Source organism: Amborella trichopoda, chromosome 1 (genome assembly GCF_054954075.1).
Source record: "Amborella trichopoda isolate Santa Cruz 75 chromosome 1, AtrichopodaSantaCruz75HAP2 v2.0, whole genome shotgun sequence".
Taxonomy (NCBI): domain Eukaryota; kingdom Viridiplantae; phylum Streptophyta; class Magnoliopsida; order Amborellales; family Amborellaceae; genus Amborella; species Amborella trichopoda.
The window spans coordinates 32,851,501-32,923,589 of NC_142336.1; the positions used below are offsets into that span (position 1 = coordinate 32,851,501).

Below are 72,089 nucleotides of genomic sequence, written 5' to 3' on the forward strand. Positions count from 1 at the left end.
TTTACAATAAAATTACATGTTATGATAAAATTTGGAGGTGCGCTTTAATTGGATTGTTTAAGATTGCAATCCTATAGAAACTACACATTTTTTTTAAAGTATCATGAATTTGAAAAAACAGATGCAAATGTAATAACCGAAGCTAAAAAATATTTTTATAATAACTGTAAATATGATGGATGTTTACATAATTTTTCCAAAAAATTATGGGGTAGAGTATGGATAAACATCATATATACCATACACGCCATACGCACGAGGAATCCATCCACTGCTCATTATGAAGAAAGAGGGTGACGATGAACACAAGACGTTGCATCAGAGTCCATACAACGATCCATCTCCACCATCCATCTGCGACACTTGGAAAAGTGCACATCACTTCACCATACATACGAGGAATCCATCCACTGCCCATTATGAAGAAAGAGGACGATGGACATGAGACGTTGCAACAAAGTACATACAACGATCCATCTCCACCATCCATCTGAAACACATGGGAAAGTGCACAACCGCACATCATTTCTTGCTCCAAGTAATGCACGAAGTCCATTTACAGGTTCATTTAATTAGCATGCACGTGACGTGTATCGTATTTTTTCAGTTTCGACTTCTAAATGTTCCTGCTTGGATTTTACAGCTCCAAAACAATAGTACAGGGTGTCTCTCTCTCTATTGATAGTCTCTCTCTCTGCATTGGCACTCTCTCTCTACATCGCATCGTCATTTTGCTTTCGGCAAGCTTGTTTCTTAATTTGACGGGTTCGTCATTTTTTATATTTTCTTTCATCATTATTTCCTTTGTATTTATCTCTTATATCAGTTAATTTGCTGTTTCTCCATAGTTTGCTGCTATAATTTCAAAATCTATTTCTAATTACAGTAGTATTGTTGTATATGAATCGTGCAGGATCTCCATTAAGTGTACATTTTGTTTTCAATTTGAAGTATGGATGCTAAAGCAAGAAATGCAGTGCTTCGTGCAAAATTAAAAGAAGCTGCACAAAAACGAGAAAAGCCTCTTGACGACCCACTTGTGAGGTATTCGCCATTCAATTGGTAGACAGTTTGAATCCCAACTTGTTTGGGTTTTTATCCGATTTCGTCGTTTGACTAATGTACCGTCATTTTCTTCATCCAATTTCATGTCAATCGTGAAGGTATGCTCCTAAGAGTTCTATATTTAGTTTCCTAGAGCTTCTGAATTTGCCATTGGGTTATTGCAAATTCTGTAGCTGATATTTTATGCTTCCCTAGCGTATCCTATGGATCATGTTCTGTTTAGTCTTGCTTTATTTAATTGACTGAATTAGGGCATCATCACTATGTAATGATTTCAGTCTTTGTTATTTAGAGGCTTTTTCGGGGATAGTCAAAATTTTGTTTTACTTTGTGACTACTTTTCTCAAGATTGATCTGCTTAAGTGCTTACATATTGCAAAATGACCTCTTAAGTTCCTATGAAATTTCATGTTTGTGAAGCCTTTTAAGGCGGTATACTTTTTTTTCAGCTATAGCTAATCATATCTCTTAGCAAAACTTTATTAGTTCTTTTAAGAGATTAAATGGATGATTGAAAGAGGTTACTGCTTGCAGGTATAATGATTTGGACCAACCTGTTTGTAAAATTTGTAATGTTGCTGTGAAGTCGGAGTCCCTATGGCTTGCGCACAAAACTTCTCGTAAACATCTCGAGGTAAAACTTCAAGTCTCTCTATCTCAGTATTTTGGCATTGCCAGTAATGATGCTTTCTTATTATATACAATCCTTAGAAGAAAACGAGATGTATTTGGTGTTGAAATCATAATAAGCGTCAGCCCCGCTGAGCTCTTGCCGCCACCTTTGAGAAATGCAATGAAATAATTAGCATCTTTATTTTGCACCATCTTCCAAGCCACCCCATATGATTCAAAATTCATTTCTCTCATGATCTAATATCATACTATGTTTCCGTATAGTCATAGCAAATCATAATAGCATACTCTGCTTATGCAAGTGCATATTCTTTAAAGATTTAGGACCCATGTACTGCCCTTTTTTTTCCTGAAATGTTGACGGTATAATTGTACTACTATTATTCCAACAAATTACAAAATGTAATGTACAGCCATTAACTGGGCATGTTCTAGAGTTCATATACAAAAAATGGTGCCCAAGAAGGCATGCAGTATAATGGTAAAAAACTTAAATGAAACCCAAAAACAAAAACTGTGGAACTGAGCTTAAAAAACGGCTGTTAGATTCTACCAATGACCCTATCTGCTGCACCTTCCTTTGTGAGTAAGTCTGCTCTAGAGTTTGCCTCCTGCTAGGTACGCCAAAAGGAGGTGTGAATGTGCTCATAGAGGAAGGAAATATGCTAAAAAATATACTTAAGATGGCACGGACAGGTGGAGGCACCTGAGGCCCCTGCTCTAATGTTTTTTGAATCTCCTTCTACGAGCAATGAATCATCCCAGTCCCAGTTGTATCTCTTGAGTCGTTATACCCTCTAGGAACACTACTGCTTCTGTGGTAGTTGAGTCAGCGTGACTGAGATGACCAGAATACAGGTATTGCTGTTATGGTCTCTGAATGGACCCCCAAAGACTGCTGGGTTAGGCTTGTAGAGAGTGCAACCATCAAAGTTGAACTTGTCTAGTGTGCCTTTGGGGTCACCTGAGGGAAGAGCGTGAGACCCATGTACTGCCATTCTTTTTCCGTAACGCTTATTGAGTAATTTTACTTGATTCTAGGCTTTCTAAATCGATCAAATCTCTATAGAACTATACAGACTGGGACTCCAAATGTATTGAGCTTTTATGTAGAAGTCCTCAATTTCATATCTGAGTTTGCACAAGAATGCATGGAAGCGAACCACATATTTGACACTATCAGCTTAAGTTTCTCTCAGATGACTCATGTACCTGTTACCTGTCAACCATGGCTGGTTTAAAAGGTGTTCATATATGTGTTGATGTCCATTCTGTTTCATATTCTCATAGAAGATTGCTTGTTTTTCACTGTTATGTTTCATATCCTATTTATGGCATTGGAGTTTCCTTTCTTTCTTTTTTGATAATTTTAACCTAAGTTTCCTTTCTTTCATGCTGACAAAACATCTTCCGATGATATAGGTCATTGCCAAACTCAAAGCTAATGCTGCTGAGATTTCTCGTGTTAGTAGTGCCAAATTGAACGTGAACAATGATGTCGGAATGGACACTTCCAAATCCAATTTAGTTGCAAATTTGCAGCCAATATCTCAATCATCATCCTCTCTTCCTGCTGATTTTTTTGATAAGCAGGACACTGAAAGGCAAAAAAGTGGTGAGTTATCTCGGATCTTTGATGTTGCTCCTCTTATTTTGGATGAATTCTGTTTTCACTGTGAAGACTGCTCAAACTTTTGAGGGTACTTTAATTATTGAACTAAAAAAAGAAGAAATTGAGTGCCTCTTCCTGAGTGTGTCTGATTATGTTGTAAGTCCTCACCAACTTCGTTGTTTCCAACTTCTAAGTTTGGGTGAACCATGGTTTCTGTGGGACTGTTACTGACTATATGCTGATGCTTGCTGAGCACTAAAGAGTTCAGTGTGCAAGCACACACACACACACACACATATATGTATGTATGTATTCGTTCTGGTGTATTTTAATACATGAATATACCATCTGTTTAGTAATTTGTATTAATTTGGTAACTGCTTTGTCATTGATATTTTGAAAAGATGAGCTTTTCTTACACATATGCAACCAATGCTCCAATAGAGAGCCATGGTATACCTTTAGTGCATGGACCCACCTTATATATTTGCTGGCTAGGCCTATTTCCCGATTCTCTACAAAACAATTGGGGATATGATATAAATTCCTATTGTATAGTCATGTCTAAAATTTTGACGACCATCATCAAGTCCCTGACATCCTTAAAGGTGTGAAAAAGAAAAAGAAAAAGAAAAAGAAAAAGAAAAAGAAAAAGAGAGCAACTCTAGTCCTCTAAATTGGGCCCCTCTTTTTGTAATATTGAAGTCTTATGTGTTTCTGTGACTGCTGTTAAATGTCAAAAAGAAATGAGGGGGTCCTTTATCCCTTGTTTGTTTTAGATAAAATATTTGATCATGCTTTGACTCAACAAAATCGAACCCTCTTGAACAGCTTAGAATGATGCTATCGACCAAATCCATGCGTCATGCGTAACAAATATGTTGTTTCCTATGAGACTAGTGGTTTTGAATTCCTTTTTTCTAAACCCTGAATTGTGTTACTTACATTTTGCTTGGGTGAAGGAATTGAGGTGATGACAATCTGTGGCCATTAAGAGCTTTGGGTTTTATGTGTTAAGTAAGCAAAACATTGTCAGTTTGTTTGGCAAGCTCCTCTGATAGTAGTTAACGGGAAATTACAGCACATACCTTTTTTTTTTTTAATACGTACTTAGGGGTAATCTTTTTTGATGAACACCATTCTTCTAAAAAAAGAACACGATTACTAAGATCAAATGTGAACCTTGCATTCATAGTTTTCTTAGAACACTCCTCTTGTATTCTTTCTTTTTGTGCAATCCATAAATTATAAATGGAAAGTATAAAATAGTGTTAATGCTGCAAGCATGACAATATTTAGAATCATTTGAGAACGATGCCAGTGGTCTTATGGAATATTCTATCATACACAAGTATAAAATGTTTGCAGGGTGACAAGGTAGGAAACATGGCATGTCAACTAAAAAACATTTTTGTTAGAAGGGATTTACCCTTACTACATCATTTTTTTAATTGTAATAGGGGCATTATGTACTGTTTTAGATGATTTTTATTCATATAAGTAATTGAATGTAATCTAGATGGCCTAGCAAGCTATATGGGGGACTTGGATGGTGAGAAAAAAACAATTGATCAAGAAGTTGGACTTTTTCTACCTATAGAATAGATCATGATAGGGCGATCAGAAGGGTACCCGGGTTTCCAGACACATCGCACTTCCGCTTGGGTCGAGGCTCTAAGGAAAAGTTTATAGACATCGACCTTTTTGCTCGAGAAGTTGTGAAACTATACCACAAGGGTGGTTTTCTGTTTCTCGCTCTCTATCTTAAGCTGTGTGCTTGTATTCTTCAGATTGTTTATGGTGGAGAGTGGGACCAAAGAATGGCTTTTCTTGTGTCAGTTTCCCTCACACGAAGGGGTCTACCGCGAATCATCTGACTCTACCCTTAGTCAAATTCAAATTCACTCTTTTTTTTTTTTTATTTGGGTAAGTCAGTGGGGGAGAAGGCCCCCTACCCATTTTTCATTAATAAAAAGCAGAGAAAAACAATTAAGATACAACCCTATGGTAGGGCTCTTGCGCCAGATCATGTAATAAAAGAGAGCAAAGAAAATTTGGTGGTCTATGGCGCCACACAATAGCACTGGGGCCAGCAGCTGCCCTCTTAGCTAGGGCATTAGCAACCATGTTAGCCTTACGAAAGACATGTGTGATGGACCATCGATGAGAAGACAGTCTGGTGCAACAATTGTCTACAATCGTCTTTAGTCTCCATGGAGCATTGCATCGATTATGACTGACATTCACAAGCAAGACCGAGTCACTTTCAATCTGGATTGGAAAACAATTACTTTGAATAACCAATTGAACTCCTTCCTCAAATGCTAAGAATTCTACACGGTTATTAGAAGCAAAACCAAAATGCTTTGCAAAAGCAGCAATAAAACTATAAGCACTTTTCCTGATAACTCCACCACCACCAGCTAAACCTGGATTTCTCAAGGAAGCAACATCAATATTGAGTTTGTAATTATGAGCCTCAGGAAAAGACCACGCTACCGAAGTAAAGGGCTCAGTCCTCTGCTGCTGCCAAGTTATCCGAAGGTTACCAATGATGGCCTTTTCTGATAAATGAAAAGACCGCTTCTTAACTTCTGCTAGTGCCTGAACGTGCAGGGTATTTTTTTTCTCAATAAGCTCTCTCCTGGTGGGTCTTGACTCAAAAACTCTTCTGTTGCGCTCTTCCCATAGAAACCAAATAGCAGTAAAAAAGATGGAAGACCAAATGTTACGAAGTCCATGTGATTTAAACCTGAAAAGTGACCACCGCCTAAGTAAATCAGGGATAGAGGTACCAAGGACAAACCTTTTTTCACATGTCCAAGCAAGTGATCTTCATACACCATGCGCAAAGGCACATTGGAATAATAGATGAAAAAGATTGTCATCATGATTACTACAAAAGGGTCATAAAGAGTCTAGTTGCATGCCTCGCTGCTGTAGTAAGAATGAAGTGGGTAACCGATTATGCAAGGCCAACCATGAAAACCATTTTGCCCTTGGGTGGCATTTGGAGGACCAAAGTGCACAGAAGATAGGCTGTGATGAACCTTGATGCCTAATAAAATTCCATGCCCTATTAATAGAGAATGATCCATCAACAGAATGAAATAAGACCAGTGAATCCTTCTTGGGATGTAGAGGGAGAGTATAATTCTCAACCTCTCTCCATATATTCCTCAAAGAATCAGATGCAGGATGCGGCAAAACCCAAGCTTTAAGAACTTCTCTGATAAAGTCTGAAACCATCCTCCCTGCAACAGCCCCCAAAATATTCCTGAATGTTATCATCGTGGAGATCTGAAAGTGGCTGACTTGCTAACCATGGGTCCATTCAGAAATCCACCATCTGACCATTACCAATATTCCACTGTGCATTGCCTCTCAAATGAAATGAGCCAAGTAAAATCCCCTTCCATGCATGAGAATAACCTTTTCTGCCTTCAGCCTCCCAAATAGAGGAATTTCTAAAATATCGATGTTTGAAGAATCGTGCCAACAACGAGGATGGATTTTCCAAAATCCTTCATGCTAACTTCATCATTCTTGCGATATTGAAATCCACCATATCTCTTACCCCAAGACCTCCTTCAGCCATAGGGAGGCACATCGTTTTCCATTTTTATAAGATGGACACCTTTTTTTTTTTGCTTCCCTGGCCCATAAGAAGTTTCTCTGTAGTCTCTCTATCATATTACATGCTTTCTTTGGAAGAATGAAGGATAATCACTAGAAAACCGATGACGCCTCCAGTACAGGCTTAAGCAACTGAAGTCGACCGGCATATGAGAGGCATAAAGGCTGTCAAGACCCGATCTTATCGAACACTTTACCCACCAGACTATGACAATAACTGTGCCTCAGATGTCCACGAAATAATGGTAGACCCAAATAGCGGACAGGAAGAGACCATTCAACAAACTTTAACTCCCTTAGAACTCTCCCCCGTCCTCCCTGTGGTGCATCAAAGGAAAAGACCTTGCTTTTAGATGAGTTCAAAATCTGACCAGTACTCCTCTCAAACTTATGAATAAGTTCACGCATAGCTGTGGCAGTAGAGATGGATGCCTCACAGAAAATAAACACATTATCAACATAAAAGAGATGAGAGACCCCATAGTCACACTCTGAAGGAAATGCCCTAGGAACCATGCCTTGCAACATGGCACAATCAAGCTGTCTGCTAAAAAGATTCATGACCAACAAAAAAAGATAAGGAGATAGAGGATCCCCTTGCCTCAAACTTCTCTTACCTTTAAAAAAAACTTTGGGTGAGCCATTCCTCAGGATAGAGGAAGAAGTAGTGGAAATACACAAGTGAACCCAAGAAACAAATAACTCAGGAAAACCCAAAGCATGCATCCTACCCACTATAAATCCCAGGATACTCTATTATATGCACTGCTCAAATCGATTTGCAGACATTTTAGGCCGATCTGAGTTCCTATGGCAGAGAGACATAAGTTCGTTTGTCATGAGAATATTATCAGTGATAAGCCTACCTTTCAGAAATGCAGCCCGCCTAGGGTCAATAAAATCAGCAAGAACTACTCGTAGGCGATTAGAAATTATTTTGCTGATGATTTTGTATAAGACATTACACAACCCTATAGGTCGAAAGTCTTTCATCACCCTAGTTGCATCCACTTTAGGAATCAGACAGATAAAGGTGGAATTGATTTGCTTGAGCAGCTTACCCTTAGTGAAGAAATCTTTAAGGGCCAGAAAAAGATCCTTTTTAATGACTTTCCATCCAAACCTGTAGAATTCCACTGAAAGCCATCTGGTCCTGGAGCGCTTTCATTTTTCATATCCCAAATGCATGCTTTAATCTCCTCCATAGATACTGCATCCACTAGTTTGTCCTTCTAAGAAGAATTGAGATGGAATGGCGGTAAGACCTGATCAACCATGTGAAGGTCAATATTGCTTTCCTGAGCCAATAAGTCTTTGAAATAGCCAATCATATGATTTTCAATATCATCCTCAGTAGACAAGAGATTCCCATTCTGATCTTTCAAAGAGATAATTCTATCAGTCCTTCTGACCACAGTCGATAAGTGAAACTATTTGGTGTTGGAGTCCCCCTCTTTTAACCAGTTTTGTCTTGATTTTTGCCTCCAGAATCTTTCTTCATTGGTCAGAAGAGTTTGCAATTTCTGAGTATACTCTTTTTCCTGAGTTTGCAATGTCTCATTGGAAGGATCCATGTATAGACTATCATGCAAAGATGATAGTTGGTGTCGAACTATAGCAATGGATTCTCCAACAAAACCAAACACCTCCTTGTTCCACAACCGTAGGTCAGCCTTGAGCCTCTTAAGTTTAGCCACAAAGCAATTCAAATTCATTCTTTGTGCTAGGAAATGAGCATCTATTCAAAAGGAGAGCAGCCCAAATTTTCTATTTAGAAAGCTATACTTGAAACTAGGAATTAGTTTAGTCGCATTGTAAAGATCAATGATTGAGGTTTGGGGCCGATACAATAAGACTTACTTACTTATGTCAAGATCCCTGCCACATTCTGCACCCTGATTCATTATCTCTTCCATAGACGATGTTTGTGGCAGTATACCTTGATGACATCATGGTTTATGGTTTGGTTCATTCTTTGACTGCTCTACTCCTGAAAAACTATAGAGACTTGTTCTTGCCAGCGAGAGCGAGCCAAAGAGCGGAAATCAAGTGGTATCATACCCTGGGGATTACAAAATAACAAAAAAGTAGAAGCTTCCGAGATGCGAGGGAAAAACTTTTGTCGAACATTTCCGAAAGGACCACCTATTTGTTCGTAGCTTGTGTAGCAACACGACTGAACTCGTTGCGTTGGGATTGATCTCTTTCTACCAACAATTGTGGCCCATGGTTGTGTAAATCACGACCTCTACTTGCTCCTATTGTTAACTCTTGAGCACGGGCCAGCTTCTTCAAACCCAAGATCTTGTCTCTTAAGCTTTACATGGTATCAATGTCATTTTGCTCAGAATACGTTAACTCATCCATTCGGGGAGAAAAAAGAAGGAAAATTATAGAATGAGACCATTTATCTTTGGTACAAGGTGGTCACAATTAATCTTGACATTGGATGTGACATTGGGTGACTGCATTTATTCCATTGACCAAGCTCAAACTTCAAAAGAAACTGAAAAATGGTCTCTCCAGTCTGAGACTCAGACCAAGATCCCTGATATGAATCATATGAATGGTTTAAATATAAATACTTTGACAAAAGAAGAAAATCTTATCATAGACCTGATTGATAAAATTAGTGACTCTGAGGCTAAAAAAGAAGCCTTGATGCAATATATCAACATGGCTAAAGAGCCTACCCACTACTCCTAAACCTTCTCTCATAACTTCAAGAGAAGATTATAGTTTTCACGACATCCTGAAAAGAGTTCAAAACAAAACTCAAACTAATAGGGAACTTTCGATTCCTGAGCTAAAAAGTGAAATAAATGAAGTTCGCAATGAACTAATAAATTTAAAAAATAGAGTACAAATCCAAGAAATGGTGGATACTACTTTCAAAAATGAAGGTAACAATGATGAAAATACTGAAGAAGAATTCAGTAACTTGATAAAAGATTATAGCCATAATCTTCTACCTCCTGAAATTGAAGACACTATGCCAAGGGTTCTGGAAAATGATGACCCTGAAACCTCGACCAAATGTAATATGTTAGAGAAAATTCAAAATTGTGACTATATTAATCTAGTGGACAAAGTCATAACTCAGAGGTGGTTTTCTATTGTCAAAATCGTTGTCCAAAAAGAATATACTTTCCAAACCACGGTCCTTATTGATTCAGGAGCTGATTTGAACTGTATAAATGATGGCTTAGTCCCAACAAAATATTTTAGTAAAACTGCATAGGTTCTAAATACCGCCGATGGAAATAAGATGATAATAAACTACAAGCGTTCTAATGCGGTTGTTTGCAATAACGACGCTTGCTTCAAATTTCTTTTTATCATAGTTAAAGGATTAAGTCAACCGGTTATTCTTGGAACTCCTTTCTTAAATATACTTTACCCTATAAAAATTGATAATACTGGTATTGAGGCTAACATAGAGGGACATGAGGTAAAGTTTACCTTCATAGATAAACCCAGAGTTCATGAAATAAATAATATTAAAGATAAAAACTCTACCAAGGAAAAATTCCTTTTTCATTTTAAAGAAAAAATCAAATATAAAACCATTGGGGAAAAAATTCTATCTCCTCAAATACAAAATAAAATTAGTAGTTTTAAAACTATTCTCGAAAAAGAAATATGCCCTAACGTATTTTGGAATAGAAAACAACATATTGTTGAACTTCCTTATGAACCAGGTTTGATGAGCAAAAATTCCTAAATGTTAAGCCTATTCAAATGAATAGTAGGCTCCTTGAAATTTGCAAAACTGAAATACAAGATTTGCTTGATAAAATGCTTATCAGAAAAAGTTCCTCACCTTGGAGCTGTTCAGCTTTTTATGTTGAAAAAGCTTCTGAAATTGAAAGAGGAGGCCCTAGAGTGGTCATAAACTACAAACCTTTAAATAAGGTTTTAAGATGGATTCGATATCCCATTCCAAACAACGAAGACCTCTTAGATAGATTGGTTAATGCCTACATATTCTCGAAATTTGATTTAAAATCTGGATATTGGCAAATACAAATAATAGAAAAGGACAGATATAAAACCAACTTCAACGTTCCCTTCGGACATTATAAATGGAATGTTATGCCTTTTGGTTTAAGAAATGCTCCTTCTAAATTTCAATTTATTATGAATGACACATTTAATCCTTATACCAAATTTATGATTGTATACATTGATGATATTCTTATTTATTTCGAAACTATAGATCAACACTGGAAACATCTAAACACATTTTTTAAAGCTGTTAAAACTGCTGGGTTAGTTCTATCAACAAAAAAGATAAATATTTTTAATACAAAAATAAGGTTTCTTGGACGTAATGTTTATCAAGGAAGAATAATTCCTATTGATAGGGCAATTGAATTTGCATCAAAATTCCCAGATATTATTAAAGACAGAACCGAACTTCAACGATTTCTCGGTTGCTTGAATTATATCGCAGATTTTTATGAAAACCTTGCTTTAGACGCTAAACCTTTGTTTCAAAGGCTAAAAAAGAACCCTCCTGACTGAACTAACGAGCATACCATGGCAGTCAAAAAATTAAAATTGAAAGCTAAAGATTTGCCTTGCTTAGCATTATCTAATCCTACAGCGTTTAAAATTGTTGAAACTGACGCTTCAGAACAAGGACTAGGTGGCATACTCAAACAAAAATTTCAGGAGCAAGAACAATTGGTGCGTTTTACTTTCAAAACCTGGAATCCTGCCCAACAGAACTATTCCACGGTTAAAAAAGAAATATTGGCTATCGTTCATTGTGCGACTAAATTCCAGAGTAACTAATTAATCCAAAAATTTCTTATTCGAACTGATTGTAAGGCAGCCAAAGATATTCTTGAGAAAGACGTAAAAAATCTCGTCTCAAAACAAATATTTACCCAACGGCAGGGTATCCTTTCATCGTTTGAATTGACAATTGAATACATTAATGGTAAAAATAACCATCTCCTTGACTTTTTGACCCGAGAATTTTTATAAGGAGGATAAGAAAAGGCAAAATCATCCGATGGATATAGTTCTCAGTCCGGGTAAAAGCCTGGCTCCACATAGTCATCCTACGAATATAGTTTTCAGCTCAGGAAAAGGCCTGACTTCGCCATCAACTCCAAAAGCTTTAATAAGAAAGCAAGTTCAAGAGATTGATATCTCCCCAACAATCCCTTTAAGCACTAATAACCCGAGTGCTAATAGAACTCCGTTTTTTGGAAAGAACATATATACTACTCATAATTGTTGAGAATGATCACAGGGGAAAAGACCCTACCGAAATAGCAGCAATATATTTACGAAATCACTTTCATCCCAATATGGGAGAAAATATAGCGAATAGCATGAAGCCATACTCATGGAAACAGGATCTGTGACTATAGTACACAAGTATAGAAATAATGACACAGAGATTGCATACTCAAAATTCAAAATTCATAAAATCATCTCTTATAGAGATTTGGGGATTAGATCCTTTAAAGCCAAGGATGTTAAATACTAGAGGATTTAAAATTAGATCCTACCATTATTTCGAATATACTAAGGCTTGGGACGAAGTCTTTGCTTACCAAAATACCAAAACTTTGCATAGTTGGTATGTACAATTTAAAATAACTGAACTCATGGAATTCCCTAACTGGTTAAAAAGTTGGTTCCTGTTATGGGGATCATGCAGTCAGATACTTCCTCAAAAAATACAGATATCACAGAGAAAATTCTCTAACTACAATAAACATTGTCTAAAAAGAGACTATCATTTATACTTCATGGCCTTATATCAGGTCCCTTGGATACTAAAATGGACATATCAACTCTCTGAATATGATATGGATCGGTGGGATTATATCCCATAATTACGTCGACAAATATCAGTAACAGTTACAAAAATAACTCCCTAGATCCAAAAAAAATTTATATGAAGATAATACCATCCTCCTCGCCAAGTTCAAACATGGATATAACAGATTACGTCACAATAGTGCAACGAAAGAATCCCAAATTATCAAAAGCAGAGCTTAAAAGAAAGGTCCTTTTAGCACTAGAAGAAGATGTTGATATACAGGCCACACCAACAAAAGAAGAAGAAGAAACCGAAGACCACAGTCCACTCAATGCTGATGACTGTGCAGGGATTAATTTTTCCCTGATGAAGTAAAAGAAAAATTAATAGGGACGGTACGACTCCAATTCACCCAGTACACGTGTCCCTAAAGCTAGTAGCAAAGATAAGAGCATTATTACTACTGACGAATTTCCAGCAAAAAGAAGAGCATTATTGCTATCGACAAAACTGTTTACTGTAGGGAATCTTGCTTTTCCCAAAAGGTGTCAGGTTCACTGTAGGGAATCTTGCTTTTTTCCAAAAGATGTCGGTGCCCAAAATATGTCGGTGCGGATTTAGAACATTTTGAAGTCCGACTCCTTCCTCTATATAAGAGAAGCAGAGAAGAAGAGGAAGGCATCCGAAAAAACAGGCAGATAGTTTTGTTGAGTGCTTGGTTTGAAGTAAAAGAGTTTGTTTGAGTGTTTGTTTGCAGGTTTTGTTTGAGTGTTTGTAAGTTTGTAAGAGTCTGTCTGAGTGCTTGGTTTGAACAGAAGTAAACCACCCCGTTGGTGGATCAAGCTTACCCCATCTGTATCAAGCCTATCATGTAAGCTTCCAATTCCTATATTCATTAGTTTAAAATATTTGTTGCTATTATTGTTTAATTAAAGTTACAGGTGTTCTGTTATCATTGATATTCATCTTAATGAGTGGTATATATGTTTGGTTCCATTGCCGGGTCGTTGTCATTGATATTCATCTTAATTCTGCTATCATTATGCCATTATGGTATCAGAGCCAAGTTATATTCAGTGGTGAACTGAAAAACTTTGCATATTTAGATTTTTGTCAAAAACCTAAAGTTGCTGTGACCCAAAGATCACCGTCAAGCCAGTAGGGCAGAAAAGGTGTGGGGACTGTTTCCAGTTGACTCAGATTCATACAAAAATCAAAATGGCAAATTTATTCAGAACATTATCGAATAGAACTGCTTCTACCAGTACACTACGTGTTAATAATAGAGAAGAAGTTATATATATATATATATATATATATATATATATATATGTATATATTATGTGGAGCAGCCAAGAGGTTTTGAAAGCAGGGATCGACCAAATTATGTTGGAAGCTAAAGAAGGCCTTGTATGGACTAAAAGCAGGTGTCAAGGGCTTGGTATGGAAAGATTGTTGAGTTTCTGTTGCAAAATGGATACTCAGTATCACCTGCTGACTCAAGCCTGTTTATAAATGTCAAAGATTGCCGACTATCCGTTATACTTGTTTAGGTTGATGATCTGATTGTTATTGGGGATGACACTGAGGAAATCTACCACACAGAAAATATGTCGGTCAAATTTCAATGGAGCTCGGAAGCTCAAGCATTTTTTGGGTCTCGAAATTTGTCAAGGAAGGACTCTCCTTGTGTCAGCAGAATTACACTAGAGATCTATTACAAAATTATGGTATGGTCAACTGCAAACCAATCTCGACTTCAATGGAGACAAATGTGAGGCTGAGTGTAGATGAAGGAGAAGTTCTCAAGGACTCAGCCATGTACAGACAGATTGTCAGCAGCTTGGTTTATCTGACATTGACTAGGCTTGATATTGCACATGCAGTTGGTGTAGTCAGTCAATTCATTCAGAATCCTAGGAAACCTCATTTAGAGGCCATTCGCAGAATGCTGCGATACATCAAAGGTTCTGCTGATTATGGATTGTTATATAAGAAGGGAAAATGCGAGTTGGCAGGATATTGTGATGCTGACTTTGCTGTGACTAAACAACTCTCCGATCTACTACTGGGTACTCTTTCCGCCTAGGATCAGCTGCTGTCTCCTGGTGTAGTAAGAGACAACCCACAGTTTCCTTGTCGACCATTGAAGCAAAATATAGATCTGCAACAATGGCTGCACAGGAATACACCTGGCTATCACTTATGTTGGAGAATTTGCATTAGCCAGTTGAAAAACTAGTCACTCTTTTGTGACAACCTATCAGCCATTCGATTGGCTGAAAACCCCGTTTTCCATGCAAAGGCCAAACATATTGAAGTACATCATTATTACATAGGAGAAAAGGTCCTAAATGAAGTGCTCACACTAGCATTGATAAGGATAAAAGAACAACTTGCCGATATATTTACAAAAGGGCTTAATGTTACCAAATTTGTTAAACATAGAGAAAGACTCGGCATGATCAGAAGATCAGTTGTAAAGAAGAGCCAGTGTTGAGAGGGAGAATTGAAGGAGAGAGCAACATGTGGCTCTCCCCTTTTCCCTTCCCTCCTCTTTGCCTTCTCTCTCCAGAGATTTCTTCCCTAGATATTTTCTTATCTAATAATATCTCTTTAGAGATTTCTTCTCTAAATATTTCGTTATCTAGAAATATCCCTCTAGAATATTTCTTCTCTAAATATTTCTATATCTAGAACCATCTACACCGCCAAAATTAAGTCGGTGATTTTGAAAGGCTGTTTAGTCGCCCTATAAATAGGGATGGGGTAAGACATTTGGTCTGTGTAAGAGGGAGTAGAAAGAAGAGAAGAAAGAGAGAGAGGGAGTGGGTGGCGTGAGTGTGTAAGAAGAGAAAGAGAGAGTTGTGGTGAGAGTACGGAATGTGTAAATAAAGAAAGAGAGTTGCGGTGAGGTGAAAAGTAAGAGAGAGAAAAGGTACTTGAGTGAGTTAGTAGAGAAAAGAGAGAGTGGTGGTGAGGTGGAAAGTAAGAGAGAGAAGAGCTACTTGTGTAAGTATGGAGAGAACGAGAGAAGTTGAGTGTGAAATCAAGTTTGTAGAGAGAGAGTTAGAGTAAACTTGTGCAGTTGTGTAGAAAGAGTGAGAGTGATAGAAAAAGTGATGAGTGTGTAATAAATGCTCAATCATTGAATGGTTATTTTTTTTCTCTCTCCACATGGAATGATTATTATGATTTTCTCTCTCTACATGGAAGAATAAATATTTTTCAGGAATTTTGGAACATACTTGAGTCCATAAAATTTCCTACACTTTAATGGCCACAGAGACCCAACAGAACCTAGGGTGAGTTTTCAGTTTTTCTTTGAAGACTTAAAAGAAACATTATGTCCATGATTGGTGGCCTTTGGAAGCTTGTAACCAGGGGACAAAACAAAGCTACCACATCAACAATTTTATAAAACATCACAAAAAGAACACTATATATAACAAAAAACTTAGGCACATCCAAGTTTTTCATTATAGAAATTAGCGAGTGGTTTGAGTTTTTCATTTATTTTTTAATTCCATGGGAAGTGGTGCATGGCCATTCATAGTTGGTGGGGTGGGGTGATTTGTTGCCTAATTCCATTAATGAATGAGACTTTCAGCCTGCTAACTAGCTTCGTGAGATATCCTCCACAACCAACTGCTTAGACAGAGCGACGAAGTATGGCTGTTTAGGTCAAGAATGTTTGAGGTGAAAACAGGTTTGTGATGCCCTTAGATATTCTTGGCCACACACATGCTTCACCAATGTATTCAACTGGAACAAAGCCTTGGCGGACCTGCCCTATAGTCTATTGATATTTAATCGTGATACCATAGAATAAATCATTGCAATTGTTGGTACTCAGTGCGGAATTCCCAATATGTGTGAGTCATCAGCTCATAGTGGCTAAGTCCCTACCCTTTGTACACACCAACCGTTGCTCTTATTGGTTGAATGGTTCGGTGAAGTTTTTGAATTGTGGCGATGGAGGTGTTCTGCCACTGGTGATGTTGCGGGAAGTCCATTGAACCTTTTTATTGAGAGGAAGGAACCCGAACCCTGTCTTCTCCAAAGTGTGGTCCTCCATAGCCCCTCCAAAAGTGCAAGCCTTTCATTGGATTGCTTGTTCTAAACGTGCACTTACCGTAGACGTACGCCAGAGAAGAGGTTTCCATATTCCCAATAGGTGTGTCATGTGCCTATGTGAGGAAGAAACAAACCCTCACCTGTTCATTCATTGTCAACTTGCCCTTCAACTTCGGAGTTGAATTATCCAACTTTTTGGAGTGTCTTGGGTTACACGTCCTTCAATTTCGGCGCTGACAGCTTTCTCTTTTGACTCTCATTGGCTGAGGTCGGGCAGAATTCTTTGGAAAGCCTCATTAGCCGCAACCTTGTGGACCATTTGGCTAGAAAGAAATTCAAGAATTTTATGTGGTACCAAAAGCGAGCTTCCAGCTCTGTTCCACAAGATCACTACGCTGGTAATCTTTTGGGCATCCAATCACAGGCTTTTCACCCGGACTTCGGTGGCAAGTTTCCTTTGCAATTGGGTGAATCTAATTCAACTCACCTTCCACTGCAACCCAAGAGCATCGAACTGGACACCCCCCCTGGTGAGAGCTATTAAGCTTAATTTTGATGGATGCTCCTTTGGAAATCCAGACCCAGCGGGCGCTAAAGGGGGTTTTATGTGATCATAATGGGGATGTCATCTCATCCTTCTCAGAACACCTTGGCCACGCTGATTCTTAGTTTGCAGAGGCCACAACCTTGTTGATGCGAATCAAGAAATATAACCCCTCCTGGGGCTCACGGTTGTACATCGAGAGAGATGCCAAAAATATTTTATCCTGGGCTGCTAGAAAGGCCTCTCCTCCTTGGTACCTAGCACACATATTTGAGTACTTGCAGGGTTATAGATGCCTCATGGATGCATGACTTTGTAGATCGCCTCGCCAAGGAAGCCGCTAGGAACCAGCCTTCAGCCCCCGCTTAGCTGTGCCTCAAAGGCAGTCCAAACTTTGTTCGTACGGCTTTCTCCTCCTTTTGCTCTGGGCCTCGGCGGGAGACTTTCTTCTTCCTCTTTGGCAGTCCTCTCTCTTGTAGCGGGTGTATTCTATAAGCTCCTATCTCTAGACAGCCCTTAATTTTTTTTTCTGGGAGTTGTTATAGCCTGACTCTTTTGTACAGGTCACTTCTTAGTGACCATTTTTTGGTTGAGAGACCCGGTCTATGGGTCACCTCAACCCATACTCTTGTACTACTTTCATTATAATATTAACCGTTAACATTCAAAAAAAAGAAAATAAAAGAAAAAAAGAAGGATAATAGGAAGGAGAAGTCGTAACAAGGTTTCCGTAGGGGAAATTGTGGAAGTATCATTGAAGGATGCCCCCCGCAGACAAAACCGGTGAAATCATGGGGAGATTCTAGTGGTGGGCCCCATGCGGTCCCTGCACTTGAGTCTACGCCTGTCGAAACTAAAAAAAAGAAAATGGACAAAGGAGTTGACTTGGTGAGCTTTTCTGAGTTGCAAACAAGTTTTCGTTCATTGCTTCAGATTCCCTTGGGAGGAACTCAAGGAATTTTGGAAGTATCATTGAAGGATGCCCCAGCAGACAAAACCGGTTAAATCATGGAGAGATTCGATTGGTGGGGCCCCATGCGGTCCCTGCACTTGAGTCCATGCCCGCTGAACCTAAAAAAAAGAAAATGGACAAAGGAGTTGACTTGGTGAGCTTTTCTGAGTTGCAAACAAGTTTTCATTTATTGCTTCAGATTCCCTTGGGAGGAACTCAATGAATTTTTGAGATTTTGGAGATATGTAAGAGGTGTTCGAGCCATACTTTATTGGTTGAAAACTAGACCCTCATTTCATATTTTAAAGTAGTGTTCCACGTGAATGATAAACTTTGAGGGAAATAAGGAAGCAAATTTATTAGCCCAACAAGGAATTCAAGGGGACCACACACAAAAGTTTTTTCGTGTAGTGAGGCTTTATGCTTATTTATTGGTTTTGATACTTGATATTCTCTCCTTCACCCAAATTCTTGTACATGTCTCAATCTTTCTATACTCCTGAATGCCTACATCTTCTCAAATGAATAAGAGTTAAATATAAAATAAAAACCATTGGAAACTATATTAAAGAAAGATATGCTAACTTTGAGGAAGATCATGATTTGATTGGCTTCATCAGTATATTGCTACCCCCTTGTTATTGCAGCCTAGAATCACTTTCGACCCCAAAAAAAAAAAAAAAAAAGGTAAAAGAAAGAGAGCAAGAGAGAGACAATAAAAGTAGCCTGGAATCACTTAAGATGTAAGTTGTTGGCTGTAGAAAGTCTTACCCTTTTAGCTGGGTAGGAGTCAAAATAATCTGCAATTTACATCAACAATGCTCCAAGATATAACTTCCTTCATAGAAATAAGATATCAATGAGGTTTTTATGAGTGCATAACACAATTAGGGTTTCTTGGATCCCTTTATGAACCTTTGGGACATGTCACTGCATGGAACCTCCTTTTAATCTAGCTGGGCATGCCCTCTATTTATCATTCTTATAGGGTGGTACATGCCACCTAGAGAGAAAAGGGAGAACAAGAGAGTGGTGCATGGAGGAGAGAGAAGGAAGAGAGAGAGGGTCCAAAATAATGTGTAGAAAATGTGGGACCCCTCCTTATATAGGCCTCAATGGCCCTTGGTATACTTATCCAAAATTGTGACTCATCATGATTAATAGGATTTTAAGAAATCTGAAGTGAGAGGTGATTAAATTTGAGCAATCCATCCCATGAATCAGCTGTCATGATTTAGGGGGGGATTCTAAAAACCTTATCCCCTGAAGTTTTGACCTATATCCACTTCTAATAATCTAGGGTAAGGCTAATCCATAGATTCGAAAAGCGGCCCGCCTAGGCCAAGGTGGCCCTTCTAGGTGATGGGTCCCTAAGCACCCACCTAAGGACCTTCGGTGGGCAACCCGCTCCCTGCTCAGGGGCAAAAATGCCCCTCACGGAGGGGGTGGGGTTTAGGTTTTTTTGTGACCTATACCTCGTTTTTACATTTTAGAGTGATAAAACAAGAAAAAACATGCATTGATGTTAGATCGATTGGTTAATTCTTTCCTCCCCCCCTCTTATGTGTGTGGACTATGGAGTGTGGACTATGGACTAGGTTGGTAATCATCACAATGGTATGTACTATGGAGTGTATGGATGGAGTTTTGGACTATGGACTCTGTGTTATGTCTAGTACTGAATTTGATTGTTGGATTATATTTTCTGATTTTTCTTAATGGGTTATTAACTATTTGTCCAAATCTCAAATTACCATGGTTTGTCTTTGGACTTGGATTGATCGGACATAAAAAATGTTTTAAAAATGCCTCAATATGCATTTTTATAAATAATTTGGACCTAGAACTGTTTTTTGGGACATCTCCCACCCATGTTATTCCACCTGGGCCACCTGGGCGCCTGCCTCAAAGATGAGCGGCGCGGACCCCTCCAGCCGCGTAGGCACTGCCAGACATTTTTTGGAACTTTGGACAAATCTAAAACAATCTTTCTAGAGCTTTCTTTATCTCACACGAAATTGTAGGAAATGAAAGATAAAAGATTTGGTCAAAGATACAAACAATATTTCAAATACCCATCTCCCACAAAATAAGGACATAATATATTACAATCATTTTCAAAAGATTTTGTAACTAACCAAAATAACACTTTTTAAAATTTAAAAATAAAGAATAGAGGAGGTGAGCGTGCCACCTCATGTGTGAAGTGTGGGCTGGGCCCCATGGCTCCACGCCCCACCTATGTGGGTGTGGGTCACACATGCGAGCTTTGTCCACTCTTTCCCTTTGTTTCCATTCTAATCCATACCACAGCCAGGCTGCAGTAAAAGTAAGGAATTCGTTTTGTTTGTGATGGTTTCGCAAAGTTTCTGTAGCTCCCCCGCTCCAAGGATAAATTGTCCTTTTGGTGCCTCAAACATCCATGGGCCCTCATGTGTTCCACTCCACTCCTCCATAGTTCCAAAATTTTCCCTTTTAAGGGTTTTTATGGCTAAAATTAATTTTAAAATTTCTGAAAAATTTCTAAAATTCACAAAAATATTTATAACATTGAAAACAAAATGTCTAAAAGTGAATTGGTACCAGCGTGTTTGGAAAAGTAACTATCAGGGCACTCCATCTTACCCAATAATTGTGATCCTCGACTATCTTCTCAAACAAACCCAAGAGACCCATGAACCACAATCTCATATAGGAGCTCATGACTGGCTCGTCAAAGTTGGCCAATAAATAGTGGAACCACATTCTTGGAATATGGATTGTAGGTTCTCCCCTTAAGAGTGAAAAATACGCACATATCACTATAGTGCAAGGGGACTCTCCTTATGCGCATCTAAACATATCCTTTTACAGGGTTGCTTCTCGATAATGTGGTTGTCATGTGTACATGCTGCATAAAAGTTTGTTGAGGATTTAGCCTTTTGCTCTCATAGGCCTACATTAAAGTGTATAATCCACTATAATTCTTATGTATATGCTCTCGAGACCTCCCAATTAAATTGGGAACTGTTGCTCTGAAGACCTTTAAAGGCCAAAAAATTCCAACATGATGCATATTTAACAATCTTAAAAATCTCTTTTCTTTATAGAACATGGATTTAATAAATATAGCTTTCTTTTTTTCATATGCTATTATTACTTTCTTTTGCTTAACTGATATATCTATTGTTTCTTTCCTTTAAAAATATAAAGCATATGAATATGTTAAGCTGTTGACCAACTCCTATTGGCATGGGTTGGCTCCCCCACCATGTGATCATGGCTAGACCATGATCGTGCTCCATGAGTTCAAATTGCATCTGTAGACTAGGTTCGCCACCCATGTTAGGAGATCCCGATAACTTAGTTGGTTCCTAAAACCCTTGAAAGCCAGAATGGATGCATGAGTTAGCAGAGTCACCAATGTGTGTTTGTTTTGTGTATGTGTGGAAAAAGATTTGGTCCTCTCTACATCTTTTTTTAGGGTATTCGAGACATCTATTTAGGCCCAATTTTCGCACTTTTATTCTCTTGGATCTGGTGAAGAAGATCATGTAAAAAAAATAAAATCATAGAAGCCCTAGAAAATCATTTTTTGAGGAGAGAGTAAATGCAGTGAATAGGGGGTGCCAATTTCATGTGGTCTGAACGGGTTAGATCAAGGCCTTGGGGGGATTTGTTCGATTCCAAATTTTGTAGATTGCCTCGTCATAGAAGAAATTGTTTTTTGTGAAAAACCGAATTAGTCTTAAAAGGATATCGATTTGTCCCTCAAAAAATGGATGCTCTGTATTCATTGCTGGGATGGGTTTTCTTGAGGCACCACTAGGGTGGCGCTAGGATGAGTACGGTTATTCCCAAATTTGGGGTCCCCCTAGTCATGGTTTCGAGCTAGGGTGGACACTGCAGTGGTCCGTCCTTGCGAGGGCCAAACTTTTATGTACATGCACTTTCAAAAACTTTATTAAATAAGATACAAAAATATCTGTTTGCATTTTTTTAATATCATATACACATGCATAACTGATTAGAACTTATGTGTTTGTTCTTCTTGGATTTTAAAACTAATGAAAACTCTTCACACAGTTTCTCTCTCTTCCCTCTAAAAATAGACTTCCCTCATAAAGAAATGAGTTTATTTCTACCTGTCTCACATATCTGTCCCTCTCCCCCCTTGACATCTTACATAAATCTGCATGACCTTCTTAGTTACTATTTAATTTCGTTAAATTGTATTTCTCTTTATTCATAATATCTTTTCAAATATTATTTGTCACTCTTCTATTAACCTCTTGAAAAAAATATTATTTGTCACTTTTACGTCTACCATTGATCTCTCTCCTTGAGTGTATGTTCCTGCATATTCAATGAATATGCTATTCTTTCAAGGGTGGGCTGGTGCCTATGTATGTGCAGCACCAGGTGCAATTGCATATATTATCTAAACATCTGGATATTTTGACTTCCACAAAAACATTTTAGCTTTTTCTACTGGATTGAATTTCTTGTCCCTTTTTCTTTTATTGAATGTAAACTAATTCAGTGTTTGGTTCCCCTGATCACTGCCATTACAAGTATTGCCAAATAGACTCTCAACCCGACGTTACTTCTCTCTACAGTATTCATCACTTTCAGAAACAGTTCCTAAGTTAAAATTTTGAGATTTAAAACCCAAGCTTGCGCATGTAATAATTGGCTTGCAGCCTTCATCATTTCCTGCTATAAGTAGGTATGGGATGTTAGACCCCCTGAACCTTGAATCCTATTATTCATGTGATCAAGTCATGAGAGAAGGGATCAGACTCCCATGGCCAATGGGGACAAAATCCCTCATGGTAAATGAGTGTGGTCCTAAGTGATTGAGGATCTTATTCTCCCCATGGTCCTACTTTCAATCTGTCTGATTGAGGGTCTGGACCTGGACCGCCTACTGTCCTGCAACTACGATCTAGCCTTCTTCACTCCTCTCCTGCACCGTTCCCTCAGTTTTTTAAACTCTTAACCTCTTTGAAACTAATGTTTCTTTGAAAGTATAAAATCTAGTGGTTCTGAGGGAGAATGCTTATTTTTTCATTGCTAAAGCTGGAGTTGTTCTGATTCAGCAGTAGATACTATATACTCCAACCAGCAGGTCCTTTTTGGCAACTTTTTGAGCTTAGGTCCTACTTTTTGTTTTTCCGATGGCTATCTCCTTTCTGTATACTGGATTGTACAGGTTATCACCCATTTTTGTACAGGTTCTGTTGGAAAAGCATTTTTTTGGATGCTGTAATGGGCACCCATCCTGCGGGCTGCCTGATCCTTCTTGCAACTCTTTCATACTCAATACAAGTTAACATTTTCGAAAGAAAGAAACTACTGTTTCTTTGATTCTGTCTCATCTCATATTCATGCACTTGGGCCCTTCGCCTAAGCTCCATTGATAAGGTATGAAGAAGAAAGAACCTCCTGGGGTAATGTCTTCTTCTTGGCTATTGTTGGAGGATACTTTTCCTACCCAATGGGTTATCTCCAACTCACAGGATTTGGCTTCCCAGCTGGCCACTACCTTTTTTTACAAGGGAAGACAGTTGAGCATATTTCTATCCATGGTTCTTTTGCATCGCGAGTGTTATGAGAACTTCTGAGTGTTAATTGTCCTAGTTTGGCAGCTTTTGATTGTGTTCCATCAGATAATGTATTGCACATTTTGAGCTCAATTCCGTTGTTCCCTTTGCACATGCTTCTTAAGGAGTGGTATGGCAGTCTATTTGATTTCTTGGAGCTGATGGACTGGATATCCATTGGGTTTGGGTCTTCATCAACTCCACTGATGGAGAGGGTTCATCGCAGGTTTTGGACAACTGGATGGTAGTTGCTGGAAGTTTATCCTTTGGGTAAGGCTGCAGTGCACTTGGAATACTTCTATTTGGGTTGCTTCAAGCATTACTTGAATGGGTACTCTAATTGATATGGCAGGCTGCCTATTTCATTAGGGTTAGTGTTGGATGGATCCTATACTGCTGTACATGCCTGGGGTTGACAGAGGAATGTTCTATTGAGGTGAACACTATTTCCAATGTATTAGGAGTATATGCCGATCATCTCTGTGTGTGTGCGCATGTGCATGCGCATACTTCCATGCTTCCAAATATTCCAAAGATCAGCCATAAGTCAGCCAAAAGAAGATTCTAGCATGGTCATGGGGCCTCATGATGCATTATCACTTATACCAGATACTAGTCTGGAAATATTTTATAGCCCTCTGGGGAACCATAGTTGTGATGTTATGTTATCCTTGTTAAGTGTTGCTCCTATTTGCTATTGAAATCTTTGATTTCTCCATCAGAATTAAAGAGTGAAAATATGTATTTAGGGCATGTACTTAGGCTCCTTTTGGGCATCAGAATTGTATTTGTAATTTGTTTACTAACATGACATGTTTTCTCCTCCTTTAACGAAACCTTGTATTTTAAAACCAAAGGAAGAAACACACCACTATCAAGTTATCTGTTCAACTGAATTTAATATGTTAGTTTTCATAAGCTAATACTTTCGTAACAGTCAAATCTCTGATCCCTTCCATTAATATGTGATATTCAGTCAACATACATTGGGATTGGACGAAATATGAACTTCGCATCAATTGATATATTTTCCACATATGTAGCTTCTGAAAGCATTAAGAAAAACTCGGGAATTGCTAGAAAAACTACTAAACTAGAAGATGTTGGTTCTTTCCCGGTGGCACCTTAATTTTCTTAAGCTAATAGTTTCAAAATAGTCAAATCTCTGATCGCTGCCATATATATGTGATTTCAGTCAACATGCATTGGAATTGAAATCCAATCCCCAATTATGAACTTCCAATTGATATATTTTTCAACAGATGTAGCAGCTGAAAGTGTTAAACAGGACTCCGGAATTGCTAGAAAAACTGCTAAACTCGAAGATGTTGGTTCTTTACCAGTGGCACCTCTGAAGAACGAAAATATTCCTGTTTCTAGTCATTTGTCAGGGCAGACCAATTCTTATGACATGGCAAAAGAGGGGTTCCATTTTCATACAACAGAAAACATAGAAGAGAGAGTACGTGTGCCATCCAGTGAGCTCGCTACTGCAAGAAATCTTGATAAAATGGAAACCAAGCAAGTAAAGGGAGCTCTCCCCGAAGGCTTCTTTGATAACAAGGATGCAGATCTACGAGCACGAGGCATTGAACCTGTTAAGCTTGATATCAAGTGAGGTTTTTCCTGTATTTCTAGATTTATGCATTTATTTTGTTCAATTTCTATAGTTGCATCATGCATCGTAACCTTCTTAACCTGGAAACTTCAGTTTGTTTTTATGCTATGCATCGTTATTATGATTGAGCACCTTTTTTGATTTTTTCTTTGTGTAGCTAGGATGTATATCTCTGTGTGTGTGCGTGCATGTGTGTGCGTATTGAAAGGTGTGGCTATGTAGAAGTCAAGATATTAAATTCAAAAATTTTCTTTTACTTTTATTTTAAATACCTGAAATCCACTTACGTGGGTCACAATTTGTTGTTGTAAAATTAAAATAATGCCCTAGATACGATTTAGTATTTTTATTTTTATTGCCAAGGGAAATAAAAACTATCCAAGAGCTTTAAATTAACTTCCACCTTAATTTTTAGCACAAAATAAGTTCTTGAAAATTTACAGAAAATAGGAAATAATACTATAAATTAATTTAGAACTACCGGGAAGGCTTGCTGGAAAATCTATGGAGTTATCCTACCAAGACTTGGTACACCTTATGCCCGATTCCCTGACCAATGACGTACTTTTGCTATTTAAGATATTGCTGAAAATTTTGAGATTGAGAAGCTTTGTAGGCAATACTTCTTTTTTAGGGTTTTAGAAAGCTAAAAAATAAACTAGGATTTATAGAAACCCTAGTAGAACAAATTAGAACTGAATTTGGGAGTTGTTCTCTCTACGTTGGGCTTTCTCCCTTCTTTTCTTCAAAATACAACAACTCTCTTTTTAATTTTAAAGGTCCTCATTTTCTTTATTTTAATGGAGGCTACTGAAATAAGGAGAGAGAAAGAGAGAGAGACAGAGACGTAGCTCTTTATGTATGGCAGAGGGTGGTGTGAGATCTAAAGGAGAGAGAATTTTAGGTGTGAGAGAGAGAAGATCTAGTGGTTTGAAAGAGGTTCAAACTAGATCCTTTTATAGAAAGAAATCTATGTCCTAAGTTGAATATGATTCTTTCTAAATATTGCCATTTTCGACCGAGAGAGATTTAATCAGAGTCATCCATCCAAAAAATCAGCCATCATGATTTTAGGTAGAAAGATAGGAACTTTATCTCCTTAGACTTTGACCCAAATCCAACTCCTATTTAAATTTAAATCCAATCAAATTTAAATATTATCTCGATCTTCTATAATCAAGGAAAATCACAAATTCAAATAAATCCCATTCGAATAGAAATCAAATCTTATTTGAATAAAAGATTTCCTATCTTCTCTGTTTTAAATTTAAAACCATTAAAACCAGAAAGTGAAGCGTGACCCCCCCACCTTTCCTAAAAACGGGGTGTGGCCCTTCTTTACCAAAACAAGTGGCATGGGAGTTATATCTCCTTAAAATAGTGCATGCCACCTTTTATGCAAAAAAGGTGGTGTGCCACTGAATTGAACAAAAAAACAATTTTTTTAAAGAAGGTGGGGGCGTGCCCCTTTCTCCCCCAAAGTGGCATGGTGAAACTTTTGGGGTGGTCCCCTATATGCAATGAAAGTGGCGTGCCACCCTAGAGATCATGTGGGCCCCACATAGGTGGCACACACATGGGGCTAGATCCTTGGTCCCCATATGTGTTATATAAAGTTCTAAAATTTCAGAAATACCCTTCTAATAGAAAAATTACAACAAAAATAATAATTTAAAATTATAAAAAAGTATTTAAAAATCAAGGAAACATTTATAATACCGAAGTAAAATATACTAGGAGTGGAGAATCGGTCAAAATTAGCGACACTAAGGCTCCACTCGGCCCAGAAACCTTGATCCAGTACTGTCTTTTTATCTAACCCAACAAAGACCCATGACCCACAGTTTCAAAGCAGGAGCTCATGATTGGCTTGTCAAAGTTGGATAATAAATAGTGGAATCAAGATCTTATAATGTGAATTTCAGTTACCCCCCTATATGAGCAAGTCTAACACTTGTCATCACAGTGTATAGGAGGCTCTCTCTATGGCCATGTATGCGTGTCCCTCTATAGGGCTACTTCCCAGTAATGTGGCTGTCATGTGCACATGCCTTGCAGAAGTTTGTTGAGGCTTTGGCCATTGCTCTCATAGGCCTACAACCGCATACAAGAGACCACACAGTTCTCCTAGCTTACAAGCATGATCCCTGGGCATCTCTCCGACCTCAACAAGGGATGACCCACTGCAAACCCTTCTCGGTAGTGCTACATGCCTATGGCCAAGGGTTTTGGACATGATTAGAGCCATAAATTGCCCAACCGGTAGTCAGTCAACACACACTCCTACTGAAGTGTGTATTCCACTATAAAATATCATTTTTACATGCTCTCTAGGCCTCCAAAGGCAACAAAACCAACATCTCCCACTTAGCCTTTGAAGGCCATACAATCACTCCCTCTCAATTTTTCTCAAGCTCATCTCATACAAATGTTTGGCAAAAAACCAACATCTCCCACAAGAAAGTTTTTGTCTCCAATACGAGACTTAACGAACTTCTGGCAATTAATATGTCATTCATATATAGAGAGATGAAAAACTATGCCACTCCCTATGACCTTGACATATATACAGTAGTCCTCTTAGTTTAACACAAAACCAACAGATGACAAGGACTCTTGAAACTTATTGTACCACTGCCTTGATGCTTGTTTAAGGCCATAAAGGGACTTATTAAGTTTACACACTAGGTTTTCCTTTTCCTTTTCTATGAAGCCCTCTGGTTGTTTTATATAAATTTCTTCTTTTAACTCCCCATTCAGAAATGCAGCGTTAACATGCATCTGGTGGAATTCGAAGTCGAAATGGGATGCTATAGCTATTAAGATTCTAATGGAAGGGAATTTTGCTACAAGGGAGAATGTCTCATCATAATATATTCCTTCTTTTTGGGTGAAGCCTTTAGCAACTAATTTGGCTTTGTGTTCTCTAACTTCCTTTCTGAGTTTAATTCTTCTTATAAATCCACTTGCTGCCTTTGGGTTTTCTATAAGGAGGTAGTTTCACTAGTTCCCAAACATTGTTTAGTTTGATTGCATTAAGTACCCAAACATAATATATTCCTTCTTTCTGGGTATAGCCTTTAGCAACTAATTTGGCTTTGTATTTCTCCAACTTCCCTTCTGAGTTTAATTTCTTCTTATAAATCCACTTGCTGCCTATAGGTTTTCTATCAGGAGATAGTTTCACTAGTTCCCACACGTTGTTTGGTTTGATTGTGTTAAGTTCCCAAACATAATATATTCCTTCTTTTTGGGTAAAGCCTTTAGCTACTAATTTGGCTTTGTATTTCTCCAACTTCCCTTCCGAGTTTAATTTCTTCTTATAAATCCACTTGCTGCCTATGGGTTTTCAACATAGTTATCGGAATCTCTTCTCGGACCCCGCGATTCCGGTTCCGAAACCCGTTTCCATGTTTTTGTTAGGGAAACTCCACGGAAACCGTTTTTTTGAACCAATGAAACTCAATTTTTTTATTTTGGAATCTTGATTTCGTACCTAGTTGAAAACCTTTTTTTTTGCAACATAGGAAACTCAATTCCTTAATTTCAGAATCTCGATGCCTCACATATGTGGAAACCTATTTTTGGAACCAAGGAAACTCGATTCCTTAATTTCAGAATCTTGATTCAACACTTCTTTTAAGAATTTTTTTTGGAGCCAAGGAAACTCGATTCCTTAGTTTTGGAATCTCGATTCCTTAATTTCGGAATCTCGATCCAACAGATCTAGAGAAACTTGAACCCCCTAATTGTGGGTAGACGCTTCCAAATATATTGAATCTGGCTTCTAGCGAGGTTTAAATCTTGATTCCATGTTAAATGATACACGATTCTACAAGTAATGGAACTCATTTCGACAGGGTTTTAATTCATCTGCACTGTATAAAACATTGGTTTCTTGTAATTAATAACCACAAAAGTAATATTTTATTTTCTAGTGGATATCATGCTTTAAGGTCCTAAATGATAGCATTAGGCAACATGTGTACTAGAAGGGGGTATTATTATTTATAAGGCATGTATTTTAGAAGGAATTTAATGAGATTGTGTTACTTTTTTAGTTATCTTTATTATGTTTCTTATATTTGCGTTAATGTAAACTGTTATAGTTTCTTGCTCTTAGTTATGTGAATTGCTTAAGTGAACTTGCACCACGTCTCGCCTTGCAACATTGCTTAGTACTGTACTACCGATTGCAAAATGGTTATTAGTAATGTTATTTTTACTCTTTTTTTTCCTGATTTAAATGCTTATAGAATAATGTTCCTTATATTTGTGGTGATGTAAATTGCCTTGGTTTCTTACTCTTGCTCATATGTTATGTGAAATTATTTAAATGCCCATAGGATAACGTTTCTTATATTTGCGGTGATGTAAACTGCCTTGGTTTCTGAATCTTGCTCATGTGTTATCTGAAAAGATTGCTTAAGTGATCTTACACCATGTGTAGCCTTGCAACATTGCTTAGTATTGAAATACTGAATGTAAAGCGGTTATTAATAATGCTAATTTTATTTATTCGCCTCTAATTTAAATGCTTATAAAATATTGAAATCATTTAATAACATATAAAGCAACACACATGGACTGACGATTCTACACAGCAACATATCTATGTACCACATATGTCAGAAACTTGAATCAAGGGATGTCGGAAACTCGATTCTGCGATTGTAATTCTCGATCTCAAACCGGCATGGATCTCCTATCCATATACTTCAGAAACTTGATTCCAAATATGTTAGAAACACGATTCCATAAATGATGGAAACTCGATTCCAAATATGTTAGAATCGCGATTCTATAATTGATGGGAACTCAATTTCGCATGTCGGTAACTCAATTCCGCATATGTCAGAAACTCGATTCCATAGATGACGGAAACTCGATTCCGCATATTCATGAAACTTGACACTTGAAGTGTCGAACCTAAGGGCATGGGAATCTCGATTCCATATGTGGATGAAACTTGGACCTATTCAGATCGATACTCGATTCCTGAAAATTAGAAATCTTGTTCCGAACGATTCCTATTGTACGGACAGCAATTCCTACAATGGGAAACTTCTGGTCAGGAGCGATTCCGGTTCCTGAAACGATTTGGGTTCCCAGGCGTTTCCAACAACTATGGTTTTTTATCAAGAGGTAGTTTCACCAGTTCCCAAACATTGTTTAGTTTGATTGCGTTAAGTTCATCAATCATGGCTTCTTCTCATTGTGACTTTTCATGACAGGTTATGATTTATTGGTCGAAACATAGTTCAATTCTTTCATAATATTCTTTTAGGTAGGTGAAGAACTTAGGTTTTTTCCTAATTCCGTTACTTCTCTTAGGACAAGGTGGTTCGGGATCTAGGGCCTGACTTGTGTCATAATCTATCTCATGAAACTTGATTTGTTTCAGAGTAGCACCACCCTTGAGAAATTCTTCCTCAAGGAAATGAGCATCCCTACTCTCAAGGACAGCCCCTGTGTTAGGATTATAAAAACGGTATCCGTTACGATGTGGTGGGTATCCCATGAAGATGGACTTAACAGTTTTAGGATCTAATTTTGTCCTATTTTGATGGGGTATTAGGACATGGGCAGAGCATCTCGACACTCTGAGGTGATTAAGCGATGAAGCACGACCCGAGAAAATCTCATGAGTTAGTGGGACAACTTTTGTCAAAGTCCAATTATGGATATAGTCTTCTGTAAAAACAGCTTCCAAAAAATCTAAGGAGTGTTTAGCATGTCCCATGCTCCTCACCATTTCCATCAGGGTCCTATTCCGTCAAATGATTTAAAAAGCGGACCGCCCAGCGCCTAGACGGTCCAAAAGGCTTAGGCGCATCACTTTGGCCTAGGCAGCGAAATTAGGCGGGCTGTCTAGGGGCAGAAATGTCCTCTGTTGAGGTTTTTTTTTTGGGTTTTTTTGAAAAAAACAATTGTTTTTAAAGGTGGGTTTTAGGTTCATTTGAAACCTAAACCCACTTGAGCCCCATTTAAGACAGAGAAAAACCTCAAAAAAACTAGATTTTGTGATTTTTATTGGATCAAAGTGTTTCTCAGAGTTACGGGAAAATGATCCAAATATTACCCATTACGATTAGATTACATGGTGTTTTTGAAGATTTTAGTACTAGAATACATCTCAGAGGTAGAAGTTTGGAGATCAAGCAATCAAAGTAAGTGCAAAACTTTATTTTTTAGATTGTTTGTATTATTTTGAGATGTTTTCTTCAAGATTCAGTCGAAGTATTGATCTGGGTTGGAAATATGGATATAACCTGAATCATTTGGATAAAAATTGCATAAGATGCAAATATTGTGAAAAGGATACAAAAAGGGGTATAAACCGGTTTAAGAAACATCTTACCGGTATTAGGGGGAATGTTGTCCCTTGTAAAAATGTTCCTGAAGCTATCAGAGAGATTAACCAATATATAACTTCAGTAAAACACAAACAGGAACAAAATCCTTGTCATTTAGATAGGTCTATTTCTGGTTCTACTAGAAGAGGTGATCAGGGTGGTTGGAAGTATGGTTATAACCCAAAACCAAACGATAAAAATTATATAAGGTACAATTTTTGTGAAAAAGATACCAATGGGGGTATTAACCGATTCAAGAAACACCTTGCCGGTATTAAAGGGAATGTTGCTTCTTGTAAAAAGGTTCCTGAAGCTATTAGGGATGAGATTAGACAATATTTAAATTTAGTAGAACCAGAAAAGGAAGAAAATGAGCTTTCTTTTATGGAAATATCTTCTCCAGGTTCTTTTAGAAGCGGTGATCCGGGATGGAAGTATGGTCATAACTCGAATGCGAATGACAAAAGTTGTTTTAGGTGTAATTATTGCGGAAAGGATACTAATAGGGGTATTTACCAGTTCAACAAACACTTTGTCGGTATTAAGGGGGATGTTGCCCCGTGTGAAAATTTTTTAAGGCTACTAAGGAGGAGATTATACAATATTTAAGTTCAGGGAAGCACAAAAAGAAAGAAAAGGGTGAAGAGGCACCAAGTAAGGTAGCCAAGACTCCTAGGACCTCATCTGCATAGAATAAGAGCGAGGTAGAAGAAGAGGAGGAAGACCCAAATTCAGAAGAAATAGAGAAGGACGAGCATTATGTTGAAGAGAGAGATGACTCTGATGATGATGGCCTTGAATTTAATGCATATGATGAGGCTCCCCCAACTCCTTCTGATGATGATGAGTGAAGAATAAAGACGCTTGACTCTTGTTGTTGACTATTGAGTCTTAGACTGTATATTTTATTTTTCTTATTTTTAGTTTCTAGTTTCTACTATCTAACTCTTGTGTGTATGCTTGTATGGTTCTAGCATTGTATGGAAATATGGATTATGGACTATCTAAATTCTCCTAATTCATGGAAATATGGATTATGGATTATGTGTTATATAGTTATACTCTTAGATTTAGACAATTAGACTATAGACATTTTGTTTTTTCTATTGGACTGCCTAGGTTCTGGGCGCCCGCTTAGGCATGGGGGGGCCTGGACCCCCCCGATCGCCTAGGTGCCGCCTAGCGTTTTTTGAAACACTGATTCTGTCTCTCAGCTACTCCATTCTGCTGAGGAGTGTGCACATAATATATTGACGTATAATACCATGCTTATAATTTTTAAAATAGTTATGTTGAATATTCTACATCTTTATCAGATTTAAGGACTTTAAGTTTCTAGTTTGTTTGGGTTTCTACCTCGGCTTTATACTCTTTGAATTGCTCTAGGGCTTCAGACTTTTCACTTAAAAGATAGAGATGGCGAAAACGAGCGTGATCATCTATAAATGTGATAAAGTGCCTCTTGCGACCCTTAGTGGTTACATTCATAGGTCCACAAGTATCACTATGGACAACCTCTAATATACCAGTAGCTCTCTAAGCTTTTGCAAAGGATTTCTTAACCAGCTTTCCTTGAATATATGATTCGCAGACTTTGGTTAAGTCTCCATTTAGACAACTCATGAATCCCTCTCTCTTTAACCTCTCCATCCTTTTAGGATTTATGTGCCCTAGTCTCATATTCCATATATACGCATCATCATAGTGTATAACACGAGGCATAAGAAATGGAATCCTTTATTGCAATTGAAAAGAAACTATATGCTAGATGACCAATCATGACTAATTCATCTCCATATTTCACCTCCACCTTATTACCAATAAAAATGGTAGAGTAGCCTGCGTTAAGCCAATTTAGCTACCAAAACCAAACTCTTCCTCATCTTAGGAGCATAAAGAGTTTGCTTTAGGACCATGCTTTTGTCATTCTCAAGTTGAAGGATGAAATCTCCAATACCCAGAATTTCAGTCTTTTGATTCCCACTTATATAGATATAATGATCCCCAGGGGCAATGGGCTTGAAATTTCTATACCTATCCTTAGTGTTTGACACATGAGCAGTGGACCCTGAGTCAAAACACCATGACCCTACTTTAGCAGACTTAGGGTCTGCTAGCATGGTCTCAAGGACCACACAAGCATGCTCCCTATTGCCCTTGGGATTCTTATTTTTGGGTGCTTTGCAACAGTTAGCAATGTGCTCTAATTTCTTGCAATTATAGCATTGGGTATTCTTGAAATCCTTCTTCTTCTTAGGCCCATTATTCTCATTTGTTTTGTTCTTATTCTTTCATTTGCATTTCTTCTTCTTGAATGAACCTGAGTTGGGTTTAAGGTTTACCAGATTTACGGAGTCATAGTTTTTCTCATCCAATCTTTTAGACTTAATAAATTCAGCGAAGAAATCTTTTGAAGTCATGTTTCTTTAAAAAAAAAAAAAAAAAAAAAAAAAAAAAGATAGAGGCAAAATTTTCTTTTACTTTTATTTCAAATACTTGAAATCCACTTATATGGGTCACAATATATTGCTGTAAAATTAAAATAATGCTCTAAATAAAACCTAGGATCTTTATTTTTACCGCCAAGAAAAATAGAAACTATCCGGGAGCTTTAAATAAACTTGCAGCTTAATTTTTAACACAAACTAAGTTCCTGAAAATTTACAAAAAATAAGAAATAATACTGTAAATTAATTTAAAACTACTGGGAAGACTTACTGGAAGATGTCTGAAGTTACCTACCAGGACTTGGTACACCCCACAGCCTATTCCATGACTAATGACGCACTTTTTTTCCTTAAGGTATTGCTTGAAATTTTGAGATAGAAAACTTTGTAGCTATCGGAACTCGGAACAAATTAGGAGTGAACTTGGGAGTTGCTCTCTCTAGGTTGGGCTTCTCCCTTCTTTTCTTTAAAATACAACAACTCTCTTTTTTTGATTTTAAAGATCCTCCTTTTTGTTTGTTTTAATGGAGGCTAATAAGGGGAGAGAGAGAGAGAGAGAGAGAGAGAGAGAGAGAGAGAGAGAGACTTGGCGCTCTATGAAGGAGAGAGGGTGGCGTGAGATCTAAAGGAGAGAATTTTAGGTGTGAGAGAGAGAAGATCTAGTGGTTTGAAAGATGTTCAAATAGATCCCTTTATAGAAGGAAATCTATATCCTAATTTGAATAGGATTCCTTCTAACTATTGCCTTATCTAGTTTCCACCTAGACTTTTAGGATAAATAGTAAATATGTAGGGTGAGACAGATTTAATCAGAGCCAATTGTCTAAAAAATCAGCCATCATGATTTTGGGTAGAAAGATAAAAACCTTATCTCTTTAGACTTTGACCCAAATCCAACTCCTATTTAAATTTAAATCCAATCAAATTCAAACATTATCTAGATCTCCCATAATCAAAGAAGATCGGAATTTTAAATAAATCCCACTAGAAAAGGAAATCAAATCTTATTTAAATAAAATATTTCCTATCTTTTCTATTTTAAATTTGAAACCATTAAAACATGGAAGTGGGGCGTGCCCCCCCCCTTTCTTAAAAGCAAGGCGTGGCTCCTCTCTACCAAGAAAAGTGGTGTGGGAGCTATATCTCCTTGAAAATAATGTGTGCCACCTTTTATGCTAAAAAGGTGGTGTGCCATTAAATTGAACAAAAAAACAATTTTTTTTAAAGAAGGTGGGGTGTGCCTCTTTCTTCCCCAAAAAGTGGCATGGAGAAAATTTTGGGGTGGCTCCCCTATATGCAATAAAAGTGGCGTGCCACCCTAGAGGTCGTGTGTGCCACATGGGTGGCACGCACATGTGGGGGCTAGATCTTTGGTCCCCACATATGCTATATATAATTTTGAAATTTTAGAAATATCCTTTTAATAAAAATATTTACAGCAGAAATAATATTTTAAAATTATAAAAAACTATTTAAAAATCAAATAAACATTTATAATACTAAAATAAAATATACTAGGAGTGGACTAGTACCAATGTGTCAAAATTAGTGACACTAAGGGCATTCCATTCACCCTAAAAACCATGATCCAATACTGTTTTCTTATCCAACGCCATAAAGACCTAATACCCATAGTCTCAAAGTAGAGGCTCATGATTGGCTCGTCAAAGTTAATAAACAGTAGGACCATGATCATAAAATGTGGATTTTAGTTCCCCTATTTAAGATCAAGTCTAGTACTTGTCACTACAGTGAAAATGAGTTCTCTCTATGCACGTGTACACGTGTCCCTTTATAGGGTTGCTTCCCATTATTGTGGATTGCATGTGTACATGCTGTGCGAAAGTTTGTTGAGGCTTTAGCCCTTGCTTTCACAGGCTTGCAACCATACAAAGGAGACCACACAATTCTCCTTGCATACAAACATGATCTTTAGGCATCACTCCGACCTCAACAAGAGATGATCCACTGCAAACTCTTATCAGTAGTGCCACATGCCCAGGGCAAAGGGTTTTGGACATGACCAGGGTTATAAACTGCCCAACCTTTAGTCAGTCACACACACACTCCTATTGAAGTGTATATTTCACTATAAAATATCATTTTTCCAAACTCTCTAGGCCTTTTAATCCCACAAAACCCAACATGTGTGTGTGCATGCGTGTGTGTGTGTGTGTGCGTGCTTGTGTGTGTTTGTGGAGCGCTATCATCCATTTGCATCTAAGAAGATTGTGTCATAGCACTAGGGATAATCATGATATCTCACCTAGGAATTTGGGGATTTTTTTTTATTTTTCCCGCTCTCTCATTTGTCTCATTCTCTTATTTTGGTCCTATTGCTGTGCTGTTTAAAGGAAAAAACACAGCCACACTCAAATTCCTTTTACTTTTCTCTGTTGTTAGTACCCCTTTCTATCTTTTTTCTTTGTTCCTGAATCCGTTGTTACTCAATGAGCTCTTCATTTTACAATCTTCTGCTGCATCTCGTCAATATTGAAGCTTTTCTTACACTTGAGGGTTATAACGGTTTTACTTAATTTATCTTAATTGCCTGTCCCATAATTTATCTTATCTCAATTGGATGTCCCATAATAAGCTTTTGCTTAGTTGGATTTACTTTTAAAGGTTTATGATGGCTTTAGCCTTTAGCCAAGATTTGGAACTCCTTGGCCATCCGGGTTTGTCTCCCCATGGCAAAACTCATCTATTCGTCTTATTTGTCTGAATTTGAAGTTGACGTTCATAATTAAATTTAGAGCCTGGTCTGTCAATATCTTCTCCCAATAACAAATCTATTCTTGAATATAATGTTTCTATATGTAGTTAAGAGTTTCCCTTCTATTATCTAGTTAAGTATTTCCCAATTATTTTACGTCCCCTGGCATCACATTTTCCAATTGCTGTAAATGGTTTGAGTGACATCGTTGCGTTTATGCTTTTCCTAAAGGGAGTTAGTTTTCTAACCCACTTTTTTTGCATCAAACCAATCTGTAATGATGTGATCCCTTCCGTAAAACTACTTCTTAGGATGAAGTTGCTGCTGTCTTTCATATGGTTATAGGTACTTTTTAACTTTGCTTTCATAAAGGAAATCAGCATGTCTACATCTCCTAGAATTTGCAGCTTTTGGAAACCAGAACTGACAATGACACCCTTTAGGAAACAAACAGAAAGTGCATACATGATATAAAACAAAATTGTTTTGACTAACTTGAAGCGATTAACAGAGGTATCAAAGCTTCACTATATCGAAATCATGATGATACTAGAGTAGTGGTTTGAGACATATGCTGTCAATGAAGTGCACTTCAACTATGTATTTAGAAACAACAAATTATTACATCTTTTGCTGGAGTTTCATGGTTGACATGAGTTGTATATGGCTCTTTATTAATATATCTTTGATGTGCCTTTCCTTATACATATTACTCTCTCAATAATGATGTTGGAATCTACCCATCACTTAAAGCATGTTCTTCATTTTCATTTGCCTTCACTAGCCCAAAGTGATACTTGAATATGATTATGTGTATACATATAGGTGCCCAAGGATTTCTCTCTCTCAAAAACACGATTGATCACCTAGTGGGGCATCGTCCTCTCTTTCTCTCTCTCATCATCCTCTCTCTTTCCAGGGGGAAAATCCCAATAAACCCAAAAAGAAATCCCAAAAAAAAAAAAATCCCATTTTGTTGCTTGTGGCAGCCTCACTGCCTTGGGGAGCCACCTAGGTGCTCGCCCTCAGAGCAAGGATGGCCAGGTTGCCCGCCTGTTTTGGAGCGGGCAGTGCCCTGGTGTGTGTTTTCGTGGTATAAGTTGTGTGCCTCTTTTCTCTCTTATTCTCTATGTTTTTCATGGCATCAGAGTGTGGTTGGAATCTACCCTTAGCGTGATCTACCCTAATCGAGGCGCACTTACTGTTCACGTTATTGTCCACATTACTGTTAATGCTACTGTTCACATATCTGTTAACACCACTGTGCATGCTACTGTTCTTTCTTTTAAAGCCTCCTGTTTTAGCCACAAAACTCTTGATTATCTCTTCATTCAATATAAAACCCTAGATCTTGTTTGAAATCTATAATCCTTCTCTTCCTAACCTATTTCTCTCCTTAGAAAAAAAAATAAAAAATCCTAACCACGTTCTACTTTTTGGCTATTGAAATCTAGTCCAAGACCCTAACTGCTTTTCTCTCACTTGCTCATCAAAACTTGTTTTTTTCCATCTTTCTTCTTCCTTGCTGTCTTTCTCTTTTGCTCTTTCTCCCGTTGTGATCTATTTTCCCAAGAAGTAGAAGCCCTAATTATGCATCTTTGAAGTGAGCATCATTCCTGTAAAAGAAACAATATGTCAACCTCATAATTCTATAAAAAGATAAAAGCACTAGGTGATCAGCTTGCCATGGTACAAGATCCTCTAAGTGCGAGGGATAAGAGTTCATTATGTTTTGAGAGTTTAAGGGGATGATTATAAAGTGTTTTTTTCGTCTGTGATGATGCAGAATCCATTTCCCTCATTTGGACTACGCCCATTATTGTTGCAACATGAAGCATTAGTGATCAATGGTTGTGTTGTAACACCTTCACTCATAGTTTTAAGGTTTTTATATGTGAAATTTTCAAAATCAAAGAGCCTAAAACTTATCTCTAAGGCAAGAAAAGATAGGTGATTGATCGAGGCTATGGTAAAAGATATTAAGGCTATGTACATCAATAAGACTTGAGAGATGGTTCCTAGGCCTGTGGATAAAAATGTAGTGGGACGCAAGTGTGTTTATAAAGTGAAGTACAAGTAAGATGGCATTGTGGAAAGGTTTAAAGCAAGGCTGGTTGCAAAAAGGTTTAATCAACAATATGGACTTATCAAACATTTAGTTCTATTGTTAAGATAATGATAGTTCGGGTGGTTATTTCCCTTGCTTTAGCCTATGATTCATCTCTTTTTCAGTTGGATGCTAAGAATAGTCTTTTGCTTGGAAAGTTGGTTGAAGAGGTCTACATGGAACAACCACCAGGTTTTCAGAAAACGAGATGGTTGAAAATCTCTATATATGGGTTAAAAGAAGCTCCAAGAATGCGATTCCAATGTTTTCATAATGCGTTGAAAGAAAGGGGTTTTATTAGGGCAGCATTATATCATTCATTGTTTATTTGTCTCAACAAGGAAGGTGTTATTTTCATTCTGCTTTATGACGATGATATTATAATTGCTAAGAGTTTAGAGCAGCATCATATCATTCATTGTTTATTTCTCAACAAGGAAGGTGTTCTTTTCATTCTGCTTTATGACGATGATATTATAATTGCTGAGAGTTCTATAGACCTGGTTGATGGTGTCGAGAAATCTTTGCATGATAGATTTATAATGATAGACTTAGTCAGTTGAGATACTTCTTGGGAATTGAAGTAAATTGAAATGAGAATCAAATTTGGTTGTCTCAACAAAAGTACACTCTAGACCTTCTTAAAAAGGCAAATATGACCAATTGAAGTCCATATCACAGTCACACACCAGCTGCTCTAAACAAAAGAGGATATCTGAAAGAAAGCCTTTAGATAACCCAGAGAGAGAGAAAAGTTTAGCAGGGGCATTGTAGTATTTCACTCTCACCAAGCCTAATATATTATAATGTTGTTAACCAAGTGTGTCAATTTATGCATGCTCCCATTGGCACTCACATGGAAGCGCTGAAGAGAATAATCAGATATTTAAAAGGAACAGTGAATCATGGGATGCTCTATGAAAGAAACAATTAGTAAATTGAATATTGCTTTTATAGATGGGTACTCTGATGTAGACTGGACTGGAGATCCAGATTCTAGAATATCAGTTTACGGCCCTTTGTGTCTTTCTTGATAGAAATCCAATTTCATTGAGTAGTAAGAAACTGAAAACATTTGTGAGGTCAAGTACTGAGGCTAAGTACCGAGCACTTGCAGTTATAGTTTCTGGGATTTCATGGATACAAAGTATTGGTTTCTTTTCTTGGAACAAATGTGCAAGTCAACGAGTTTATTATGACAACAAGAGTGCTTTGGACATTTTAGCAAATCTAGTATTTCATGATCGCACCATGCTCATTTAGATAGATTAGCATTTTGTTCGTGAGATAATTGAAGCCAAGGATATAGATGTTTGCTTTATTGGGAGTGAAAATCAAATCACTGATATTTTTACAAAGGGCTTGCAAAAGATAGACATGAGTTCTTAAATAAACATGTTGTGCATGTCAAAACATGATGTAGAACTTTTTTTATTCTTCTTGGGGTGTGTGTTGTGGGGGGGGGGGGGGGGTTGGGCAAGTTGTTGTTAGAATGCAATGCAGGGCAGTTCTGTAATTGTGTAAATTTTAAGTGATTTATATTGTAGAGTCATTTGCTGTAATGTATGAGGGCAAATCTATCCTTACTCACGATGTAACATTATATATAGGGTAAGACTGGTATAAGGTGCCCAACTTATAATACACAAGTAAGGCACAACTCTAAATTTTACTTGCAGATGTATTTCTAGTATTAGAAACCACTATGATGGTTTGAAAATCTATGTTCAACCTTAATTATGAAATTTAAAATTTTAAAAACTCTGTAGATCGTGCAAATCTATAAACGCTTGACTGAGCAATCAAATAGAGTTTTGAGTCGTCGCCGCAGAGCTGAGCAGACTTTGAAACTCATGATATCGCATTTTTAGAGTCCCCTGCCACTTGAAGGTTATTTCCCCAAATTTGATCGAACTGCTTTAACCCTTCAAGCAGGATATTGTCGCGGTCATTGTCAAATCAAACATTCCTATGTACCCTGAGAAGTAAAGCTGAGAATGCCTGTGAACATATCTAAAAGAGCCCCGAAACCCTGGGTTATCGAAGGAGTATCTATCTATATTGAGCTCGATGGACCAATGGTTGGGTGGTTTCCGAAGGTTCAATCTGGTAAACGAGGCTGGTCCAGAGAATCAGATGGCTTGCCAATTACCTGTGAAATCAGCCACAGTGTAGGCCTTTGAAGTCTGGCAATCCTTTGCCCAAAAAATGACTAGCAATCTAATGCAGTCTTTGACAGCTGGAGTGGGGTTTCCCTCCCTTCGAAGATCTGGCAGTTCCTTTCGAGCCAAATGACCTAGATAGTGGCCATGGCTGATGCTCTCACAGGAACAAGCCAGCTGGAGGGCAGGGGTGGGGTAGAAGGCTGTAAACGTTGCTGTACCACTGAGGCAGCATCCAAATCCAATCGAAGGATTGAAGGAGTGCAAGCCACAGCTGGACATTGTAGAAGGTGATCTGTGGTTTCTTCTGAGGTTTTACTTCTGATGCATTCTTTTAGAGAGCACGGTCCTGTTGAATGCCTGGAATTGTGGTGAGATAGGAGGAACACATGCCTTGTTTGCAATGAAGAGTGTGCAAATTTGGAGACATAGCATGTAGAACGATGAAGCATATATTATAGATTTGAGCCTATCTGGAATTTTCCCATGACCACACCTTCCTGTCTGGTCAGGTGTAGAGATTTGAGCCTATCTAATTGTGCTACAAGGTGGTGGATCTCTGTATCACACAGCAAGCGTTTGAAAATAGGATTCCATACTGTAGCCCCCTCAGTGCTTTGTAGGATTGGGCCATTGTGGCATTAGGACATCTGGCCACCTGGAAATGGTTGTAGAATCCTGTCACCATTCCACAAATCTTTCCAGAACTTAACTCGTTCTCCACCTGAAGAGCAGTTGCTTCTTGAAGTTATGATGGCTTGCCATTAGATTTTTCCATGCCTCTGAAGCCCTAGCACCCTATGTCACCCATATTGTGTCAGATGACTGATTGGCATAACTGACCCTGTTGCGTGGAAAATTAACCCTGCAAATTCTCAAGAGGGCGATCTTGCAGTTCCTGAGATTCTGAATGCTAGGTCTCAATCTGTTTTTGGGTTCTACACCTCCCAAGAGACCAGATGGAATTTTTATGGTCCTCATACCCCATATAAGGGAAAGCCCTTCATTTGGTGACTCCAGTCGGGCGAGAATGGAGGCTGGCATATGGAACAAGGGCACTTGGAATATTGAAATATTTGACAAGGTTTCTTTTGAGAAGAGTGGTCCTCCCCCTACTGGCCCCCAAACGAAGGAACCTTCCTTTCCTTGCATCTACCTATGTTCAAATTTGTCTACTAACTATAGCATCTCGGGCTGTTTTCATGAGGCAGAGGGGATATTCAAGGTACTTGGAGGGTACTGGGCAACCCCACAACATAACCTCTCAGCCAAGTCACAGCAGTTTGAGGTTCCCATTATAATGCTTGGTCTTAGGACTTATTGATTTTCATTCTTGCGGGGACATTGAAACTCCTTGGGAAAAGCCACAGAGTATCTACTTGTTGCGTGATTGCATTGCAGTAGACCAAGGTGTCACCGGCATTACTGTGTATTGAGTAATAGGCCCTCTCCTGGGTGACTTGAATCAGGTAAGGAGACCTTGTTGAAAGACCCTCAAAATCGAGTGACTGAAGATTTCAGCTACAATTGCAAACGTAGAGGAGGAGAGAGGGCCCTTCTGTCTAAGCCAATGTTTCAAAAAGTGCTAGGCGGCAGTTAGGCGGTCGGGGGGGGGGGGGACAGGCCGCCCAGCGCCTAGGCAGGCGCCCAGAATCTAGGTGGCCTAGTAATTTTTTTTTTTTGGGTTTTCTCTCTCTAAAATAGCCTCTAATGGGTTTTAGATTTTAAATGAACTTAAAACCCATAATGTTTCCCCTTTAGTATTAAAAAAATGACCAAAAAATACCTTTAAGGAGCCGCATTTCCGCCCCTGGGCGGGGCGCAAGCGGCCGCCTAGGCAGGTTCCCGGGCGCCCAGGGATATCCACCTAGTTTGGCCGCCTAGGCCTGGGCGATGTGCTCAGGCCTTCTGGACTGCTGAGGTGCTAGGCAGTCCGCTTTTTAAAACTATGGTCTAAGCCTACGAGAGGAGGGGAAGTATCATTTCACGACCCTGTTTATGAGAATAGACTAAAAGGAGGATGAGACACAGCCTTTCATCCATAACCTTCATTTCTATCCAGGAGCATCGGGTAGATGTGACCCCAATCTTCAATTGGTGGAAGGACCACCATTGGGGGATAAGGTTTAGGATTTGTGGCTCCTTGACCACATCATTTTAAAACGGAATATTCTCTGGCCATCTGACACTGGGATGGTGTCCATGAGGCTCAGCTTATGGTTCGAGACCAGCTTTGGGAGATGTGGCAGTGAGTCATAAGGAGGAACTTCTTCTCTGGGGAAAGGGGAATGAGAAACCTGTTGATTTTGGACAGGGTTGGGCTGGCTGCATGATTTGACTAGGTAAAGCCAGACCTGTTGAACAGGATGTCCAAAGAGTTGTTTGTGAAGTTGGAGAAGGCCGACATACTGACTGCGATCTGGCCATTCCTATTTTTCTTACCAGACCATCCGGTTATATTTAAATCCCCACCAGGCGCCCAGGAGGTAGGCAGAATGGAGGAAACTCAGTTGAATTCTTCCAAAAGAGATCTCTCAGATTGGGTCTATTGGGATGATAAGCCGCCAACAATTTCCATTCAAAATGGTCCGAGACCCTGGACAGGCAGACTGTGACCAAAAAGGATTCAACACTTACTGATAATAGTCATGGACGGAGATGACCTAGACACCCTCGGGCCAACTGGGCTTTGAGGACTTACCATTGGTAGGACCTGGTGCACCAGGGGGAGGGTAGGGAGACTGTGACTTTGTCTGTAAGATAGCTAAAACTTTAGGGATGTACTTGTCTGCGATTGCTGAGAAAGCTTTTTTCTTCATGGGGGATTCCAGACTAGAATCTTCATTTGAGAGTATTGGAAGAGGATGCTAGCCACCTTTGGGAGTGTCTCGCAAGCTGGCTTTTGAGATGGAGAAGCCAAGATTGGGGCTTGTGGTTCAACTGCCTTCTTCCTTGTCATAATTGACACCACATGGGAGTTTCTTTAAACTCTCTCATGGGCGTTTCCTTTATCTTGTTCCTGGTTCCAGCATTGCTTCTGAAGATGTCACTGATGTCAAAGGAAAGGCTTTTGTAGACAAAGCGTATATCATGCAGTACACCATCTATGTTTTGTTTTGCTATGTAAATGCTCTCTATTTCATCAACAGTTAACAGGTTCAAAAAAAAAATGCTCTCTATTTCATTGGAGTCTGCAGGGTAGTAAGACTTCACATCCAAGTTGTCTGAGCTCTGGCTATCTGGTTGGGGGAACTAAAGAGGGTGGTGGGGATTGTATTCCAAACGGGGGTAGGCAACAGAAGGGAGGGCAAACGTCTGTAGTACATCATCACATCTCTCTCTCTCTTATGGCTACCAATATAATAATGTATGCCACTGCATATCACACTCCATATATAACTCATAATTGTTGAGGCCACAAAACCATGTCCTTGTAAATTTAGAGTTTGCTTGTCTCGATTGGCTTGAATCTTATTGTCCTGTTTCTCAAAATACAAACATAAGAGTCTGTTACTGCAGGGATGAGTTAGCAGTGTTCCAAAAGGCCATCCAAAGTGACTTGCAGGAAGTGGATGACCGCCTGGAGGAAGAGGAGGTATTACCACCCATATACAACTAATAATAACTGTTGGTTGGTTTTTCTTTCTTTTGGAGATAATAACATGGATTTCACTGCATGCAGTTTGATGCTGCTGAACAGAGAGAGGAAATGGAGTCTCTAGAACAAAAGTGAGTCTTGCAAGAGGAGACTCTTACAATACAAAAGTGGCATCAAGTTGAAAATCATATGATTTCTGATTTACAAAGAAAGCAAAAATAACGCTTGATTCCTATTTCAGTCTTGCCATTAGACTACTTGGTTTTTCTTTTTGGGGCTTGAAGATAAGTTTGGGCATGTATTTGCAGGGTCCTTAATGAACGTGTGGAGATGCTGAAGAAGAAGCAGCTTGAATTAAAGGCTGCAAAATTTGCAAATTCACGAAAGCGCCCTGCTTACATGGGTGCAGAGACTAGCGAAGAATCCTCAAGTGACGATGATGAAAACGAAGAAAACTTCGCCGTGGATTGGAGAGCCAAGCATCTATAAGAATATGTTATCTGATTATGACCAGTGGTGCATCCACTCTTATAAAAGATCTTTGGCTCAAATCATATCAATCAAAGTCCTTTGTTTTCTGTACAAAAAAAATTCTTTGATTATTGGCTTTCGGTAACTTGTTTAATCATTGCGTCGTTGATGTTTTTTCATGATGATTTGTGGATTTTTCTTATTATATTCTCTATTTATTTATTTATTATTATTATTATTATTATTATTATTTTCTTCGGATTTTTACATTTTTTCAACCTATATATCATTTTTTTCCCTGTAGTCCATTTCATGTATATTTTTTGACATTCATATACAATAAACGATTCATATATATAATCAATTATTTCTTGCTGATTTTTAATTATTTTGAATTTTTTTTTTGTTTGCCATTTTGAGACCTTTTCAGACTCCTGCACGTGCTTGCCCAAGTTACTCAGCTGGCCAGGGGCTGTGTCCGGAGCTCGAGCTGAGTTTTTGCGCATGGCTTCTCATTTTCCTTAAAGGGATATGATAAGTTTTCGAGATGTCACAAATCATTGGTTTTCCAGCTTTCTAATTCTGGTTTTAAGAGTGATGAGGTTATCATTTAGATTTTCTTATTTGATCTGATCTATACAGTACGGTGATTCATATTTTATTGCGGACCACCCTAAGTCACAATCCGTTTCTGCTCGATATTAAACACTTCAAGGGGTCTTGTAGCAATCAGCTTATTCCCTTCTAAACACAGTCGTTTGGCTTATGAGATGGATTTCCCTTTGCATTGTCTTGGAACCAGTGTTTAAAAAAAGGCCGAGTCGATCCGGACTCGCCCGGTTTGACTCGAAAATCGCCATAGGGGGATCGTATCGGCTAAAAAATTGGGAATCGTTCGGTTTTAGAGAGAACCGGACGATTCTGCACAGTGACTCGCCTAGTCACTGTGCGGAATCGGCGAGTCCGTGAAGAAAATGGGTTGTACAGTGTTCTTCACGGGATTTTTCGAAATTTGTCATTTTTTGATCATTTTTCTTGTTTTTTTTGGCATGTGATCTAATTTGCAGGCTGTAAACAGTTTTATTCAGCTTTTACAAGGATTAAATGGTTGAAAAATTTGGTGTTTTTGGATCACGAAACTTGCTTTTTTAGGGTTTTCGCTTTTTCTGAAAGTTTCATGCCAAATAGGGCATGAATCTTTCAATTTTTTTAGGCATTTTGATCGTAAAGCTGTGAATCAAAACCTTTTGTTACTATTTTGTGATAATCGTTGAGAAAAACAGAGTTTTTTGGAGATTGAAGTCTTCGGTTCACAAAATCAGGTAAGAAGTTTGGGTTTTTTTTTTTTCTGCCATATGATTTATTTCACGACATGTTTTGAACATAATGTGTTCAATAATTAAGGTTTTTAATCTTTATTGTGTCTAGTATGATTTAAAATTTTCAATTTTACGTAATTTGGTCAATTACAGCATGAAATTTGAGATGAACACAGAGATGTCTACGGAACCAAAACTCCGCTGTTTTTTTTTTTTTTTTTCCGCCTTTTGATTTTTTTTTCATGATATATTAGTAATAATGTGTTAAAAATTTAGGGTTTTGATTCCTTATATTGTTGTTTATCAGAAAATGTACTCAATTGGATGTAATTTATTCACTTAGAGGCGGATTTTTGAGTTAAAATGGCTTATGTAAAATGGCTCTGTGAAGAACAAATTTTTTTTTTTTTTTGTAATCCATGATTGAATGTTTTGTAATACTTGATCGATTTTTTTGTAATCCATCATCGAATTGTTTTTTTTTTTTTTGCTAATCCATGATCGAATTTTTTGTTCTTTTTTTTTTTTTGTAACCCATGATAGAATTTTTTGTAATCCATGATCGAATTTTTTGTAATCCATGATCGAAATGTTTGTTTTTTTTTCTTGTAATCCATGATCGATTTTTTTTTTTTTTTTTTGGTAACCCATGATAGATTTTTTTGTAATCCATGATCGAATGTTTTGTAATCCATGATCGAAATGTTTGTTTGTTTTTTTTTGTAATCCATGATCGAAATGTTTGTTTTTTTTTTTGTAATCCATGATCGAATTTTTTGTTTTTTTGTTTTTTATGTAACCCATGATAGAGTTTTTTGTAATCCATGATTGAATTTTTTGTAATCCATGATCTAATTGTTTTTTTCGTTTTTTGTAATCCACGATCGAATTTTTTGTTTTTTTGTTTTGTAATCCATGATCGAATTTTATGTAATCCATGATCGAATTTTTTGTAATCCATGATAGAATTTTATGTAATCCATGATCGACTTTTTTGTAATCCATGATCGAAATGTTTGTTTTTTTTTCTTGTAATCCTGATCGAATTTTTTGTTTTTTTTGTTTTTTTTTTTGTAACCCATGATTGAATTTTTTGTAATCCATGATCGAATTGTTTTTTTTGTTTTTGTAATCCACGATCGGATTTTTTTTTTTTTGTAATCCATGATCGAATTTTATGTAATCCATGATCGAATTTTTTGTAATCCATGATTGAATTTTTTGTAATCCATGATCGAATTTTTTGTAATCCATGATTGAATTTTTTGAAAATTTGTGATTTTTTTTTTAATCCATGATCGAATTTTTTTTTGTATTCCATGATTGAATTTTTTGAAAATTTTTGATTTTTTTTTTTTATTCCATGATCGAACTTTTTGAAAATTTGTTAATTTTTTTTTTTAATCCATGAGCGAATTTTTTTTTGTAATCCATGATCGAATTTTTTGAAAATTTTTTGTACTTTTTTTTTTTTATTTCTTTTTATCCATGATCGAATTTTTTAAAAAATGATGATTTTCCGAAAAGATGTGAAAATCGTGATAAGGTTTTGATTATCATGATGTATTAAACCCAGTTTTTATTTTTTATTGTTTGAGTTTGCTATCATTTTTTTTTTTTTTTCCATGATTTAATTTTTTGAAAAATGATGATTTTTCGAAAAGATGTGAAAATCGTGACAAGGTTTTAATTATCATGAGGTATTAAATCATATTTTAAATTTTTATTTTTAAAGTTTTTGTTGAAAAAATTGTATGTTGATGGAATATTTATGCAAAATGCATGTTATTATATTTTTAATGCAAAACTGTATTTTTTTTATCTGTTGTTCATGGATTTTTTTAGTTGGGATGACTGATGTTAGCTGGCTCTGTGAAGAATTGTTTTTATTATTAATTTTTTAATGCAAAAAATGTATGTTCTTGATAATTGAGTTGTAGCCATGTTTGGAGCTTGCATTTTGTATTATATTATTCTGAATGTTTGTAATTGATATGTACGAAAATATTATTGTCAATAAAGGTATTTTGCAATAACAAATAACAACAAATATGACTACATGAACTACCGCAACATATTATCACTACACATGGTGATTTTTTTTTTTTTTGAACTGTCAGGTTAATTTTATACTTTTTACATCTTAAAACAGTTGAATCATGTCAAGATCTGCAAAAGATCCTGCATGGCAACATGGGGTCAGACTTGATCCCAACAAGAAAGACAAAATTATTTGTAATTATTGTCAAAGAGTGATAAGTAGTGGGGTACATAGGTTCAAGCAACACTTGGTAGGGGTTAAGGGAGAAGTTTCTGCATGCACTAGTGTCCCTAGTAATGTAAAAAAACAGATGGCGGCAATTCTTAATGCTAACAAAGGTAAAAAAATTACCAAACATAGGATGAATGAGGAGATAGCTAGTTTATATACACCATCAAGCAGGAATGATACATAAGAGCAATATAATAATGACTTAGAAGAGCAATATAATAATGAGCTGGACATGGCCACAAGATTGAGTTTACATGAACAATATCAGAGGGTACGTTGGTTTAGAATGCCCGGTGGGTCTAGCTCAGACATGCATGGTGGGCCTAGCTTAGATATGCATGGTGGGCCTAGTTCAGATATGCATGGCGGGCCCAACTTCAGCATGTATGGCGGGCCCAGCTCAAATTTGTATGGAGGGGTTGGTGGCAATATATATCAAAGAGAATCAATTGTTGAAAAAATTGTTTCTAGGTTACCTAGGAGTGCCTCATGGTCGTAAAGACCCATTTCTCTCAAAGCCTAAGTCACAACAGATGACCTTAAAAGGCATGGTTAAAGGTACAAGAAACATGTTAAGGGGATATGTTGGTAAATGGTTCTACGATAAAGGGATTCCCTTTGATGCAGCCAATAGCCCATATTTTCCACCTATGGTCAGTGCAATCCAGAGAGTCGGGCCCGGGGTAAAACCCCCGATGACATATGAGCTCAGTGGGCCAATATTAGATGAAGAGGTGGAGGAAGTTAAAAAGTGAATTGAAGAATATAAACAGAGTTGGCCAAGGACAGGAATTACTCTCATGAGTGATGGTTGGTTGAATAAAGTTAGCAAAAAAGAGTTTTTAAACTTCTTGGCCTATTCCCCAAAAGGTACATCTTTTTTGTCTAGCAAAGACGTATCAGGGACGAAGAAGGATGCAAACTTCTACGTACGACTATATGATCAGATAGTGGAGGAGGTGGGAGATAAGCATGTAGTTCAGTTTATTACGAACAATGCGCGGGCATGTGTTTCTACGGGCAGCAAGTTGATGGATAAGAGGAAGCATCTAGTATGGACCCCGTATGCTGCACACAGCATCGATCTTATGTTAGAGGAGATCGGTGAGATTAAAATTGTGAAGGAGACTCTAGAGGAAGCAAGGTTGGTGTCGAGATTTATATACAACCACTCTAAAATTTTATTTCTGTTTAGAGAACACTCTAAGAAAAAAGAGATAATCAGGCCTACCATAACCCGCTTTGCGACCGATTACTTAGCTGTGGACTCCATTCGAGAATCTTAAGGTGCATTAAAGAGATTGTTTACTTGTGAAGAGTGGTTAAATGACCGCCTCTCGAAGTCCAGTACCAGTATAAAAGTGGACAACATAATCTCAAATAGGCAGTTCTTATCTCGATGTTCCAGTGTTGTAGAGGCCACTGCCCCTTTGGTCACGGTGTTAAGAATGGTGGATGCTGACAAGAAAGCTACCATGGGTATCCTTTATGAAGGTATTGAGAGGGCGAAATCAGCTATTGGGGAGAAGTGTAATTTTGCTAGCAAAGTGATCGAGATTATAGAAAAGAGGTGGAACACCAAATTCGGACGTCCAATTCATTATGCTGGTAAATATATATTTATATCATTACAATGTTTCAGTTTAAATCATTTTTTTATGAAATTGTAAATGACATTTTTCTACCTATATATTTTTTAGGTTACTACTTCAATCCAAAATTTTTCTATTTGACACCTGAACAACCCCACAAGATTATGGAAGGGGTTAGATACATTATTGCAAGGTTGGAGAGAAGCCATCGAAACCAAGTAGCAGCAATACAAGAGGTATTATTTAATGTTTGGGTAAGAACTTCTTTGAATTGTTATATTTGTGAGGAATAATGCACTAAAACGTAATATATTTGTTTTAACTTGCTATGTATAGGGATGCTATAGGATCCTTCGGAACTAGACTTGTCAGAAATTCTCGAACTATGATGGATCCAAGTTATCCCCTCGCTAATATTTTGTTCATTCATATATTTAATCTTATGAATTGTTCTTGCCCTTACAATGCTTTTTGCATTTTAATTCAGCTGAATGGTGGGAGATATATGGTACTGATGCACCTCACCTAAAGAGGATAGCAATCAAGGTGCTCTCCCAGACATGTTCTGCTACTGGCTGTGAGCGCAACTGGAGTACGTTCCAATGGTTGCACGCTACTAGGAGGAATCGACTCGCTTCTGAGAAGCTTCATAAATTAGTTCATTATAATTTAAACCTCAGAGAGCGACAAATAAGAAGGAAGCTTGAAGACTATGGGCCGATAGACTTAGACACAATATTTGTCACAGACACAGCAGACCAATGGGTAGTAGAAGAGGAGGAGCCAGTGTTGCATAAGAGAGCGTTCCTTGAGGTTATCGATGATGAAGATATTGAAGAAAGTGATGAGTAGCATGAAAGAGGAAGCAGCCAGCCAACGTATCCACAATATGTCGGTTATATTGCACCTAATGAGGGAGAGTGGGAAGGGGGTCTAAGAGAAAATGAGAGAGATGATGATTCTGAGGCCACCCTATCCCAGCCATATTATTCACATATCGAGTCCCAACAGCAACAGTATAGGGATGAGCACGACAGTGCAGGTGAGCATGAAGGATGGACAAGCTTCGGGGATTTTGGATTGGGAACACCACAAAACACTAACACTCAGGGATTTGGGAATAGTCAGACGCCTTCTAATATCGATGATTCGTTTTTAGATCGAATCAATGAATTGTCAAACGAATTCAATCAATGGCACCAGCGTGACCAAGAAGAACAACAACGTCGTCTATCATTTTATTTTTAGATCGTATGTTATTAATTTTATGCATTATTGTAGTCCATGTATGTTGATATACTTATTCCATGATAATTCTATGTTTATCCTTTTGTGTGATGTAAATTAAATGCTGAATGGCGGTTCATGCAGGGAAAGAACATATCAATATTCGCATATTCATTCAAAAATATGAATATTCTTAATGGAGTACCCTCATTTCTTATTGAATTCCTAAAAAACAATATTTATAATGAATTTTAATAATTTTTTCGGATTTTTTTGAAGCTTTATTCTGACCGATTCACCCGATTCCCGATCCGGATCGCTGATTCGCCGATCCGGATCGGTTTCTTGGGTGCCCGATCCTGGTCACCGATCCGTTTTTTAAACCATTGCTTGGAACCATGTAAAATCTACTTTTACACGTCACATGGGATCTTGAAAATGAGCAGTCTATATATACAGAGAGTCAGAGATCTTTGGCTTGGCTATACGTTGCAAATTTATGCACCAAAAGATTCTATGCTGAGTGAAGTTTGAATGTGGTTGTGTCAATTAAAATTTAGAAGTTATAGTGGATAAATATTGAGTAGGCCTCTTTCCCTTTGCTAGTTAATCGCACATGCACCTGTAAATGGAAAGTGCCAGTAAATGGAAAATGCATTGCATAGTTGTTGGGTTTTTGTGGTTATTTAAAAGCCTTATGAGAGTATCTAATAAATTTTATGATAGTGGAATGATGAACTTCAGAAGGAGTATGGTTCTGAAGGGTTGAAGTTGACTATTTTGATGTCGAAACTCTAACTAGATTTGACGAGCTGGGTTGAGTTGAGTTGTAAAACCCTATGATACATACATATATAGCTCAATCAAGGAGGGTCATCTCATGATGAGGTCGGAGAGATGCCCAGGGCAATTAGCCAAAGGATTTTGTGACCCTTATGTGATAGTATGCTTGAAAGGACAATGACTAAATCTTTCTTACAACCATGTACATAGTATTGGGAAATAAACACCATTGAGGGTGTCGCATGCACATATGTGAAAGATAGCCCCCATTCACCTATTGTGATGCTTATGCATAGGTCTGTGTGACCTAGATTTGTCTCTAGTGGGAAACGTGTACTCTATATGTTAGGATTGCATTCTCACTATCTATTGGCTGGCTTTGGTAGTTCAATCATGAATCCCTGCGATGGATTGTGAGTCATAAGAACTACTTGAATAGTTTGAGAAAGAGTGTGGGACATAGTTACTAGTAGAGATGAAGCGCCTCAATATTTTTCGCATTTAAATGAAATTGGATCTGATTCCCAACAACTTTATTTGGAAATAATTAATTTGGTTATAAATGATTTATAGAATATTACAATAAATATTTAGAAATCTTTGGATATTTATTTCATCAAAATTGATTTTAAAATAAACTAAACTAAATTTTTTTGTCTTTAAATATTCAGAGAAGAAAAAAAATATTTATCTTTGTCAAAAACTAATTTTTATAGTTTTAAAATCATTAAAATATATGCGGGCCATTATACTCTATAGGCCCCACCTTTCTGGCACATGTTTTATGAAGCTATGGAATTTGTTGTACCCGTGGAGTGGCACACCCTACTTTTCTCTCTCTCTTTCTATTTGTGTTGGCTTGTGTCATAAACCATGCAATTGAGATAACTAAGAAAATGAAAGCTTTTAAAAATAAAGGCTAATTGTTTTTCGAAAGAAACACATGTAGAGATTGGATGAAAATAAAAAGGAAACTACACTATATTTTCTCTATATTAAATATTTGATGTGATTAGGTTAAGAAAGTTTGATGGATAAGGTTCTAACACTTTCCATTAGATCATGATGACTGATCTATAGATTATATGACTAAGATCTCTCACTCTACATATCACCTTTGATTTATGGTCTAGATGAGATCTCCATTAGCATGACTTAACCTTATAAACCCTAACCATATTTACAAATCTATAAAATCTCTCAATGTGGTGTCTCTTCACCACAACCTCGAACTCTCTTTCGCTCCTCAAGATAGCACGACACATATCTTTCTCTCTCCATCCCTCGTAGCCTAGGGCACCCCAAGCCTTTGGTGGAGACATAGAGGGGCATACCGCACACATAAAGAAATAAGAGAAAAGCTTTTGTTTATTCCACATACTCTTATATCGATAAAACGGTTTCTAGTCAAAGCTTCCAAAATTTTGTGAGATCTAAGAAAGACTTAGATTTCGTGTGCTATCGGTAGAGGAGACCTGGTGTGAGGTGTGCAAAGTCTAATTAGGCATCTTATTTATTTTATTGTATTTTTATGTTCCCAAATTCAAATTGAGATAATTTTTGGCTATATAATGAAGAGTTGTTAAAGTGGCAGCAACTGAGAATCTAAATTTGAGTTATTTATTTATTTATTTAATTTCTTATTGTTATCATTGGGCTTATGTAAGTGTTCTAGATAGTTTTGAGAAACGAAAATTTTAAACTATATAGACCGTACTAGTTCACATCATCGACTTTCAATAACATAATAATATGATAGTATGATGCCCTTAGAAATAATATATATATATATGGGCAATGATTTCATGCAACATTTGTATAGTAATATGATACAACAACCTTAAAAAATCATCTTATGGTCATTTTTTTGATCCAAATTTTGAAATATAAACTCTTTTCATTCTAAAAAACAATCACAAAAAATAAAAAAATGGAAAACACAACTTAGAAAGTATTTTTTTAGCCCAATTAACATATGCCGTTCATTTTGGTGAGATGCTTAGATCTAGGCCTTAAAAGGATTTTTTCATAGGATGGCTTTATTATCATTTGATGAACAACTTTAAAAAAGAAAAAAATTATTTTGAGTTTATAATGGCTAAGATCTTGAAATTCACAAAATGAATGGTCTAGATTCGTTTTTGGATGGAAGTCATTTTGACCATATCTAGGGTTCAAATTGAAATTTTGTTTTTTGGAGATTTATTATTGAGATGAAGAGAGTATGTATGCAAAATTTGAGGTCATACAAATACCATAAACATGGTTTTCTAGAAGTGTTATTTTATCATACTATGATACAATCGTTGTATTGGATCATTACTATATATATATATATATATATATATATATATATATATATATATATATATATATATGGATGGTAATGATCTCATGCAATAGTTGTATAGTAGTATAATACAACTACATTAAAAGACCATGTTAGAAACATTTGTTTGACGCAAATATTTAAATGTACACTCTTTTCATTCTAAAGAACAATCACAAAAAAAGAAAATTTTAAAAAACACCCTAGAAATAGGTTTTCCAGTCCAATTAATATAAGCCGTTTATTTTAGCAAGATGGTGAAATACAGTCCTCAAAAGGATTTTTTTATTCACAAAATTTTATATAGCGGTATCATCATTAGATTAACAATGCTAAAAAAAAAAAAATTATTTTGAATTTGTCAAGGCCTAGATCTTAAAATTCACTAAATGGACAGTCGAGATTCATTGTTGGAGGATACTAATTTTGACCATATCTAAGGTGCAAATTGATTTTTTTTTTTCGTAGGATTGATTATGAGGATGAAGAGAATGTGTGTGCAAAATTTAGGGTCATACAAATGCCAAAAACATGATTTTATAGAAGTGTAGTTGCATTATACTATGATACAACCGTTGCATAAAATCATTGCCCATATATATATATATGGGAAAAGGTTATATAGAGTTGAGGTTCGAAACAGTCAAATTTGACCCTACCTCAAAAATTTCACTAGAAGAGGCTGTTTTGATGTCCAAATATATTTAAATTGATCATCATGGACATGAGAAAAAAATTAATTTTAAGTTTTGAAAATAATGTATTTTGTAACGCATTTTTTGACTGTACTTTTTCAATATTTTCAAATTTTCATAAAATTGTTGATCTACACTATTTTTGAAGCTTTAAACTTTAAAATATATTTTAAGGCTATCACAAAGATTTTTAGTATTGAAACCACATTTCTTGACACTATTTGAAAGTAGGCTCTAATTTGATTGTTTAGGAGCTAGGCTCTATACAAACCGCACCTTATATATATATGGAAAACACTACAATAGGTGAAGTTTTACAGTACTTCACCTATAGGCATTTTATAGTGCTTTGTACTGTAGAACTTCACTTAGTCGAGAAGTGATCGTTCGTGAATATGTGTTCTCTTTTCACGTAAAAGACATGGAACCTGAGACCATTCCTACAGTTCTTTCCATGCTTATTGTAGACAATGACACTTTTGAAGTTCTATCTTTGAATCTATCTACTCCTGATGTTGAGGTGCCACCTACTCACGAATCACCTACCCATATTCTATCCCTGACAGCCGAAACCATGATTCCTGCTACATCCGTTTTCGTTCTTAATCCTGTGCATAGCTTGAAACGTTTCAGTCGACATTACTTGTCTCAATGATTACTTGTGCAACCAAGCTCACACACACCTGTCTCTACCTAATACGACTGCACTCAAGCAACCTTTATCAAGTACTGTTTCTTAAAACCTATTCATTTTCCATTTTAATTCGGACTCCAACTTTTCTTCATTTCATTGTGTTGTTTTGACAAGCATTTGTTCCAATGATGAATTGCCGACTTATGCACAAGTTGTCAAACAATCCAGTCGGCGTGATGCCATGGAAACTGAACTTAAGGCTCTTGCTCTCAATAACACTTAGGTTATTCAATCATTGCACCAGGTAAACACCCCATTCATTGTAAATGGGTGTACAAATATAGTACAAGACATAAGACACCATTGATCACTACAAAGCATGCTTTTTCACGAAGGGCTATACCCAAATGGAAGGGTTGGACTCTAATGAGACATTCGCTCCCACGGTGAAATTAGTAACATTGTGATGTATTTTATCCATTACTGTTATAAAGGGTAGGAAATTGCATAAATTAGATGTCAATAATGCATTTTTGCATAGGGATTTACATGAGGAAGTATACATGCAACTTCCACCGAGTCATCCTCGTATGGGGGAGTATCTAGTTTGTTAATTGCAGAAGTCTCTGTATGGCCTTAAACAAGCATCTTGAAATTGATTTAAAATATTTAGGATTCAGACGATCAATTGCAGACTATTCGTTGTTCACATCCAATATCGGCCACACATTTACAATTGTTCTAACTTATGTCGATAATGTAATTGTTATTGGCAATAATGCAAATGTCATTTCCTCATTGAAAGCATATTTCCAATATTCAATTTCTTCTCAAATATCTTGGATTGCTAAAATACTTTATTGGCATCGAGGTCGCACAATCTGCTAGAGGGATCCTTCTCACTCAGAGGAAATACGCGGTGGAGATTTTGTCTGAAACTGGCTTCCTTGCCTGTGGAGCAACATCACAAACTTAATAATGATAAGGGTCAGATCCAGAACAATATCGTCGTCTGGTGGGACAATTTATATACCTTACTACCACATGCCCCAACATTACTTATGTTGTGCACATCTTGAGCCAGTTCATGTACAAACCACGGACACCTTAACCTTGAAGCAACTCAGAGTGTTTTACGCTATTTAAAACACAAGCCCGCATAAGGAATTTTTCCTCCACTAACAACCTGCAACTGTCCATATTTTGTTATTTCGATGAGCAAGTTGCCAAATGACGGCAATCCACCACTGAGTACATGACTTTTCTTGAAAACAATCATATATCATGGCGCACTAAGAAGCAAACGAACACATCTCGTTCTTCTGCAAAAGCAGAATATCGCTCCATCGCTACCACTGCTTGTGAGCTCGCTTGGCTCATGTACCTTCTTCTTGATCTGGGCATACGACATTTGCAGCTCCTCTATTATGACAACCAAACAACACTCCACATTGCAGCAAACTTCGTCTTTCTTGAAAGGGCAAATTATATCGAGTTGGTCTGCCACATCGTTTGAGAGAAAATTCAAAATGGACTTCTTAAAACAACTTCTCTCTCCACCACAAATCAACTTGTAGACATTTTCACCAAGGCTCTTGAACGAGACTAATTTCATTATTTATCGTGCAAGCTGAGTGTCTCATTTCTCCACAATCCAGCGTTAGGGGGAGCATTAAGGATTGTACAACTTCTAGTTTGTAAAGATTGATGGGACCATATTTACTTTCCTAGAATGTAAAGATTGACTTGGCCATATTTATTTTCCTAGTTTGTAAAGATTGACTTGGCCATATTTGTAATTATTTGATTACCTTCTAGTTTATAGAGATTTCTTATAAACCATCCCCACAATCACGGGATATTGCTGTATATTATATTATTATACCAGTTATATATCATTATATATAGCTCAATGTCAATAGAGAAACACACCAATTTCACACTTTTTTTTTTTCGATTACGAATTTCGCAAAGGTTGTGTAATAAGTTAGGGAGAAAACAAAATAATAAAAGCCTAGAAACCAACGACAAAAAGTTGCCATAAATAATGAGACACTCATCTCTTCCCAGAAAACAAATTTTTTTTTAGCAACAACTCGACTCGAGAGAGACAAATGATAATGGAGGCACCACATTACTTTGCTGTAAAATGGAAAAACATCCCCTACCCCGAAATGATTGGAGGGCCCACAGTGACCTAACAGAGTGCAAAGAATTTAGTTTTAGCGTGTGAAGTAACCAGAAGCTCATGTTAGTAGAATAGCAAAATATTTAGATTTAGATTGAGAATTCGTTAGAAGCTGATCTTAGTTGCAGGCTATCTTAGAGTCCTGATGTATGTAATATAACTAGGAAGTTAGAGCAGGGCATTCGTAACCTTAGAGATGAATTTTGGATTTCAATAGTCTCAACCTATTACCATAATGAATATGAAAACATGGACTTCAAAACTTGAAAATAGGTTAATTTAAAAGAATTAAAATCAACTTGTCTCTTTTTGTTTTTTTGTGGGTAGTTCAGCGGTAGGAATCAAACTTAAGATGTAGTGCCACTCAAGCCCACGCTTAGTCCCTGATAGCCCAAACGGTCTAAAAACAAAGTACAAAATTATGCATTTAATATTTAAATTTTAGTTTTTCAAATTGTGAGAGTTAAGATCATAGTTAACATAATTGGACTGAACCAGTGGTATAATCAGTCTGACTGTAGACTAGTATTTTGGCTAGTTTGGTTTGAAGTAAAAATTGGGTTTGATAAAAAGCCGGTCAAAAATATTATTTGATCGGTTTTGGTTGGTCGGACTAACGATTCGACCATCTAAATAAAGTTGGACAAACTTTTTGGGTACATTTTATATTTGTTAACTATTATTTCTATTTTATTGTTTTATTTTTTTGTGAATTCTAGTCCTACGAGTGGTTGGGCCAGTTTTATTTAACCAAACTCATTACAGTTTGATGATCGGTCCTATCCTAATAATATTAGTCAAGATTATCAACATGTTAAATTTTAGGTCCAAACACCTGTCTCTATAATGGATTTTGGAAGAATCACACTTGAATAAGACGAGTCAACTGATGCACTAAAACCCTGTCCAATAGCTAATAACAGCTAAAAGGAAAAAGAAAAAAGAAAATGTATGTGGTCCGCTATGTTTTCTTTCTTAAGGGCTTGTTTGGGCACATGGATTTTTTATATTTTAGATATTACTGAAATCCACCCTTTGATTTGTTTAATGGCTAGGATACTAGAATTCCATAGAAATTAAAAATCTTGAAAATCACCTAATGTTTTCACGATTTCATTTCCACACCAGAACCTATTTTTTTGAATTTTCAAGCTTCATAGATTTCACTTGTTGGCCCCATCAACCCGAAGCATGGGACACATTTGGTAAGTATGAAAATTTTAGAGAGAGAAAATAGCTAAAACTTGTTAAAGAGAGAAACTTTCTCAAAAATTCTTAGAGAAGTATTCTCAAATTTTAACTTTTAGAGAGAAAGAGTATGTTAAAATTTTAGATAAAGAAACTATATCAAATTTTAGAGAGAGAAAGTACTTAAATTTTTTTAGAGGAATAAACTATCTCAAAATATTTAGAGAGAGAAATTATCTCAAATTTTAATTTTTAGAGATAAAAATTGCAATAAATTTTAGAGAGAGAAAATACTTGAAAATTTTTTGAGAGAAAAACTATCTCAAATTTTAAGTTTTAGAGAGAGAAAATATTTTAAAATTTTAGAGATAGAAAGTAATCAAATTTTAGAGAGAGAAACTACCTAAATTTATTTAGAGAGAAACTATCTCAAAATTTTTAGAGAGAAAAACTATCACATATTTAATGTTTTCAAGAGAGAATGTATCTTAAAATTTTATATAGAGAAATTATATCAAATTTTAAATAGAGAAAGTACTTGAAATTTTTATATAGTTTCTATGTCAAATTTTTTGGAGAGAGAAACTATCTCCAATTTTAAGTTTTACAGCAAGAAAGAATCTTAAAAATGTAAGACATAGTAACTATATCAAATTTTAGAGAGAGAAAGTACCTAAAAATTTATAGAGAGAGGAACTGTCTAAATAAAATAAAAAAGGATAAGTAAAAGTGGTATATCAAGGAGGACCTTTTGGTGAGAAAGGAGTCAAAAGACCTCCTCATAGGGCTCGACAATACTACTGCTAAGGCCCATGCCATTCTCAACTATCTCAAAAATTTTAGAGAGAAATTATCTCAAATTTTAAGTTTTAGATAAAAAAAGTATTTTAAAATTTTAGAGAGAAAAACTATATTATATTTTAGAGAGAGAAACTACCTAAATATTTTTAGAGAGAAAAACTATATCAAGAGGGAAACTATTTCAAATTTTAAGTTTGAGAGAGAGAGAGAGAGAGAGAGAGAGAGAGAATCTTAGAATTTTAGAGCGAGAAAATACATTCAATTTTAGAGAGAGAAAGTATCTGAAATTTTTTTGAGTAAGAAAGCACCTGAACATTTTAGAGAGAGACACTATTTCAAAATGTTTAGAGAAACAATTAAAAATTTTATGTTTTGGAGAGAAAATATATTAAAATTTGATTGAAAAATCATATCAAATTTTAGATAGAGAAATTATCTCAAAATTTTCAGTGGGACGCTATCCCAAATTTTGAGTTTTAGAGAGAGAAAGTACAATAAAGTTTTAGAGAGAATCTTTATCAAATTTTGTTACTAAACAATGGACTTGGAAATGATTGTAAAGAATTCATAAATTTTGTATAGTTTATCCAAATAAGATATTTGAGGAACCCATAACAAAAATCCCTGATACTAAAAATCCATAGATTTTATTGGATTCAAATATCCAAGATTCCAATTTCCTCCTATCCAAACAGGCCCTTAGAGGGATATATATATATATATATATATATATATATATATATATATATATATATATATATATATATATATATATATATATATAATAAAAAATAAAAAATCATGTTTAGAGGTCGTCTAATGTTTGATTGAAAGTTTAAAACAAAATCAATGCTAAGAACTCAAAAGCTAAATTTCATTTTTGAAAAGATTGTTGAATGATTTTAGTCTTTTTAAAATAGAGATTGTAACTATATTATACACGTCGGTTTCTTTCATCCTATAAATAATCTAGAAAAGGTTGTCTTTTTAATTTTAGAGATTGTATACTATGAGACCGTTTATCTTTGTTACAATGAGGTCACAACTACTATTAGTCATTAGATGCAAAATTTGATGGCTTAAAATATTTCACAAAGTTTGAGAATGTTTTTTAAACTTTGAGTTTAGTCAATAACACTCTTACAACCATCCGATTTGAAATCTGATGGACAAGAGTAATTGTGACCTTGTATAAAAACTAAATTGTCTCTTTGTATAATTTTCCTTAATTTCAAGCTTTATTTTTTTCTCCATATTCATAATCGTCGTTTTTAATATTGGCAACCGCTAATGATGTTGATGCCACACAGTGTTTTAAAACGCAATGATTTTCGATCTGGATCGCCAATCTGGGTGGAAAATGATTGGGACTCAACCAGCTCTAGGATGGTCAAGGTACCGGCTCTTTTCCTCCTAAAAATCCTTTTATATTTGTTTCTTTTATTTTTAGGTCCCATCTATAATCTCTATTTTAATTTTTATTTTGTTCTATTTATTTATGGATGCGGTTTGCATGGAGCGGAGGCTCTAAACAATCAAATTAGAGACCACCTTTAAATAGTGTCGAGAAATGTGGTTTCAATATTGGAAATATTTGTGATAGCTTTAAAATATATTTTTATATTTAATTATCAAATTTAAAGTTTCAAAAATAGTATAGATCGAGCAGATTTATAAAAACTTTAAAATTTTGAAAATTGGCGGTCCAAAAATGCATTACAAGATGCATTATTTCCAAAACTTGAAATCCATTTTTTTCTCATATCCATGCATCTTGATGTCGAGATGATCGATTTGAGAATATTTAAGCATCCAAACAACCTCTTCTAGTGTAATTTTTGAGGTAGACTCTAATTTGATTGTCTAGAGCCTAGGCTCTATATAAACTTTTTCTTTTATTTGTATTTTAGTTTTGGGAAAAGTTTATAAAGAGCTGATGCTCTAAACAATCAAATTTGAGCCTATCTCAAAAATTTCACTAGCAAAAGTTGTTTTGATTCCCAAATATCATCAAATTGATCATCTCGACATCAAGATGCATCAACATGCGAAAAAATTGGATTTCGAGTTTTGGAAATAGTGTATTTTGTAACGCATTTTTGGACTGTCAATTTTCAAAATTTTCAAGTTTTAATTGATCTATTGATCTACACTATTTTTAAAGCTTTAAACTTTATAAATAAAGACGAAATATATTTTAAGGCTATCCCAAAGATTTCCACCAGTGCAACCACATTTCTCGACACTATTTAAAGGTAGGCTAATTTGATTGTTTAGAGCCTAGGCTCTATACAAACCGCTATATAGAGTTTAAAGCTTCAAAAATAGCCTTAAAATATATTTTCATCTTTATTTATAAAGATTAAAGCTTCAAAAATAGTGTAGATCAACAGATCTATAAAAACTTGAAAATTGATGATCCAAAAATATGTTACAAAATACATTATTTCCAAAACATGAAATCCATTTTTTCCCTCATGTTCATGCATCTTGGTGTCGAGATGATCAATTTAACGATATTTGGGCATAAAAACAACCTCTCCTAGTAAAAATTTTGAGGTAGGCTCCAATTTGATGCACTAGAGCTTCGCACTATATAAACTTTCCCTTTAGATTAATCCAAACCGATTTGAATCACCGATCCAGTGATTCGATACAGGCCTCAAGGTAAATGATCGCCCCACCGATCGTGGTTTTGAAACCGATACCACTTTTGAGAACCCTACTCATGCACGGTCGATGAGAAAGTTACTAGCCCAAGCCCCACAACTTTGGCCAGACATAATTGTAACCAGTAAAACTTTGGTATGATATAACTGGCCCGTGTCTAGAGAGAACTAGGAGACGAGAACTTGGTGGGTCGCCCGTGTCTAGAGAGAACTAGGCGACGGGCACCATATTACGTCGCCCGTGTCTAGAGAGAACTAGGCGACGAGAACTAGGTGGGTCGCTCGTATCTAGAGAGAACTAGGAGACAGACACCATATTATGTCGCCCGTGTGTCTAGAGAGAACTAGGCGATTCCACCATATTACGTTACCCGTGTCTAGAGAGAGATGGGCAATTTCAGGGGTAAAGTCTGATTTGTGCGATTCCACCATATTACGTCACTCTTGTCTAGAGAGAGACGTGTAATTTCAGGGGTAAAATCTGATTTGTTGGGGCATTTTTGATATCGCACGTCAGGCACATGCAGTGCATGGGGCTCAATCTTGCTAAGTCACTGACGCTTTTATTGGTGGCCCGGCAGAAACATTTATACTATGCAAACTTATATTAAAGCTTCGATGTGGGATAATTCTCACACATTGTGCGTACAAAATTATTATAATGTTTAGACAGCAATTCAAAGTACACTATTATTACATGGTGTGGTTGGTTATGACTCACAATTTCTTCTTGGACAAGAAAAAATTTAAAAATAAAAGGTTTTTCAAAAAAACAAAAGTCTAAAAGGAAGAAAATAAAGTAAAAGGAAAAAAATAAAAAATAAAAGGTTTTTCAAAAAAAAAAAAGGTAATACAATATTTTTTTATTTTCTTATCAAAAAAATAAAAGGCAATATAACAAGTATTATAACAAGTATTTATTGTCAAAAAATAAAATGAAAAGCATAAAAAAATTAAAAGGTACCTTGATAGGATCATTTTCTTATTTTTGTTGTCAAAAAAAGAAAAAGAAAGGTAATACGACAAGCAAAAAAAATGTAGCACAACATCTTATTATTTTTTTGGATTTGTTATTATTTGTATAATAATTATAATTATAAAATATAAACCAACAATTTCAATTTCAATATATAATATTATAGTTAGTTAGGTTGTAATAATTTTGGATTATAGTTAGTTAGGTTGTAATAATTTGGGTTTTTTTTAGCAGATTAAGGTTTTCCGCCGATTAGAGATTTTAGTAGTCATTTTTCATCTATTTAATTCACTCTTTATTGTTGTTTATGTATGATTACATATTTTATCCATGATAATTTTATGATTTTTCTTTTGTATGATGTAAATTTAATGGTTAACATAAGTTCATATAGGGAAATAACATCTCAATATTCGCAAATTGATGAAAAAAATGAAAGTTAATAGTGCAATACCCCCATTTTTTACTGGCTTCCTAAAAAACAATATTTATAATGAAATTTAATAATTTTTTTGAATTTTTTTTAAAGCTTAATCCGATAGATTCGATCGATTCTCGATCCGGATCGCCGATTCATCGATCCGGATCGCCGATTCATCGATCCGGATGGGTTTTTAGAATGCCCGATCTAAGGCACCAATCCGTTTTTTAAACCAATGACTGTAACAAATGAATCAAAAACAATATTTTGAAATCAGAAATGAAAATTATTTCGTGAGGTTGAATCCAGAAAACATTATTTGGATGAATGATTTCAACATATGTTTTTTTTGAGTCACATGTGTTTTGACGGTTTTTTCTTCCATCTCCTATGTGGAAACAAGTTTTTTGTTTTAAGATGAAATGACTGATTATGTATAAATAAAATAAAATAAAAAAATCGTATGGAACTCTAATTTCTCGTATTATTATATTGTAGGCATTCTTTTTTATTTTTTTTCAAGCAACATAAATAAATCCTTGAGGATTTCACTATACCCCTCATATCTTATCTCTATATTTTATTAACTTTTAATTATAAAAATTAAAAAAAAGAAAAGATGATCTACCTTGAAATAATACGTGAAATTAAGTTTCTATACGAAAATTTTCCAAGAAAAAATAAAAAGATTTTGAAGCAGAAGAAGTGGGGTAAGGCCATATTATCAGTTACCAATTTCTATTATTTGAATATTTGATCAAATTTTTGTGTCGCTCTCTCATCTGCAAAACGGTCACAGTGGGAGTGCAACGCCCAGAGAGAGAGAGCCGTGTACTCCACCCTTTCCTCCTCCTACCCACCATTGCATATGACCCAAGCTTCATAATTTGCTCTCTCCTTCCCTCTCTCTCTCTCTAAAATTCTCTCTCTATCATTTCAGTTTAACAGAGTGACAGACCTCTCTCTCTCTTGAAAAGGACCCAAACATGCAGAGAACTGGTAGAGCATGATCTTCTTTCTAGCCTGCAAGAAGAAGAGAGCGGAAAAGCTATTATGCAGGAACCCAACTCTCTCTAGTGAGTCTACCTCCTTTCCTTTTCCTATGGGCCTTCTTGTCATGGACCTGGTAGCCCTGTCTCGTCCCATCCCTTTGTCTGTCCTTCAATCAAATTCCAGTAATTTAAGAACCAGACGCGTCAATAGAAAGTTAATTCTGAGCAAGCCCCTGAGGGTGAACCATCTCTGCAACTCATGCTCCAAGAGAAGCTCTTTATGGAGAACAATGGCTCTGGATAGTGGCAAGCATCTCAGAGCTCAGAGGAAGTATTCGGTGGCATTGGATTTTCTCAGAGAGAGCGTATCCGTCGATACCCCGAACACTCATATCATCCGAGGTGATGAGGGTTTCAGAGAAATTGGAGTTTCAGAGAAAGCACTTACAATTCCTGGCTTACCAGACGAATGTCTTGGCACTCCAATCGCTAGCTGTTTCTGGGTATGGAAACCTAAATTTACAGTTCATTATGAGAAAGCGGGTTCAGAGAATGTGAATTCTCCTGCTCTTCTCTTTCTTCCTGGATTTGGGGTTGGTTCCTTTCATTTTGAGAAGCAATTGAAGGATCTTGGCAGACAGTATAGGGTTTGGGCGGTTGATTTTTTAGGGCAAGGCCTGTCTCTCCCGTCTGAGGATCCTGCTCCTTCTATTGGAGCTGGTACCTATTCTTATTGGGGTTTTGGGGTTGAGACACAGCCATGGGCGAGCGACCTTGTTTACTCTGTCGATCTCTGGCGCGATCAAATTCAAACTTTTGTGGAAGAGGTAATAAACCAATTTTCATTTATTGATCGAAAAGAGTTTGTTAAATTATTTTTCAATTCTGTTGTTAATGGCCAAAGAAGCAATTTATTGTTCTATCTTCGAAATGAAACTTTTACATAAGATTATAGCAGGAGAATGTCCCAACACCATTGCTCCAGTGGTGGATAATATATGGTTACACTATGGACAGCTTTAGTTACTGACAACTCATCTCTTCATGCTGCTATGGTTCTCTAACGTGGTATCATACTAAGTGTGTACCTAGCTAAGTTAAACTCAAGTTTTATGCTACATATTATTCTATGCAATCCATCCTGAGCGATCTTCAATTTAGTTATTTTATGCAATCCATCCTGAGTATTCTTCAGTTTAGAATATTATCCCTGTCTCTCATATGCAGTTTTAAGGTTGGTTCTCTCATATTCTTGGTCTGGTTCTCTTTCTATTCGTTTTCTGATATGCAGTTTTAAGGCTGTGGTATCCAATTATTGAGACCTTACTAGACGAGCCAACTGACCATTCTTTCTTATTCTAGTCTAGATCAGTTGATTGGAGTTATTCTTCAGTAAAATGGTGCTCAATCTGATTGATATTTGGACATTATGTGGACCATGTTTTTTTTTTTGAAATCAATATTATGTGGACCATGTTTTTCTTGAAACTGAAGTTGAAGGATCTGATCTGATCTTTCACGATCTTGTTAGATGTGGGGTTCTAAAGTTGAATATGTATATATTTTTCAAGCTCTAGGCATGATTGGTGATCCACTAGAAACCTTCCAATCAGGGAAAATCAATTGAGATGGAAACTTAATACCTTTTATGTTCGCATTGGGCAGTGAAGTTAACAGTCAAGATCATAGTCTTCTCAATAAATTTTGAAATGATGATTTTAGATGCCCTGTCTAACATTTTGTAACTCGTAGGATTGCACATAAATGTTCATGTAAAAAAGGATTAGGACTAGTTGATACTTTTTATGCTGTAGTTCCCAAACCGTACACTTGCAGAGTCTTTAATTCTGTTAAAAATTTGAGCATGTATTTAACATCTACTGTTGTAATACAATAAAATTGTCTGAGATGGTAATGCCCTCTACAGGTCATTGGTGAACCAGTATATGTTGTGGGAAATTCTTTAGGAGGGTTTGTGGGAATATACTTTGCAGCTTGCTACCCTCACCTAGTGAAGGGTATTACTCTGCTCAATGCAACACCATTCTGGGGATTTCTTCCAAATCCTAAAAGGTCGCCGACGCTAGCCAAATTATTCCCCTGGGCTGGAACATTTCCTCTGCCTGCTAATGTGAGAAAGTTCATGGAATTTGTGTAAGTTTCCTATAACTTGGTGTCTATTAACTCCCGAGGGTTGCTTTTTACTTTCGTTTTTGTTTTGTTGGTTTTCTTTCATATTGTTATGTTCATTGACACCAATGTTTTAGATTTTAAAATCGGGATTGGGTGGCCAGATTGGTCACCAGTTGGACTGATCTAGATCGCCACTACCAAGAATTTCGGATGGATTATCTGTTGGGAATCGGTCAAAAAATAATCGAAATAATATTTTTGTATTTGAAGAAATTAGAAAAAAATGAAGGAATTTACGAAAGAATGGATTGAGTTGGAACCGGGTGAAGAATCAGCCCTTGTACACATTGATTTAGATTCAAATTGCGATTCCTGATCAGGATCGGTGATTCCCTATCTGGATCGTTGATTTTAAGTCACTGCTGAACACAAATGGAGCCCTGGTGGGAAACAATGCGGCCCTGATTATACTTTCCTTGGATTACTAAAGTTGACCTACTTTACTGAATACTTTGTCAAATGCCATGATATTCAAAAGATTTCTTTAACCTTCAGATTTTGCTATTTTTTTGTGACTAAAATGGTTTTTTTGATAGTTTAGATGGCAAAAGGTTAGTGATCCTGAAAGCATAAAGAATATCCTTGAGCAAGTTTATGTGGATCACTCAACAAAGATTGACAAAGTGTTCTCCCGCATATTAGAAACTACTCAACACCCAGCGGCTGCTGCATCATTTGCTTCCATTATGTTTGCACCAAAAGGGGAGCTATCTTTCCAAGAAGCTTTGTATAGGTAGGCAACTTCAAAGACATTATGTTACATCATTTTCTAGTTTGTTTCTCATTTTCTTTGGATTTCAGATGTTTATTGCGATAATCTTGAGACCAGACTAGACCGGTTGGATTTGAATAAGAAGCTGCTAAATCAGTTGCATGTCTGATCTGGTTTACCCCCTTGAACCGGATGGTACAGTTAACTATCTGGTCCGATCTCTTGATCGACTAGTGAATCAACTGGTCCAATCTCTCAATCAACTGGTTTTTCTGTCGGAACTGGTTGGTCGCAATGGGGAAAATTTTTACATATACATATGTATATACATATTTGCATATACATTTATATGGATGACACTTGCAAATACTTATGAGTGAATTTCTATAGTACTTTACTCATGGCTCATCACTATGCAAAGTCCATCACATGGCCATGATTATACAACAACATTTGAATAATATTCTCAATACAAATTTGATTTATCTGAAATTTGGGGCATGTCTACTTCTAATAAACTCGCACAAAAATAAAATATCAAAAAAGTGAAAATAAATGACGAAAATACCTCTAAAATATTCATGGGGGTAATTTGGTCATTTTTTTGGTTTGAATTGCTTTTTTATATTTTGGTTAGGTTTGCCTCACTGAGGTGAGCACACACACACAATTTGAGGTTAATCTGATTTATAAAAAAATATTAAAATTCAAACATTATTAGAAATCATGGCTTTTTGATGAATTGTTTTCCCAAATTTATATATATCGGGTATATATATAGGGTTATGTTAGGGTGCCCACACTATAGAGCATTTTATAATTGTACTCAACAAATTTTAGACACTTATATACCTTTGTTTTGTACATGGAGCATTTTTTTAGTAAGGGTATTTTTGGTCATTAGGAGGGGTGTGACATCATCCATATGAGTGTAACATCACCCACACAAAGCATACTAGTGGCCTTTAATGCTCCACATGGGTGATGTCACATCCCATATGGATGATGTTTCACTCTTCCTAATGACCAAAAATACTGTACTGAAAAAATATTGTATTACAAAACAAGGAATATAAGTGTCCAGTTTTTTTTTTTGATAACTGTTAACTTTTGTATTGATAGAGAGGAAGATACAAGAGGTAAAAGTTAATCCAAGAGTACCTTTACAAGATGGGACCCCTGGTAAATATACGTGTCCAAAATTTGTTGAGTACAATTATAAAATGCTCTATAGTGTGAGCACCTTAATATTATAGGAAAAAGTTTATATAAGGATGCAACCTTATAATGTAGAGCTACGGATGCACCTCAAAAATCCATCAGAAAAGGTAGTTTTAATGTTGAAAACCCTTCGATTGATCATCTCGACATCGAAATGTATGACCATGAAAAATAAAAAGATTTGAATTATCAGAAATAGTGTATTTTACAACATATTAACTACACCGTCCATTTTCAAGATTTTCATATGTTTATATATCTACTTGATTTTGACCATTTTTTAAATTTAAAATTTTATAATTAGATATAAAAATAGATTTTGAGATAATCCTAATGACATTTTACATCAAAATTATATACCATGATAAAATTTGAAGGTGCACCTTACCTATACACCTACGGATGCATCCGTTTGCAAACTGCACCCAATGTTATATATATATATATATATATATATATATATATATTCCCGATATTCACCATTATCCGGCGACCTTCATGGGGCATTCTGGCCATCAATCTATCGTACTTCCAACTCCAAGTAAATTTACTGCACCCTTTTTATCGTTTGTTTTATATTAAGAAAAATGAAAATATCAAAATTATAGGGTTTTTCAACAAATGATTTTTTAACCTTTTTTTTTTTTCCAAAATCATGTAATAGATTTTTTCTTATATTCATGTTAATGGCTGTTTTCGCTTTATTACATTTCATGTTGTGTACAAGCTTTTTGCTTTGTGCCTTCAATATTTATTTGACTTATTTCATTGTTAATGAGTATTGACTTATTGTTGTATTGTCTGATTTTTCCGTAATTTTCTCTATGTTTCCTTATTTTCCATTTTTACAATTAATTTATTCTATAGGTCCAACCGGTGAGTCGGTCCAGACTGACCGTCCCTAGTGGAATGGTCAAGTCTTAGAACATTGGCTTATTGTTGAACTTATGCTTTATTTCTTGTGGATTGGTTTCAGGATAAACTGCAATTTCTTTTTTCCAGTGCATTGCATATTCTAAGCTAAGTTTACAATTGTTTTTCTGTAAACATGCATGTGCAGGTGTCAGAAGAACGGTGTATCAATTTGTCTCATTTATGGCAGAGATGACCCTTGGGTGAGGCCCATTTGGGGCCTCAAGGTGAAGCAAAGGATGCCTGAAACTCCCTACTATGAACTCAGTCCTGCTGGTCATTGTCCCCATGATGAGGTTCCTGAGGTATGTTTTATTCCTCTTTGCAACTACTTTTTTTGGTGTTTAAGTCAGTTGATTTTGGTTTAACTTCTTTTGGCTTCAAGCAGAATGGTGATTCAAAATAAGATATTGATCGAACGTCTTTGACATGCTAAGAAAGTTCTTGCCATCTGAGCTACATCCCAAGCAGTTTCTGATTTTCCACTTCCCTTTACGCATTCTACATCAGATCTTTCTAATTATTTCTCTTATTTATACGTCATATTAAAGTATTCTTGTAGGCATGCTTTTCTGTGGTTTCATTGTCAAAAAATTGATAACCATCAATTGTTTTACAGAATTAATATCCTTGACTATTTATTTGGGACTGCCTTTTTTCAACTTTGCTCCCTTCTTTGTGGATGGAGAATGCACCATTTTTTTGGTGTTCATCAATGCATTCTTGGCCATCGTTCTATTTCGCGAATCAATATTACTTTCTATGTATAACTGCATCGTTGTTATTTTTTCCCTCTCCACTGCCTCTAAAGTTTCGGTAAAATTCATTGAACTTCATTTCTGTTAGTTCAATGCATCAATCGCTGTCACCATCTTGTTTGCCCATTTCCGATGGTAAACCATTTTACAATATACTGGGCGATTGCCCACACCTATTTTTTGTGACCCTTTCTGGGTTGTGTTTATCCTACTTTCCATTTGCAAAGTTGTTATAGCTGACAATTACTGATTTCAAACAAAATTATAGGTTTTAAAGCTCTCCCCCATCCTGACGTGTTGCATTCAACATCATCAAGAGCACTTTGATGCCTGCGCATTTTAACACCCATTTATTAGTCTTGTGATTGTATGGGAGCATCCATCCCCTCTTTTCTTTGTGGCCCACTGCTATCCTCAAAGCAATCATGGTTTGAACTTCGAAGGGCACTCTACTCCTATTTCTGTTTCTTCCTAACAGTACTGCCATCCTTAAGTTCACAAACTTTCCCTCTACATTTGGCATTTGACATTCTTTGGTAACCCATGCTCTAATGCAGAAATATTGTTTATAAATTCATCCTCACAGATCCCTTCACGCTTCATTGTGTTTTGATTCTGGCACTCTTACCCGTGCCAAGCAGTCAGTTCATTTTTTCTCTCATGACGCCACAAACAAGTATTCAGTTCATCATGTCAAATCTGTTGATTGGGATTATTCGATGACCTCCATTATAAGCAAGTTTAATACCCTGATTAACTGTGCCCATAATGCCGGATATTGTGTCTGAAAGACTGAAATGATGTAATGAGAACTTTGTTATCCTGCATATTTGAAAGATCGGA

General features: G+C 36.5%; 2 protein-coding genes across 6 annotated transcripts in view; both read left to right on the forward strand.

Annotated features, from left to right (window-relative positions):
• Positions 1-632: 632 nt before the first annotated feature.
• Positions 633-45,552, forward strand: LOC18428338 (zinc ion binding protein). Of its 2 annotated transcripts, none has more exons than XM_011622924.3 (8): positions 633-765; positions 914-1,044; positions 1,600-1,699; positions 3,121-3,313; positions 25,152-25,503; positions 44,815-44,890; positions 44,978-45,024; positions 45,202-45,552. In XM_011622924.3, the coding sequence occupies exons 2-8, from the start codon at positions 953-955 to the stop codon at positions 45,380-45,382; spliced, it is 1,041 nt and encodes a 346-aa protein (XP_011621226.1). In that variant the 5' UTR covers positions 633-765; positions 914-952; the 3' UTR covers positions 45,383-45,552. The 2 variants fall into 2 exon arrangements, with proteins under 2 accessions (XP_011621226.1, XP_088718595.1); XM_088862469.1 differs by having other exon boundaries at positions 653-765; positions 914-1,163; positions 45,202-45,543.
• Positions 45,553-65,238: 19,686 nt separating this feature from the next.
• The window catches only part of PPH (pheophytinase), a 7,995-nt gene continuing 1,144 nt past the window's right edge, over positions 65,239-72,089 (forward strand). For 2 of the 4 annotated variants that reach the window (XR_016052450.1, XR_016052449.1), the window contains exons 1-4: positions 65,239-66,277; positions 67,378-67,604; positions 68,180-68,376; positions 70,637-70,793. Coding sequence is in view for 2 of the 4 variants with exons in the window: in XM_020663716.2 (XP_020519375.1) it covers positions 65,465-66,277; positions 67,378-67,604; positions 68,185-68,376; positions 70,637-70,793 (1,389 nt within the window). In the remaining 2 variants the exon portion in view is untranslated. The remainder of the gene's footprint in view (positions 66,278-67,377; positions 67,605-68,179; positions 68,377-70,636; positions 70,794-72,089) is intronic. The other 2 variants (XM_020663716.2, XM_006837372.4) reach the window with 1 other exon arrangement.

Coding starts and splice junctions, on each gene's coding strand:
- LOC18428338 (XM_011622924.3), top strand. CDS start 953: ATGGATGCTAAAGCAAGAAATGCAGTGCTTCGTGCAAAATTAAAAGAA. Junction 1,700..3,120: donor CTTCTCGTAAACATCTCGAG/GTAAAACTTCAA, acceptor CCGATGATATAG/GTCATTGCCAAACTCAAAGC. Junction 44,891..44,977: donor ACCGCCTGGAGGAAGAGGAG/GTATTACCACCC, acceptor CACTGCATGCAG/TTTGATGCTGCTGAACAGAG.